This window comes from Gossypium arboreum, chromosome 7 (genome assembly GCF_025698485.1).
Source record: "Gossypium arboreum isolate Shixiya-1 chromosome 7, ASM2569848v2, whole genome shotgun sequence".
NCBI classification, from domain to species: Eukaryota; Viridiplantae; Streptophyta; class Magnoliopsida; order Malvales; family Malvaceae; genus Gossypium; species Gossypium arboreum.
Window position 1 is genome coordinate 77,265,869 of NC_069076.1, and position 72,089 is coordinate 77,337,957.

Here is a 72,089-nt window from a genome sequence, read left to right on the forward strand (position 1 = left end):
TTGGAATTGGTCTGGTGGTGTTTGCTTTGAAGATTTGGCGACATTATTTGTATGGTGAAAAGTGCCGAGTATATACCGATCACAAAAGTCTTAAATACTTGATGTCACAAAAGACTTGAATTTGAGACAATGAAGATGGTTGGAGTTATTGAAAGATTATGAGCTTGTTATTGATTATCATCCGGAAAAGCGAATGTGGTTGCCGATGCTTTAAGTAGAAAGTTGTTGTTTGCTTTGAGAGTTATGAGCACTCGGTTGAAAATGTCGGATGATGGTTCGATTCTAGCGAGTTAAGAGCAAGACCGATGTTTTTACAAGAGATTTCTAAAACTCGGAAAATGATCAAGATTTGCTAGCCAAAAGAAAAGCAGTGTGAAGTCGACACGGATCGATTTCAAAATTGGTTCGATGGGTGCTTAATGTTTAAAGATCGGTTGTGTACGAATAATGAGGAATTGATTCAAAAGATCCTCACAGGAAGCACATAGTGGTTATTTCTCGATTCATCCGGTAGTACGAAAATGTATAATGACTTGAAGAAAATGTATTGGTGGAATGGAATGAAAAGAGATATATCAGAGTTTGTGTCCAAATGCTTAATTTGTCAACAAGTGAAAGCTGAACACCAAGTACCTTCGGGATTACTTTAGCCTATTATGGTTCCTGAATGGAAATGGGATCGGATTACTATGGATTTTGTTTCAGGATTACCATTGACTCCAGGAAAGAAAGATGCCATCTGGGTAATAGTTGACAGATTAACTAAGTCGGCTCATTTTATCCCGGTACGTACGGATTATTCTCTTAACAAGTTGGCTGAACTGTATATTAGAGAAATTGTTAGATTACACGGAATACCATTGTCGATTATTTCAGATAGAGATCCAAGGTTTACCTTGCGGTTTTGGCAAAAGTTGCAAGACGCGTTAGGTACAAAGTTGAATTTCGATCTTGCTTTTCATCCACAAACCGATGGACAATCGGAGAGTACTTGATTCTTGAAGACATGCTCGGATGTTGTGTATTGGAATTTCAAGGAAGTTGGGAAAGATATTTGCCGTTGGTAGAATTTGCTTACAACAATAGTTATCGACGAGCTTGAAAATGGCACCTTATGAAGCATTGTATGGTCGTAAGTGTCGAACGCCTTTGTATTGGACCGAACTCAAGGAAAATCAGATTTATGGAGTTGATCTAATAAAAGCGAAAGAAAAGTGAAGGTAATTGAGATTGTTTGAAAGTCGCTTCAGATAGACGAAATCTTATGCGATTTAAAACGAAAGGACATTGAATTTCAAGTTGGTGATAAAGTATTTTTAAAGGTGTCTCCGTGGAAGAAAGTCCTTAGATTTGGACGGAAGGGCAAATTAAGTCCGCGTTTTATTGGGCGTATGAAATAATTAAAAAGTTGGACGGTAGCATATCGGTTAGCATTACCACCTGAATTAGAGAAGATTCATGATGTGTTCCATGTATCTATGTTACGTCGGTATCGTTCGGATTCTTCACATGTAGTTTCACCGACAGAAATTGAACTACAACCAGATATGACCTACGAAGAAGAACCGATTAAGATTTTAGCTCGAGAGGTCAAACAACTAAGGAATAAAATGTTGCACTTGTGAAGGTGTTGTGGCAAAGGCATGGAGTAGAAGAAGCTACATGGGAATCAGAAGAAACTATGAGAAATCAATACCCACATCTATTTACGGTAAGATTTTCGAGGGCGAAAATCCTTAAAGGGGAGAGAGTTGTAATATCCCTAATTAGGGCCTAATCGGAATAGTGGTTTCAGTAACCACAAATCCGAGATAGAAATAATTATTTTATAATTATTTTGATGATTATGATATGATTGCATGATTGTGTGAAAATTTCGTGATGAAATTCTATGCCTAAAGTGCTTAAATTGAAAGTAGGGACTAAATCGAATAAGTTGCAAAACTTGCATTCTAGAAGTTTTAGTATGAAATTGTTTTGGAATATTAATGAGGAGGTCTTAAATAGAAATTTGACCAATTTTAAGTTCATGGACAAAATTAGGACATGGAAGGAATTTTGGAAAGTTTAGTAGTAAGGGTATTTTGGTCATTTAGTTATTAAAATGAATTAAAAACAAAATTAAAAGCCAATTTTGTCCATCTTCTTCATTAGGTCGAAATTTCAAGGGTTCTCCATAGCTAGGGTTTGTTTCAAGCTTCCAAGCTCCATAGTAAGTGATTCCAAGCCCGCTTTTAATGATTTTTACGTTTTGAGATCCCAGTAACTCGATAAAGCTTATGTTAGCAATAATTTAACCTAGGGTTTATATTTGGAAAAATACCCATAGGTGAAATTTGTGTATTTTGATGTTTTATGATAGAATATGAAGTTTTAAATTATGTTAGACAACTTGTACTACTCGATTTTAAGCAAAAATGAGTAAAGGGCTTAATCGGTAAAAATACCTAATAGTCACAAGTACATGTTAGAGTGAGAATTTGATGTTGCCATAGAAGAGAAAAGTGATCAGCATGTTGTAAAACATAAGAATAAGGAATAAAGTTTAATCCCGAGCCTAGGGGCAAAAATGTAAATATGCAAAAGTTTAGGGGTAAAATTGTAATTTTGCCAAAATTTGAGTTAAGGATTAATTTGATAATGTGAGTATTAAATAAGCTAAATGTGTTATTTTAGATCAAGCATCGACCTCAATCGAGGAAAAGAAAAGATTGTGGACTAAATTGCAAAATATTTGTATTTTGGTACCAAGGTAAGTTCATGTGTAAATAATGTAGCATAATGGTTATTTTTAAGTTATTGATGTTAATTACATGTTATGCTGAATTTTATTATGAAATGTATGCTTTGTGGTTAATTTCAAATAATATGTAAATTATGTGAACTACTTGTTAAATATAATTGTTACCGAGTATTGATTTCGGCATTCTACGGAAGACGGCAAGGATAAGTGTTCGAGAAAAATCCCGTTTGAACCTTAGGAATAGATTAGGATACAAGTGACATGTCACTGGGATGGTTGAGCATCCGAACTCGTTGAGTTGAGTCCGAGTTCACTTACGGATGCGAATGTCCGAACTCGTTGAGTTGAGTCCGAGTTCGAGAGATGTAACTAGGCATCCGAACTCGTTGAGTTGAGTCCGAGTTCACTTATGGATCGAACGCCCCGAGCTCGTTGAGTTGAGTCTGAGTTCGCTTATGGGCGGGTTACATGATTGCTTGATTGCATATATGGCACTTATGTGCAAGTTATCCATGTATCCGAATTATATTCGATGTGTTCAACGGGTAAAGTTCTACTCAAATGGAGGAATATTCGAGATGTAAAGAGACGTATTGGTAAGTGATGTGAAATGGATATTTTGGACAGGTATGTATTTAACCCTCGGGTTGACTATTGATACAACCACGATAAGGTAATAAGATGATGAAAAATGATTAAAAATGTGATATGTGTTTTAGTGATGCATGCTAATGTTGATTGGTATGACTGTTTGTTATGTTACTTATTATTTGCATATGAACTTACTAAGCATTTATGCTTACTCCTCCTTCTTACTCATTGTAGTTTTGGACAAGCCATTTCGAGAGTCGGGATAGGTCAAGGCTCATCACACTATCCGGAAGACTTTTGGTAATGGCTTGTAAATTTAAGTATGGCATGTATAGCAATATACCTTTTTTGTGTAAATGATCTTATGGTATGGTAATGGAATGGTTGAGGAAATGTTTGATAATGATAAATTATGAAAATGGTTAGTTTAGATTATGTTTGATGATAAGGAAAATTAATAAGATACTTAGTGCATAAAAACTCATAAAAGGGATGAAATTTGCCATAAACAGAATACTGCAGCAACACTGACGCGAGTTTGAAAATTTACTAAAAATCATAGAAATTGAATTTTGTGATGGACTACATATCAAATTGAAGCTTATTATGTCTAGTTTCACATGAAACAAATGAAACAAGTAAAGGAATTATATGTTAGAATATATTTTAATTTTAGTGAAACAGGGTCATAGCAGTTTCTGAATCCCCTGTTCCAACTTTAGAAATTCACCATAAATTGTAAAGATATAATTATGTGGTGTATTTTATATTCTCAGAATCCTTATTGAGTCTAGTTTCAGGAGAAATAAACCTCATATTCATATGAATTTTTTACAGATAGAAATGTGGTTCGTAGTAAATAGAGGTCAGACCAGTCAAGTCATGAAACAGGGGTAACTTTAACTAATAAACTGTACTAATTGGCCCAACCAAAAATTCTAGAAAAAAATTAGTAGATAGGTATATGAGTCTAGAGTCAGGAAAAATTTACGGATCTTGATTTCGAGTTTCGTAACTCGAGATATGATTTTTCTTGTGACTGTGATGCAAGTAGCTTAAAAGCTGCGAATGTAGAAATAAATAATCCAAAGTTCTAAATATGTTAAATTAAGCTTAGTAACACCTCATACTCGACTCCGGTGACGGTCTTGGGCGTGGGGGCATTACAAAAGTGGCCACTATGACTATCATTGCGGCAAATTGTTCTGACCATATTTGAAGCTAACAATTTTTGAAACAAAATCTTTGAGCTTTGAATGGTGTTGATATTGTAGAAGTATGCAAGCTCAACTATAAAGACCAATTCATTTGAAGCAACTTATCTTGAAAATTCGATTGAATCAGGTCAAGCAATTGGATCCTTGGATTGAGATAAAATTGATGACATATCTCCAACTAGCCCATTTTACATTGGTATTTATTATTATATTGTATTTGCTATATTTTAGTTGTTGTTTAATAGGGGATTGGATTGTAATTGATCTCTAGTATGTTAGCAAGTCTTGAACCCCTATACATTTGAGAGACTTGTATAGGTTTTTGTAACTAAGTATTGAGAGCACTTGTCTGTTTATTGTGGAATGTATTTTTTAAGTGTACTTGAGAGTGTAAACAAATTTTGTTTGTTGTCTAGGTTCTCAAGGGAGAACTTAGAGGTAAGTGATATAGGTTTTTAGATACAAAAGTAAGGTTGTTATACCCGGGTGTGATAAAACTTAAAGAACTTGTATCAATATTAAAGATAGTGGATTTACTCATTGAGTTAAGCTTTGCAGATGTAGAAAAATCAAACTACATAAATAATCTTGTGTTCTATTTTTTTGGTTTTGTTTATTATAGTGTCATCTGAAGTGACTACTACATTTATCACTTCCATTCAAGCCCTCTATTTTGGCTTAATAATTAACAACTATCTGTTTCAACAAGTTTAATCCTTTTAATATTAAAAAAAATTGACTTAGGCTTCTAGTCACTTTTTCTCTACTACGTGTTAGATAATGATATCATTATAATGCCTCAAATTTTTTGATACAAGTGGAACTGTTTCAGGACCCCTTACAATGATGTTTTGAGAAAATTCAAACATGAGATGAATAAAGAGAAATTTTTTAAAGGAATTATAGTGATTTGTGGTAAAAAATCAATAAAGAAGATTTGGATGTGAAAATGTGGAAAAAAGACTAAATTGGAAAAGTGAGAAAAGTATGAAGATTGAAATGTAAATAGACCAATTAAAGAAATTACGGATTGACAATGGTGTATTGATATCAAGATAACATAGAGTGTGTATTTGTATTAGAAAATTTATTTTTGGACTAAGTTGAATAAAATGAAAAATGCAAGTACCAAATTACAAATTTTCTATTTATGGCCTAGATCAATTTTGGATGCAACGTTGGCATAATTGAATAGTATTATGGGCCTTTATGGTGTTATGTGAAGTTTTAATGTGTTAAGTGTCATATTTGGTATTAATTAATGAAGTGACTAAAGAAAATGACTAAAAGTGTAAATTCCCCATTAAAGAATATCTTGGGACTTTTCAAGAGTATTATAATGAGAATTTTAGAATTTATTCTATATCTGTAAATATGAGAATTTTGATGGCCATATATTTTGGGAATTTTTAATTCATGAAAAATGAGGGCCTTTCATTTAAATTATGGGTTGACTTTGATTAGATTTTTATGGTAATAAAAGAAAGAAAAGATGAAAAGTTTTCATATTTTCCTCCCCATGCAGCCCCCTTCTCATTGAAGAAGAAAATAGTTTCTCTTCTCACTTATTAATTCTCTTTCTCAAATCTTACAAAAAATCTTTACTTTCCAATTTATTTTCTAGCAAAAATCTTGTAGAGAACTTATTTCTAAACTTGGTTCCACCATCATCTTCATCATTGGAAATTAGGGATTTCATAAGCTAGTGAGAGAAAGCTTGAGTTAGTGTGAGAAAGTGAAGAACAAAGGTAAGAAAATGCATTTTGACATCTCTAATATTACTATTTAAGGTTACATGTTATGATTTCTACATGAACATGAGCATTATGTGTGTCGTGTTTATGAAGAAAAGAAAGTGTTGTTAAGTGGGTGGTGGAGCTTTGAGCAAGAGAAGTCTTAGACTTGTAAAGAAGAGAAATTTGATGATTTTTCTCTTTCAAAAGAAGGTAAATACTCAAGGAACCATCTTTACCTTGTATGTATTAATATCGATAATCTTTATAATTTAAATGTTTACATGCCAAAATGGGGTCAAGTATTAATATTCATAAGTGAATGAAATATGATAAATAAAAATAAATAAATAAATAGAGACTAGTATAAACAAGCCGTAGTCTTGAGCTTAAAAGGTGAAAATTAAGTTGTAATGTGCCATGTTAAGTATTGGGCAAAAAACTTGACTTGAACTATGATAAATAGAAATTTTAACGAAGTTGATAAATTAGTGAAGAAAAGGGCAAGTTATGGTATAAAATGGGCTAGCAAGTAATTTGTGAGCAAACATGAAAAAAGGGTATTACAAATTGACTAGTATAATGATAAGAATTTGTAAAATGAGATATTTTATGAAATATAAATGTAATGGAAAATTGAAATAAGGAAATAACAAATAGCTTCATAAGCTTTTATGATTGTTTATCATGAGGTGTTGAACATATGTGAAATTATGTGTAAAAGGCACAATTATTAATGTTGAGATTCATCTATAATCATAAGAGTAAGAAAGTATTAACTCTGGAATCTAAATGAAAAAGATTGCTTATTGAGTTCTTATATATGAACATGATATGTGAATTCTACATTCGAAGTATCAAGTGGAAATATGCATGCATAAGTACCATAATGAAAGTGTGAAATTGTATGAAATGGTATAAGTGAGATTATGATTGTGTTATAAATGAAATTGAATTATTACTTAAACTTAGCCCTTGTAAACTTAGAGAGGTGGTTAGGATACAATAGATATGCCAATAGGGTTAGATATGTTAAGATCTAATTGCCTAAGTGTAGTGTATTCATCAATTTAGACTTGTCATTTTTCAAACAATTTGGTTTAAATAAAATTCCATTATACATTAATATCATTTGTATCTGTCCTCAACGATTATTGCACACAAAGCAAAATGTAAGTAAATATTGGCTTATTGGTTATCTAATGTTTAACTAATATTAAGTTGCAGTATGTGGTTAGATCATAATGCAAGAAAATAACTTATATTAGTAGATAATCTAAACAATTTCATCGTCTAATTGAAATTGAGAAAATCAATTGAAAGATTATTATACCATATATTAAGTCCAACTGGGGAGATACATTTTCTTGGGCATTGAAACTAATGACTCTCAGGAGATAGAGACATAGATGTGACTAACTGGACTAACAATACATATGATGTGACCCAAGTAAAATAGATCCTAGATCCAATTATGGATTTATTCACTTGTGACATTCATAATGTAACTTGCCTGAATCCTAAGTAAGTGACTAACTATGTGTGTGTGACTTGCATATGATGAAGGAAACTACTAGGAATTGTCGTTTCCATCGTCAAAAAGTTATGTTGATATTCTAAAATATATTCTTTTAATACCTTGTTTCAATCAAATTATGTTTTTCGTAGTCCATTTTTTTCTAATTGTGAGCTAAGAAGTGGCCACCATGAGTGCAATTTCTTGATTCATATTTGCTAGGAATTTATTATCTATTTGCATGCTCTTGTGATAAACAATCAATAGCAATCCCCTTGAAGCTTTAACAAAGATTTGAATAAGAGTTTTTAGCTTTTAAACCTAAATTGTTAAGTTCAGATGTAATTGTATTCTTTTTTCTAGGAAAGGAGAAGGGGCTAAGTTTCTTTTGAAAAATAACCACTTTCCATTCGGGTTGGCATTTATGCTTGGAATATTTCTTGAGATAGCATAGGCTCTCCACTTAAAGATTACACCATGTTATATGACCACTACTCATACATCCACTTGGTACACAAGAAAAGTAATAAGATATCACCTTCTGGGCATGTGGCAGCCAATGCCCTCCCTAATGCAATACAAGCTAGAAGCAAAATAACAAGTCAACCTCGAGCTTTCAGATTGGTCAGGTTCATTTCGTGAAATAACACTACAGGCTTTGTGATTAGAACTTGGCTTACAGCTATGCAACGACTAGTAGGTCATTGGTTTATTGGCCTAGAATGCTCTCGATAACAATAGTTGTAATATGTATATGTGTTACTTTACTATTTAAGAGCTATCACAAAGTTCTATACATGTTTTGACCCTTTAGGTGAGAATTGTTAGATTACAAAGCAAGTTGAAGTCTAGTAACTCTCCCTAAGTATTGTTTAATAGGTGGTTATAATTGCAATCGTTTATACTAGACTATAAAGTTAAGATTAGGTGAAGATTAGGTGGTATAACTCAAATGTTTGGATAGAGTTTGAGACAGAGTAATATGGTGGATATATATATGCATGTATCTATATTTATTGTACACCTCAGTCATCAATGTAATCCTTTTACATGATACATAATAGCATAAGTGTAGAATAGGTTCTCTCTAAGTCTGAGGTCATTGACTTTAACATTGGTAGCAATAGGAGAGGTACCTGCCAAAACCATTTTTAAATCGAGTTTTGGAAAATGGGAATTGACTTTAAGAAAAACGAAAACGGGAGTCGCCACTAATCTTTTTAGGTGTGATTGGATCACCTTATAAAATGTTTTGTTTTAAAATATTAATTTTGGTCTACGAAAGTCGAGAAAATGGATTCGGGAGTCGGTTACTTACGAGGAAGGGTTAGCACCCTCGTAACACCCAAAAATTGGTACCTAATTGATTATCAAGTGTCTTTAATGTCGGAAATTTGAAAGTTTTAAGATGCAAACCTCTTTTAATTAGAATGTCTCAATTTTGAAAATTAAGGCTCACTTATTTCAAACGAGTCAAAACATCACATCCAGTAAGTTAGGACGCAACATTTTAAAACCTTCGAAACTAAGCTCGTCTTTCGAAAATTTCTATCTCGAAACAACAAAACGCCATATCCAGTAAGTTAGGACACTATGTTTTGAAATCTCGAAATAATTGTTTAAGTTTTGAAAACTCAAAATCATTTAGAAGGGTGCTTGACTATTCGAATTCAACGAGAAAAGTCACAACCCAGTAAGTTAGGGCACTACCTTTCTCGAAGTTTCCAAACATCAAGCATTGCCTTTTATTTTTTTTTAAAAAACCTTGGAATATTATTTTAAATGATGTTTTAGTATGACATATTAATGCATCATGAAGCATAGATGTACAAAATATTCTAACATTTCCATACAAACATAAATAATATCATTAAGACAAAACTAAATAACATGAACATACGTTTAATAAAAAAATCATACTAGGGTAAATATAAGATAATAAACAAATAAAAACATGAGTAAACTAAAAGAAAAACATAATACATGCAAAAATTATACAACAATATATATCATAAAATAACACATAAAAGAAATAATTAAACATAGCATATAAAAAATGAAACTATGCAAAAATAAGATAAATGACATACACTAAAAAATGAATAAATAGAACATTTACAAATTATAAAAATATAATGCAATAGTTCAAAATACATGAAATGATAATATAATATATATACATGCATAGAAAATATATATTTGAAAATAAACTATATAAAAAGGTAAAATATTATAATATATAAAATACATAATCAAATGTATAAAAGATAGGAATAAATATACATATTTGGAAAAATGAAGAAATTAAAAATAAAAAAAGGTTGAAAAACTAAGATAGACGAAGAATAAAATAAGAACAAACCACAGAGAGTAAGAACGCAAGAGGGAGAGAAATTTGAGCGAATGCTCTCAAGAATTCTTATTGCTTCCCAAAACTCAAGTGTTTTACAATGAAGGGAGAGGCCTCTATTTATAATTGAACCTCCTCAAATCCAACGGTACAGATCAATTACATCAACGGTTAAGATTAAAAGGTATCTACAAATTAAATCTCTAAGATTACAAAATCATATCTTCTAAGATTGCATATCATATCTAAGATTGTATCATATCTAAGATTGCATATTGAAGATTATATTTCCATATGAGTCAAGCTTGTAGATGGACCTTAAATCTTTTCAAGTAATGGGCCATTCCAATCTGGCCAAATTATATTTGTAATTCTGGTCTGAACTTGGACTTCAAAATAAATATTTATTTATCCATCTATCTATTTTTCCCTTTTAAAGCCCGGTCAAATTTGGGCTATTACAGTACCCATTATAACCATTATTTTATATTTATCATTATGATAAAGTTGTCTTGCAAAGGTTGCAACATAGAGGAGTTTTTTTTGGAATGGTTATTTTTACTTTTTCTGAACTTTTCTTAAAATTTTGGGTATGATTTAAATTAAATTTAAACTAAAAAAAAACCATAAGTATTGTGTTAGAGTTTGTGTGACCCGAATCTCGTCACTTTTTGAAGAAATAACTACAGTGGCAAAATAAGGGGATCTATGGGGGTGAGAGGTCATAGGCCATACCGCACAAGTTGAGTCTATATAGAACTACACTTCTACTATTTGACTTTGATTAGAACAAGGTTTTTCAACCCTTAAATAGATGTAGTCGAAACTTCTCTTGTACCATTTGGCTTTCAACATTAATGAATTTCTTCTTCTCTGCCCGTGGGTTTTTTCCCCGAAAGGGTTTACATGTAAAATCTGTGTGTTTTTATTTTTCTTTTCTTATTACTTTGCGATCGTTTTACCATCATTATCGACGTTTATTATAACATATTGTCTTTAATATAAAAATTATTTTGAGAAGAACGAAAACCCATCTGGAAGGAATAAAAGGAAGAAATATGATAAGGTTTAATAACTTAAAATAAGGATTTTGCTAAGTTACGGTGAAAATCTTGATGAGTTAATTATTATACATAATAAATTTATTTTAACCTAGTTATGGTTCACCTCTTTTGAAAGTTAAGCTTAGCAGTAAAATATATAAAAATAGAAGCAAAGAAAATTGGGTAAGCAAGTAGTAAAATAGCTGTAAGAAGCAAATCCTCACGCTTGAATCCATAATGGCTTTCTAAGAAGGCGGTGATAGTTTTACGCTTTCCAAATGCAATGATTTCTCGATTTATATCTCCATATTGGGAAGTGAAGAGACCTCTTAATGTCCAAGAAGTTGGAATGATCCAATAGAACCAAACCCACCATTTTGGCAACATCTGCAAGAGTCAAATGTATCATATATCAAAAGTAGACCTCTCAATTTTCACTCTTTTCTATTTTGGATTCTTAGTTTCTTATTAAAGTAGACAACATATGAGATTTTATATAAAGAAAGGAATTGTAATTTTAGTTAGCAAGATATGGAGTAAGCTTACAGGTTGTGGTATGAGAAATCCAGAGAACAAATTCACCACTGTGATACAAAAACTTCCACATATTAAGGCCATCTGGTAAGTTGAAGACAAAGAAGCAATAGCCATGCCCATGTATTTGTAGTTGAGCAATGTACAAAAAATGTCATAGAAATACCAAGATACTTTGTAAGCTGATTCATACAAGTTGACTGCTGGATATGAAATGATCAAGAACAAAGTTGCTTCAAGGAAGATATATGGTATTTCAATTATAACCTGAAATTTCAAATGGGAAAGTTTATTATTCACATGTTAAGAATGCAAAGAAGCATGATGTGAGGGTAGCTCTAGACCTGTGCTAATGAATGTGCTTTGGATGGGTACATTCCAGCAAACCTTTCCCGATACATGATAGCCCGTTGACTAGTTACGACTGGAAGAATTGAAAGCAAGTTGCTTGCTCCAATAGAAATCATGAAAACATATACTGATCCCATTATGTTAAACAAATCCTGGTCTTTATCACTGCATAAAAGATGATTACGATTTCAACATAATTTCACACATTTAAACTTAAACATAATAAGTGAGCTTTTAAGCAAACTAACTTTATGTATTCTTATTTTGAACCAATTCAATGGTTAAATAAATGATAACAACCATAGTAAAAATTCTTTTGGTCATAGGAATTCAAAGATAGAAAATATTGATAATGTTGTAAGGGTGAAAAAAGTATATTTTTGAATGTATTTTGTAGGGAGTTTAAGTGTTTTTCTGGAAGAAATATATAAATATGATAAGGGAAAGAAAATATCAAGTAAGCATCTTACACTTTTTGCCCTTTATTCCAAAGAAGCACTCCATATAACAAAGATGATACCATGGCTAAAATCAAGCGCCCCAAGTTATATGTGGGGTTTCTCCAATAAGACAAATGTTGTTTCCAGAGGCATGTTTTGAATTGCTCCCATCTATTTTGTGAAAAGTGTGTAGTAAAATGTAGTTCCTCTGAACCTTGTGTTGGAACTCTTAGCTCATTGACTAATTTTTTGTTTCTCCTACATAAAAAAGTTCAATATTATGCAACAAAAATATATTATTTAAGCTTTTCTACATTCCTTTTATTTTGAAGAGTGCCAGTATGATTCAAGGTCCTGAATATATCAATTATGGTCAACTTCCTAGGTTTAAACAACTTATTTTCGACTTGTCATGGTGAACTTACTGATATAGATGAGATTCTTTGTATAGATGGGCAAAATCCACTCCAAGTTCAGCTTCAATAGAAGGATTTGTGACCTCTAACATCCATGTTGCTGGATTGTAGTCTTCTTTTATTTTCGACACCCCTGGTATTCCCTGCTTGATGTGTTTTAAAAAAATTAGAAAATATTGTCTTATTCAATGGAATGGTCCGTAATCTATAGGATGTTACTTTGGATTACCTCAAAATATTCAATAAGATTACAAGAATTTTGACCTAGCTCTCCAGAATATATTATTTGCCCTCCTCTTTTCATCAAAATAATCTACAAGATACATTTAAGATATAAGAAGCAAAATGATATAGTACCCAAGAAGGATTATGTTATTAAGCCTATGCAATGAACCATGGAACTTTATAATCATATCGTTGGATAGTAAGTATATGTTGAGAGCAATGTTTCTAATAAAAAATGAACAAAACAAAAATTTTATGAACACATCACTCAATTACCTCATTGAATGCTTCAAATATGTCTATACTTGGCTGATGAATGGTACATACAACGGTCCTCTTGGTACTAACTATATTCTTTACCACTCGCATGACAACAACAACCGCTCTAGCATCTAAACCAGTGGTTGGTTCATCCATAAATATTATTGATGGATTAGAAACAAGCTCTACTGCTATAGTAAGTCGTTTGCGTTGCTCTCTGGATATACCACTAACACCACATGTGCCAACTAAAGCATCTTTGATTTCTTCAAGCTCAATAAGCTGAAGAACCTCTTTCACGAATTCCTGTTAAATTCAAGAATTAAGTGAGTTTTTTTTATATAAACTTTTGTTTTAACATGATAATTTTTATCTTGTAATATAACTTAGTGTTTGATGCTAGAAATTTAAATGTGAATTTATTGAGTTATTATTTATAAAAAATTTATTTACTTAAATACTTATGTATTATTTGTTTTTTATTAGTTGTTATCTAAAAGGTTAAGTTTATTATTTTTTAACATAAGGATAAATTTAGCCTTCAACATTTACATTTTTCTCAATTTGGTATTTATTCTTTTTTTGAGCTAAATTTGACTATTAGCCTTTCAAAATGAGTAAAACCATTTTTTTTAAGGGAAATGCTGATAAAACATTAATTTTTAACGATGCTTGCATGACAATCCCATGTGGAATGTGAAAGTCCACTTGTACTTCATGCTAACATACACAATTTGTCTTATATCAATAAATAAATTAAAAATTATAAAATATCTAAAAATTCAAAAATTCAATATTTTTAAAAGTTCATAAAAATTAAAAGAAAATAGATGGAGTACATGTGGATTGTCATGTTTAAAACTTTAATGTTTTAGTTAATATTTCCATTAAAAACGACAACTCGACTCTTTTTGAAAGGTCTATGGTCAAATTTGGCTTTTTTAAGGTTAATGGTCAAATTTAGCTCAATTTTTTGCCCTTAATCTTAAGTAGTACTTAGTATTACATTATCAGCATTGTTCCCAAGGAGATATATCCATACATGTATATACGACAGAGTTTATAAAACTTGCTAAGTGAAACCAATTGATGGAATAAGGCAGTCAAATGGCGGCTTGATATATTAACTATTTGAAGCATGCAATTCAGGACAAGATCAATGTGCCAATAGTAGTAACTGTCTTTAAGGCTTGAAATATGACAGTAAAGAATGAGATGATTATGGAAGTAAAAAAGGCATAGTTTATTAGAAAGGATCATTATGAATTGGCACTAAGAAATATAGAGAATGACCTGGCATCTAGTGAGTTGCAAAGTCAAATGGAGAAATCTAGTTATGAGTACAAAGCATGAGACATAAGTTTGTGAAGGGGGCCAAGACACAAGCACAATCATATACATGGAATAACCAATATTCTTGTGAAATATGAAACTAATTTGGTGCTAGAGGGAGTGCCCACATCTTTGCCAAATATGTGCGAAGACAATTTCTATATTTAGGTCTTGGAAATTTGTTGAACCTTATCTTTAGGCTATGCTGATTTCATGATGAATATCTAGCCTATCATAGAAGATCTTTCTGCTTGGGAATACGAATATTGGTAATCAATTTGGATCAAAATTCCTTGAAGTAATCTTTTAGTTTATGGACTTTGGATTGGATCGTGATTCTTTTGATGAGCTACCATAGAGTCCATATTTACTTCATATACTATTATTATATTGTATTAATTTTATGATGTTATTGTTTTATTAGGACTGTATTAGATCATCTATTGTAATCAGTCTCGAAATCAATATATATATTTGAGAGACTTGCTTAGGAAAATGTACCGAGAATTAGGCATTTAATATGTTCTTAAGAGAATACTTTTGTAAGAGTGCTATTTTTAAAGTGAAACCTGTTGTTGCTTTTTACTTGTTGTGATCACAATAGGTGTTCATAATGGTGATAGTATTGTATTTTCAAAGTACAGGGGTGAGGAAACAATCACGATACGTGTGATTGAGTAGGTCCACTTTGTAATTGGTAAAGAGAGTGCATATTTCTCATTAAGCTAGGTTTTACAAACATATGGAAATCAAACTGCGTAATCATCTTCTTGTGTTATTTATGTTTTGTATTTTCACATTTAACGCTTGAAGAAATGCCCACCCACTCAGTCACCAATTTGATTGTAATACTTTTGCAATTAACAAGGTTATTTTTTTTATAACAATTGGCATCAAAGCCTACTACTTAAAGTAGTTAGTAGAGATTCGAGTATTGCTAAGATTTAAATATGGAATATTCATCCACATCAAGATCACCTAAGCTTGAAGTTGGCAATTATGCCTACTAGAAAGCATGCGTGAAGGCTTATATAAAGTTAATTGATGAGAAAGCTTGGCGTGCTGTGTTAACTGGATGAGAAGCACCGAAGATGGATAGTGACAGTGAGAAAGTTATTAAGCTTGAAATAAAGTGGACCACAGAGGAAAAGAACTTGGAAAATGCTAATTCAAAGGCATTATATGCAATTTCTATGGAGCGGATATGCAGGAATTCAAAAGAATTGCTAAATGCATTGCAGCAAAATATGCTTGAGATATCTTGGAAACAACTCACAAGGGAACTTCCACTATCAAGTAGTCAAAGAATGCAAATGTTGAACTCAATATTTGAAAGTCTAAGGATGCAAGAATTAAAGAAAATTGGTGATTTTTATGCAAAATTGTGACATATCAAACCAAGCCTTTGCATTAGATAAAGAATATTCGAATGACGAGCTTGTAAGAAACATGCTGAGATCTCTCCCTAAAAGATTTTCCATAAAGGTCATTTGTCATTGAGGAGGCCAAGAACCTTGAACAATTGGCCAGAGATTAACTCATTAGTTCTTTAAAAACCTTTGAGATGAATCTAGATGAAACAAAACAAATCTAGAGAAAATGAGTTAAAAATACTACTTTTCTTGTTAATGAGGAAATGCCCATTTCTCAAAATGCTACCTTGGAGAACATACAAGAGATTTTCTTATTCAAAATTTCAATAAGGCTTTCAAAAAAGCAATAAAGAAGATACAAGAAATTTGAAGCCAATATTAGTTTTCCCAAAAACAAGTAAAAATGAGTTGTGGTCAGAAAAAATTGAAAAGGACAAAATAAAATGTGTGCATTGCTATAAATGCCAAGGGTTTGGCCAAATTCAATCTGAGTGTGCTAACATATTAAAAAAGAAGAAAAAGGCTCTTTGTGTGACAAAGAGTGATGAAACTTGGTATTTTGATAATGGGAGCTTATGACATATGATAGGTAATTGGTCACATCTTATTGATTTTGAAACTAGTATTGTTTGAAGGACGACTGTTGATAATGTAAAGAAAGGCTAATTTCTTGGAAAAAGAAACTCTGGATGTGCTAGGAATGCCTAGATTAAAGAATTTTCTACTAGTAGATAATATCAATGCCAATTTTGTGAGTATTAGTCAACTTTGCAATGAAGGTATGCTTGTTAATTTCACCTAAACAAATGTATTGTGACTAATGGTGATAAAGTGATCATAGAGGGAGCTCGTACTTTTAAAAATTGTCTCAAAGTCATGATTAATGCCTAATGTAATAGCTTTACAACATCTGAGTTAGAAATGTGGCATGAGAAACTTGGACATGTACATTTTGAACGTCTTCACAATTTGATGAGGTATGAAGCTGTTTGAGGAATACCCTAGTTAATAAGAACTATTCCTAAGGTGAGTAGTAATTGTATGAAGGGCAAACATTATTGAGAAAAACATAATAAGGTGGCCTATGTGCAGACTAAGACACTTTTTGAACTTGTACATATTTACTTGCTTGGTCCAATGCAGACTAAAAGTCTTGGAGAGAAAAATGCATGCTCTAGTTTGTGTTAATGACTACTTGAGGAAAACTTGGGTATGCTTTCTAAGGGAAAAATAAAATGCTTTTGATGAATTCAAAAAATTGTGCAAAACTTTGATGAATGAGTAAGGAAAATTTATTGGCATGGTAAGGAGGGTGCGTAATGATCATGGTCGAGAGTTGGAGAAGGAAAAGTTTGATATATTTTTGTGATGATGAGGGGATAAAACATGAGTTTTCAACCCCCAAAACACCACAATAAAATGGTTTTGTAGAGAGGAAGAATAGAACAGTTAAGGAAATGGCTAGAGTCATGCTCAATAGCAATGAGATTCCTCATCAATTTTGGATTAAGGCAATGAACATTGCGACACATGTAATCAATCGTATGCTGACTAGACCAAAGATTCATGTAACTCCCTATAAGATATGTAAAAAGAGAAAGCCCACTGTGAAATACTTCCATGTCATTGGAAACACATGTTATATTAAAAAAGATAGAGGAAACCAAGGTAAATTTGACTCTAAATCTGATGAAGATATTTTTCTTGGTTATGCACACAATAGTAGAGCCTACAAGGTGCACAAAAAACACACCAAGAAGATTATAGAGTCAATGAATATGGTGGTTGATGATGCTAGAGTTCACAAAATTCACAGTGATGATAATAAAGAGAAGACTTTGAATTTGGTGCTTGAGGAAATGCCTACTCCCCTTGGCACTACTAAGTCTGAAGAACAATCTGAAATAGAAAGTTAAGAAGTTCAAATTATTGATTAAATGCATGATCAAGCTAATTTTGGTGAGTTACTTTGGGTTTCCTGACACGTTAGGAAGAATCATTGAAGAATCATTCAGCCTCTAATATCATTGGGGATGTGTATAGTAGGATAAAAAAAAAGAGAGGACAGCCAAGGTAAAATTACAAGGATTTGATTTTATTGGCATGTTATGCTTCATAGTTTGAGCCAAAGAATGTGGAAGAAGCCCTCAATTATGTTGATTAGATTCAGCCAATGCAAGAAGAATTGCAATAATTAAAAATAAATAAAGTATAGGAACTGGTTCTTAGACCATCTCAATGCAATAACATTGGCACCAAATGGATCTTCAAAAACAAGACAAATGGGCAAGGCAACATCACTAGAAACAAGGCCAAATTGGTTGTACAAGAATACACTTAAGTGAAAAGTACTGATTTTGAGGAAACATTTTCCCTAATAGAAATAATTGAGGCTATTCGATTTTTTATTATTGTGAATGTGCATCTTAACATAAAATTGTTCTAAATGGATGTTAAGAGTGGTTTTTTAAATGGGTTCTTGAAAGAAGAGGTGTAAATAGCTTAACCAAATGATTTTGAAGATCCTTCATATCCAGATCATGTCTACAAATTAAAAAAGCTTTGAATGGATTGAAGCAAGGCTCTTGTGCATGGTATAAAAGACTATCATAGTATCCAATTGGATAGAGATTTGAAAAAGGTTTTGTGGATAAGACATTTTTTATAAAGAGGAGCAAATGAATTATCATCATTACAAAAATATATGTAGATGACATAATATTTGGTGTTACCTCGGTTACTTCTTACTACTAAGGACTTATTTTTGAAGTCAATTTAAATTAAATTCAAAATGAGCATGGTAGGTGAGTTATCCTCCTTTCTTGGGTTTCAAATTAAGTAATTAGAGTAGTGAACATTCTTATTATAAGAAACGTATGCTAGGAATCTTGTGAAGAAGTCTGATCTCGAACAATCAAAGTTTGCTAGGATCCCTATGTTAGTAAATGAGAAATTGAGTTTGGATATTGAGGGAGTGCCCACTCCCCAAACCACTTACAAAAGTATGGTCTGTATTTCACTGCAAGTCAACCTGATTTGAGTTTCAGTATAGGTGTATGTCCAAGATATCAAGTTAATCCAAAAGAATTTCATGTCAAGGCCATGAAGAGTCATCAGGTATGTCAATGACACTCTTGAACTTGATATTTGGTTCACTAAAGACAATTTTATGGACCTAGTTGGATACAATGATATTCATTTTGGAACATAGATGATCGAAAAAGTACATTAGAAGGGTGTTTTTAATTAGGAGGTGATCTAGTCTCATGGTACAACAATAAATAAGGATCAATCTCGTTATCCACAACAGAGGCCGAGTACATAGCAGTAGTTAGTTGTTATGCACAACTGCTTTGGATGGAACAAATGCTTGAAGACTTTTGGATAGCCTTGCCAACAACCATAGTTTATTGTGATAATACAAGTGCCATTAACATATCAAAGAATCTTGTTCAACATTCTAAGACCAAGAATATTGATATAAATCATCACTTTATCCATGAATTGGTGGAAATTCAAATTTTTGAGATGAAGTATGTGGAAACTCAAAAGCAATTAGCTGACTTATTCACAAAAGCTTTGGATGCCAAGATGTTTGAGAGCTTGAGGAGCATAGTTGGTATTTGTTGTTCATGAATGTTCCTACTTTGTTAATTGATGGGGCATCCAAACAATCGCTCAAGATACTGTTTTGAAGAAAAATTATTGTCCATTTTACAAATTATATTTCTTTATTTTGGAGGGAATATATTTATTTTTTGTAGTTTATTTTTTGTGGGAAAAATAACAAATGTTTTTCTTTTTCCCTCTTTCTATATCCTTGGGAATGACATGCAATTAATGGATTGTGATATCTTCTTTTTATCTATAAAGAATATTTCACATAAATTAAAATATCTTAATTTTTTGTTGAATTTATTTCTGAAGCATCTCAAGTATTCTTGTTTCACAAGTTAGTGTTTTCTCACAAAGGGTTTTTCAAAGCATTCAACCTTTATTCTTATGACAAGGACTAAGATGACAACTACAGAAGAATATGAAAAGCACCACCAGTAACAATATGTTGGTGGCGAACCAAGTGGTCATTCTTAGGCTAGTGGTCATTCATCCCCTATGGTGGCACCAAAATCAAGTATATCACAAGACCAATCTGGAAACATACCTATCTCTGAACTATCCACCCCTCAAGAGAATCTGATACCTTAGAATTCCCAATCCTTAATTAAACCCAAGAGTCCTTCTCCTAAACCCTCTATTAGAAAGTTGTCTCCTTTAATGCCAAACATTGATATTGTTCATAAAGATACAATTGACTCTCTTATCCAAGATCTAATAAGCCAGAACGAAGAAGGTACTCTACAAAATCCTTCTTTGATTCCTTATTTAACCTCTGAACCTTCATCCAAATCCACCAACCTAGATGATTTCATTACCCATGATTCTGAATCTATTTTAGAAAAAGAAGGCTGGTAGAATAAGATGCTCCTGAATGAGAAGCTACAAAAGTTCTCGAGGATAAAACCTCTTTTGATAAGGTTTTGGTGACAAAACAACTACCAACTCCCTAGATATTAATGAATCTAGAAAAAGAATAAGGTCTATGGTGACTAAGGAAATCGAATCCCTTGTTAAAATAAGAAAAGAAAAAGGAAAAAAATAAAGAAAAAAATAGTGCGCTGGAAAGCTCCCTTGAGTCTGAATCCCGTGCAAGCTCCAAATCCTTTTCCTCTTAAGGTAATGTACCTCTTTGTGCAATGTTACAACCAAGGATCAAACAACCAAATGTTCCAGACTAGGCAACAAAGCACAACAAAATATTGAAGAATATGAGAGTTCCCAAACTGTTATCTAAGGCTACTAAAGTAGCCGAAAAACAAGAAGAAATAATTATTGCTTAAAGAAAGAATGTGTTTCTGAATCCTGATTGTTCAAGAAGGTACTACAAACTCATCCTAAAAGATTTTATTTTCGACCAGAATATCGATGACAATTCTTTTGCCTATCATGTATTGATGCGATCTTGAAGAATGCTGGGTTTTTTTTGTTCAAATTGTTATGTGCAATCGTTTGTAAAAGGGTTGTGTATGAATTATATACAAATCTCAATCGTGACAACGAATGAGTCTACCAAGTTTACCATAAGGTATTTGGACCTAATTAAATTCGAAAATAGTTGTATTATTCTTTCACCAAAAATCTAAAGCTTGATGAATCAATAAATGCTGCTACTACTGCTCTAACCAATTATCGCTCCCAACTTTACCTGAAAAAGGTAGTCTTCAATCCTTTGAACTTGATCCTATATATGCTGCTCTACATGCCATTGCTACTGGGAACTGGCTCCCTAATAGCCAAAGAGAATCTATTACAAAAGGAATGGTTGCTCTTCTCAGGAAAGTCGTAGAAATGGTAGAATTTGGTTTAAGCCAGCTGATTTTTAATGAAATTACTAAATTTTCTATTGTTTATATGAGAATCTTTTACTGCCTTTTGCATATCTCATATTTAGAATCTTCTTATTAAGATTTCGAACATGTTAGATCAAAATACAATTATTAGAAAACTATGTCTGAATTGAAATTTTCTCATAAATGACTAGAAGGGAAACATGAGTTGAATAAGCTAGGCAGAGTTCAACCTTTAGAGGATGAGTCTGCTGGGTAAGAAGAAAGAATTCATGAACTGCCCATTCCTGCTAGCACCATTCCTATCTCAAAAGACATACAGGCTAGGAATGTTGTAGATCTCCAAGCCTATGTCGATTTTCTCAAATGTACTATGATAATTTAAAGGCAAAGGCAAAGGCTATTAAGAAGATTATTTATAAATAGAAAGCCTTAATAGCAAATATTCAAGCCTCGAAAGAGGTGCCTAGTTTAGCAATTATGTAGAACAAAAAAGGGGGAGAGAGAAGATGAGATAAAGGGAGAAAAAATGTGCTGGTTTGGTGATGAACTTCTTTTGAATGCTCATTTTAAGGGGGATTTTTATTTTTTATGAACTTTTATAATTTAGAATTTTTTGGATAATTGTAATGTGTTTTTTTTTTTGTTGCTGTTTTTCTATTAGAGATGAACTTAGATTTCCTTTTGTTATGATATGGTTTTTAATTTCACTGGGCATAGCTTTCTCAAACTTTCTTAGTTATAATTGTTGTTGGTAGTTATTAATGCAAAATTATCTTAGCATTAATGATTGATTGCTTAATTTTTTTCTAAGGTAAGTTAGATTAAGTTAATGTCTATGTGCCGAGGGGGAGCTTATGTTGATCGATAATTCATACTTTCAGCTTTATGATTTTTGTTCAACAAATTACCAAAAGAGGGGAGATTTTTGAGAAATATAAAATTGACAATTTGGTGCCAAAAGGAGTGCCCACTTTCTTACCCACCAAATCTGTGTTGGTAGTTTCCATATTTAAGTATTGGCAATTTATTGAACCTTATTTTTGGGCTATGTTGATTACATGATGAATATCTAGCCCATTATAGAAGATCTTTCTGCTTGGGAATATGAATGCTGGTAATTGATTTGGATCAAAATTCCTCAAAGCAATCCCTTAGTTTATGGACTTTGGATTGGATCGTGATTCTTCTGATGAGCTGCCATAGAGTCCTTATTTACTTCATATGTTATTATTATATTGTATTACTTTTACGGTATTATTGCTTTATTGGGATTGTATTAGATCTTCTATTATAAGCTAGTCTCAAAATCAATATCTATATATTTGAGAGCCTTGCCTCAAAAAATGTACTGAGAATTAGGCATTTAACCTATTCTTAAGAGAATACTTTCGTAAGAGTGCTATTTTTAAAGTGAAACCTATTGTTGTGGTTTTACTTGCTATGCACAAGGGGTGTTCATAGTGGTGAGAGTATTATATCTTCAAAGTACAAAGGTGAGGGAAACGATCATGATGCGGGTGAATGAGTAGGTTAACTTTGTAAGTGTTGAAGAGAGTGCATATTTCTCACTAAACTAAGCTCTACAAATGTAGGGAAACCGAATTGAGTAATCATCTTCTTGTGTTCTTTGTGTTTTTTGTTTTCTCATTTAGTGCTTGGAGAAGTGACCACCAACTTAGCAATGTTCTTTTTTCTAACATATATGATAACCTAATTCCTACAAATTGCTATCATGGGCATCACTTTAATGATTGACAAAGAAGAAATGGTATCAACATTGTAAAGTATGGCGATTATGTTAAACAACTTGAGAAAGGAGATGAGGTAATATATGGCTTTGACGATGATAATGATAGAGAAGATTTAAAAGATGGGAAAATCTTTCTATTACAAAGGATGATGCTAGCCCTAAAAAAGAAAGAAGAGTTGGTAATGGTAAAAATATTATACCTAAGGAATTACCTTAAAATTACTACTTTTGACTAGACAAATTTCTTAAACATATCACATTATCGAGTAAGTCTAAAGAAGGAAATTTTATTACAGAAAGTTGAGGAATTATTGCATAATAGACATGTTCGGAGGATGAGACTATCTCGAGCATGATTTTTTCTAGAAAGGGGAGAATGGATATCATTTATTAGTTATCCCAAAGTCATTATCTACTTATTGTTATTTTATTAGTTATCAAATATATCTAATCTATATTATATATAGCAAGGTACTTAAATCAGTCTTTTAAGCATCATATATTAATTTAAATTTTAAAATATGTAAATGATATACTTTTAAAATAGATTAATAAAATTAAACTTTAAAAGATTTAAAAAAACACTTGTTAAAAAATTATTATAAATAGATTCCATAAATAAAAACTAATAGATTTCATAAACACTTTTTACATATCTTTAATTTAAGAAATTGTAAATATCATACTTTATTTTATCAAATAAAATATTGAGTTCAAAATATATAAAAATTATAAGATAATTTAAACTTATTTATAATATGGATTATAAAATTTGTACAAAATTATTAAATAATTTTAATATATTTTAATTGATACAATCAAATATATGTAAGGATAAAAAACTAGTTATATAATAGATTAAGGTTATTAGTTTTTTTTAAATAATGCCCTTAGATAAAGTTTTTTATTATTATTTATGTACTAGATTAGCTTATCAATTTATTTTAGGGTAAATTATAAAATAGTCACTTTTATTTGCCTCAGATTACATTTCAGTCACTTATGTTTGAAATGTTACATTTTAGTCACTTACATTATTGTTTTGTTATGAAGTGGTCACTCCGCTATTAAGCTCCGTTACCCCCCTAACGGCAATCTTATGTGACAGTTCAAATGAGTTTTAAATGCCAACTTTGGTGTCTAATTGGGATAATAATAGATTTTTAATTAAATAAATTTAATTAATTGAAAATTTTAAATTACTTACACATTGAACTGAAAAAAAAATCTGAAGAAAAAATCATTCGTCTCATTTTTATTTTAGTTTTATTTTCCATTTTGATTGAACAAACTATTCTCATTCTAGTTGGACATCCAAGTTGGCATTTAAAACACATTTCGTTTGCCATGTAGGATTTTTGTTAAGGAGGTAATGGAGCTTAACAGTACAATGACTATTTCGTAATAAACCGATAACGTAAGCGAATATAACATTTCAAATATAAATAATTTAAGGCAAACAAAATTGACTATTTTTATAGTTTACCTTTTATTTTATAAGTTATACTTTCAGCCTATAAATAGGCTAGCTTGTAAGTTTTGTAACTAATTTAGAAAACAACTAATTATTTACTTTTCTCTCTTAACAAGAAAAATCTTCTCTTTTTTTAGTTAAATTGTATACTTGTTAAAATTTCTTTTTCAAGACAATTCGTGAAATAGCTTTCGTTGCTCATCCTATGTTGTGTTGCATCAAATATCAAATATCAAATATCAAATTGACTTATGAGGATTTGCATAAAGTTTAAACACTCATACCAATCTTATATGCTTAGGAATCTCTGCTGGAAGGCGTAACCAAGCTGAGTACATCACCGATTCCTTTACTGTTATTTGTGGAGAGTGTACGTCAGTTTGCTCGCAGTACCCAAAGACTCTAGCATATGCCTCTCGGCCATTGGGGTATCCTCCAACTCTTATATCCCCTTCAATATAGCCTCCAGTTTTTCTTCCAGATAGAACATCCATCAATGTCGTCTTGCCAGCTCCACTGGCACCCATCAATGCTGTAAGAACTCCAGGTCTAAATGCACCAGAAATATCTTGAAGAAGATGGAGCTTCTTATTTGGGACTTGAAATTTCTAGAAAAGGGACAAAATAACTTGAAAATATTTCTAATCACATTAAAAAAAAAAAAGGATAAATCAAATTGTTACCTTGGGGGTATCCACAAAGTAATGCACATTATCAAATGAGAGTGCAACGGGCACAAAAGGTAAAACCATCCTTGTAACTTCTGATGTTGTATGAGCACCTTGTAATTGGTCATCTTGCATGGAATTGCTTAAATCTTCTTTTCTTTTCAGATAAGAGAACCTTTTATGAGAAGCAAGAGCTCGAGATCTCCCAGTCCCTGGAGCTGTACAAATTTTCATTTTTTCAAATTCATCTTAGAACTAGTAATGTTTAAATTCATCAGTCGGGTTTCTTATACTTTTATCACTTTTCTTCTTGTAGTTGTATATACATAGAGTAAAACTTACGCTTTGAATAACTAAGGGCTAAGGTGAATCCAATGTTAACAAGAACCCACATTCCTATCAAAGTTGAAACTGATATCCAGTAGAAGTATTTATCGAAGTTTAGTCCACGTTTTAGTAGAGCTCGATGCCCCAAAGTCTCATTTAAAGATGAAACCTGAAAGGCCGCAACACAACCAAAAAAACAAGGGATAAGTGTTGATTTTTTTATCCGTAATTCATGAGTAAAAATCCCCTACCCCTAGTTCCCAGATCCCGTCGGTGACCCCTCTCAAAATGATGGCTCTTTTTTTTTTTCTATTAAATTTTAATTTAACTTATAACAAATTTTATATTAATTGTAGCTAAAATAAAAAATAACAATAAATAAATATAAATATAAAAACTAATAAAAATTTTAAATTCATTATCATGCTTTTTTAATTTATAAAACCAAAAATAAAAATAATTGAAAGTTATCTTCTAATAAGTAAAGTTTTGATGGGTTGAATATTAAACTTAATCTATCAGAGTAAATCAAACAACTAATTTTATAGATTTTCTTTCCAAGAACAAATATAATAAATTTAAAAGACTGAATTTTTACATAAATTGATTAGAATTTGCTCCATATCTAATTCTTTTCCGATTAAATAAAATTTATTCTATGAAACTTATATATTCAAAAATCGATACGAGAAGAAAAAATTAATGGTATTTTTAATCTTGTCAGTATTATACCAGTTGTTGTATCTTTTTCTTTTCATTTTGATACGTATCAATATTGGTGTATTTTAGTCAAATAATTCAAATTTATCAATATCTTTAAAATATATTTTTCATATATATACACATGAATATATATCTCAATTATAATATAAATATTGTTAGCCCTAGTTTTTAAATGTTTTGATATAACAAAGTCAAATTATAAATTTCCTTTAGTCAAATTTGCAATCGATTGATGTAAAGCTCTTAATATTATTTTCAAAGTGTTTAGAAACTTAAAATTACAAAATGCCTTTGAATAACCTTGATTCAAAACAAATTTTATAACTTTAGAAGACTTCTACTGATACAAGTGCATAGAAGAATTGATAGAACCAAGTTAGAGAGCAACTTAAGAATTCTTCCGAACTTCTATCGATACTTGGGAGCCATTCTACTGAAACGACCCCAGTTGAATCGATAATTGGGTTGAGTTTTATCAATAGAAGTAAGTTCGAGACATTCCAAGCCAAACAGCAGACTTCTACTGATACTCAAGGGGACTTCTACCGATACAAGTCAATTAGCAATTTTTGGTCTCCCCTGTACCTTATACTAATACAACTATTGGTACAAGTTTGAACCCTTGAAATCCTCAAACTTCTACCGATACAAGTGGAATTCTATCGACACATCGAGCTCCAACAGTTATAATTTTCAAGAGTTCTACCGACATAAGTCCACTTGTGGTCTGCAATTTGCAACTAATGCACAAATTAATTGCAACAGTGGCTCTAATTGACTCCCAACATAGCCAAATGGCTCCAAGCTTGTTAGATGACATAAATACAAGTCAGTAACTCCACATTGAAGAGAAGAAACAAATTTGTAAAGTCAATTGCACAAAAATCCAATCTTTTCATTGATATTCTCTTTGTTCTTCATATACACACTTGAGTAACCATCTCTTTTATTCTTTTCAAGTGTTGTTGTATTGTAATTGAGTGAGCTTTATAATTGTAATATCTTCCTTTAAGAGGAGTATTTTATCCCTATTATTATTTCTCATATTTGCAAGGGTTTGTGCCTTGCATTTTGATCAAACAGTGTGTGACGTCACAACGAGGAGAAGATCTTCGTCCTGACAACCAACCAATGCCACGACGAGAAGAAAGCCCTCGTCCCAACGATGTGATCCTTTTTTTTCCTGATGACCAAATGCCACATCACGACATGGCAACGTGGTCCTCAAGTTTTTTGGTTTTCTTCTCTCAATTAAACTTTGTTTTTAGTTTCTCACTTAAACTCTGATTAGCTTAGGGATATTCTAATCATATATGCTATGAATTTCAGCCTATAAATAGGCCTTAGTTACTCTAGGTTTTACAAAAAAAAAATATTTAGATTGAGAGAATTTTATTCTTTGTTTTGAAGGGTTTTTCTTTTTGAGGTTTCAAGTTTTTTTTTATTCTCTTCTTCCCTTGTACTCCTCTGTTATTATAGTGAAATCTCCCTTTTCCCATGATTTTTTATCATTTTTTGAGAAGTTTTTTCACGTTAAATTTGTGTGTTGATCTTTTCAGTCTCTTAATTATTTTTCTTGTTCGTTGCATACATGGGTTAATTCCCTACAAACTAGTATCAGAGCTAGTTAAATTTTCGCATTTAACCTATTCAGAGATGGCAACATCAAGGTTTGATATTGCTAAGTTCGATGGTATTGCAAATTTAAGTTTGTGGCAAGTTCGAATGTCAGCAATACTAATTTAGAGTGATCTTGTTAGGATCATTAAAGAGAAGAAGCCTGCGGACATAGATCAGTCAAAATAGGATAAGCTAGATAAAAAAGCTCTATCTACAATTCAATTATGTTTAACAAATATTATGTTACATAAAGTTTTGAAGGAGAAAATTACATATACTTTATGGAAGAAACTAGAAGCCTTGCATATGACGAAATCCTAGGCTAACAAGTTAGTGTTAAAACAACATCTCTACACGTTTAAAATAACCGAAACAACATCTCTACACGTTTAGAATAACCGAAGGTGAGTCTATTAGAGCTCATATTATTAAGTTTTTTTACCTTTCTAAATGACCTAAAGAATCTCGAAGAAGAGATTAGCAACAAGAATCATGCTATGTTATTGTTATGTTATTTGCCCTCTTCTTATAAAACTTTCAAGGAAATTCTGATTTATGGGAAAGATCATCTCATTTGAGGACGTAAAAGAGTATCTATTGAGTTTGGATAAACTTGACAACGAGTTAAGCCTAAAAAAAGGTGAGGCGGGCAAGCCTCAGTTCTAGTTGCAAGGGGCAAACAACAATCCAAAAGGCCGGATTGAAGTAGGTCTAGGGTGATATCTAAATATAGAAACTAAGGCAAAAAATGTGGCTACTGCAAAAAGAAGGGCCAATGTGGCTACTGCAAAAAGAAGGGCCAATGTGGCTACTACAAGAAGAAGGGCCATATCAAGTTGAAATGTTGTGAACTTCAAAATAAAATTAAAATAAATGACAAAAATGACGAGAAAGATAAGCAAGAATATGAAGTTGTTGATGCTAGTATAGTAAAAAATAGAGGTGATGATTTTTTGTTAGTGTCAATAAGCGAAAACTTCAAGCTTACTTCCGAATAGATTCTAGATTCAAGGTGCTCCTATCATATGTGTCCCAATAGGGACTAGTTCTCTACATACAATTCAGTTGAAGGTGGAGTAGTGTTGATAGGGATTAATTCTCCATGTAAGATAACCGACATAAGAATAGTACAAATCAGGATGTAGGATGAAATAATTCAGACACTGTCAGATGTCAGGTATGTAATTGACTTAAAGAAATATCTCATCTCATTGAGAATTTTGGATTTTAATGGTTGTAGGATAGTCAATGAGTCAAATGGTTAAAATTTTCTCGTGGAGCTCTTATTGTAATAGAAAGACAGAAAAAGGGCGACCTATACGTTCTACAAGGGTCAATGGTTATTGGTGCGACTATAAGTATCGAATAAGAGTCGAAATCTTCACCACATCATGACAAGAACCAGTCCAACATCACAATGATGCGACGTGATTCTTTCTTTACAGATTTTGATTCAACCAAACTCTGGCGCACGTGACTCGATCATATAAGTGAGAAAGGTATGACAACATTGTGTAAACAAGGTCTTATTGAAGACACTAAAATTGGTAAGTTAGGTTTTTATGAACACTATTCTTATAGAAAGCAGACACGAGTAAGTTTTGATTTAACTGAGCACAGAACAAAAGGGACTCTTAACTACCTCCATTTCAATTTATGGGGTCCGACTTCTGACATCTCAAAATGAGGTAATAAATATTTCTTAACTTTTATTGTTGATCATTTTAAAAAATTTTGGGTTTATTTTCTGAAATAAAAAAACAAAGTTTTTAGAATCTTCAAGTAGTGGAAAAAGCTGTTAGAAAAAATAGACTGGGAAGTTCGTGAAGCGGTTGAAAATGGAAAATGGACTTGAGTTCTATTTATCTGGGTTTAATAACAAATGAAATGGGAAATGATAGAGAGACATTGCACCTTTGTAAGTACTCCGCAACAGAATGGAATTGCAGAAAGAATGAATAAAACCTTGTTGGAAAAGGCCCGATGCTTTCAAATACAGGTCTAGGGAAGGAGTTTTGGGCTGAAGCCGTAAATTTGGAAAGTTATTTGGTAAACCAATCTCCATATCAAGCATTTAATGGTAAAGTTCTAGATGCGATATGGTTAGATAATCCTCCCAATTATTCTAATCTTAGAATTTTTGATTGTCCTGCTTAATGCTAAAATTAACTAGGGAAAGCTTGATCCAAGGGCCGTAAAGTGCATTTATCTGGGTTACTCTGCTGGTACGAAAGGTTTCAAACTATGGTGTCTGAAAACCAATAAAACTATTGTTAGTAGAGATGTTAAGCTTTATGAATCAACTATGATTTATACGAAAAAGTGGACACATATTTTGAAAGACACAACAAATTAGAGTGTCTCAAGCAATATGGAGTCAAAAGAAGAAACAAGGGGTAACATCACGATGACACGAAAGGCTACGTTGCAACGTAAAAATGACTAGGGACATCATCTCAATAAAGAAATACATGATGTCACAATGATACGACAAAATTTCAGTCCTCGCGAAGCTAACGCTGTTTCGGATTAGTTTGGGATTTCATCTGGCTCTTAGGTACCTTCACCATATTAATTAACTAACATAAGTTGGCTCATGATAGGAAGATGCGAGAAATCTTACCACCATAGAGGTACTGTGAAGGAAATCTAGTGGAATACGCTTTAAGTGTTGTAGAGAGCATTGATTCAACTGACCCTTCATGTTATTTTGAGGCAGCTCAGGCCTCCGTTTCTAGCAAATGTCTTGTTGCTATGGAAGAATAGATGGAATCACTTCAAAAGAATGAGACTTGACGGCTAGTTAAACCACCCATCTGTAAGAAAATAGTTGGTTGCAAATGGGTGTTTAAGAAGAATAAAGGTTTGGGTTCAAACAACACTAGGCATAAGGCAATATTGGTCGCAAAGTGCTACAATCAAGTGGAGGGAGTTGATTTTCATGATGTTTTCTTTCTCGTTGTGAAACATACGTCCATTCGGACACTTTTGGCTCTTGTTGCATCAAATAATCTTGAGTTAGAGCAGTTAGATGTGAAGATTGCTTTCCTTCATGGTGACCTTAAAGATGACATATACATGCAACAACCGAAAGGCTTCAGAACTAAAGGTACAGAAGTTTGTATTTTCCTTCTTAAAAAATCGTTGTACGGTTTGAAGCAGTCTCTCGGTAGTGGTACAAAAATTTCGACTCTTTAATGTTAAGTATTGGCTTTTCACGACGTAAGTATGACAGCTGTGTATATTTACAATGTCTTGATGATGGTTCATTCACATATTTTTTTATTTATGTTGATGATATGTTGATTGCGACTAGGACCATTCAAAATTGAAAGACTTAAAACCATGCTTAACTCTAAGTTTGAGATGAATGATTTAGGTGCAGTAAAAAAAATTGGGATGGAAATTTCAAGGGATAGATGTTCCAAAAAATTGTTTTTATCGCAACAAAGGTACATCAAGAAGATCATTGAGTGATTTGAGATGCAAGACTTAACATCGGTAGTACTTCCTTAGCAACATATTTTAAATTGTCAATTTTAGATTCTTCCCAAAATGAAGAAGAAAGGTATATGTCAAAAGTACCTTATTCAAGCGTAGTTAGAAGTTTGATTTATGCAATGGTATGTACTCGTCCCAATATTTGACATGTTGTTAGTGTTGTTAATAGATACATGGCCAAACCGGGTAAGTTACACTGGCATGCAGTTAAGTGGATATTTAGATATTTTCGAGGTACTCCTAACATGTGCTTAAAGTTCTAAAGAAGCCAAAAGGGCTTAGTCGGATATGTTTATTCAAAATTATACAGGAGACTTAGATCAAATGAGGTCTCTCATAGGTCACCTATTTGCCTTTGGTAATTGTGTCATTAGTTGGAAAGCTATACTTTAACCTACAGTGGCCTTATTAACTACTAAAGCAGAATACATAATAATTACTGAAGCAGTAAAATAAGCAATTTAGTTAAGGGGACTGTTTAGCTAACTGGTTAATGAGAAAGGGGCAACTGTCACTTATTGTGATAGTCAAAATGCCATACATCTCACCAAAGATCAGATGCATCATGAAAGGAAAAAGCACATAGACATTCATTATCATTTTGTTCGAGAGGTGATCATTCAAGAAGATGTTCAAATTCATAAAATTGGCACAAAACACAATATGGTTGACATGTTGAGAAATAGTCTTCTAGTTTTAAAGTTAAAACATTGTTTGGACTTGGTGAATATCCAACAAAGATCCAATTAGGCCCGTTACAGGGCTTGGCAAAGGAGTTAAGTGAAATACAAGTCAAGATGGAGATTTGTGAAAATATGCCTTGCATTTCGATCAAACAGTGTGTGATGTCGCAACGGGGATGAGCTATTTGTCTCGATGAGCAGCTAATGTCACGATGAGAAGAAAACCCTCGTCCCGACAACACGATCCTTCTTTGTCTCGATGACCAAACGCCACATCACGATGTGGTGACGTGCTTCTCAAGTTTCTCAATTTTTTTCTCTCAGTTAAACTTTGTTTTTAGTTTCCTACTTAAACTCTGATTAACCTAGGGATATTCTAGTCATATATGCTACGAATTTTAGCCTATAAATATGATTTAGTTGCTCTAGGTTTTAGACAACAAAAATATTTAGATTGAGAGAATTTTGTTTTTTGTTTTGAAGGATTTTTCTTTCGGGGTTTTGAGTTTTTATTTTGATTCTCTCTTTCTCTTGTACTCTTCTGTTATTATAGTAAAATCTCCTTTTTTTTTCCAGTGGTCTTTTATCCTCTTTTGAGAAGTTTTTTCACATTAAATTTGTGTGTTGATCTTTTCAATCGCTTAGTTATTTTTCTTGTTTGTTGCATACGTGGGTTAATTCCTTATAGTTTTCTTAAGGTTTTTGGGTAGAAAATCTTAAGGGAAGTGATTCTATCTTATCTAGTGAAAATATAGTGTTTTGTAAAGGTTAAACATTGTCCTTAAAATGTTCAAATATAGTGAATTTGGGAAATTCCTAGTTGTGGTAAGTTAAGGTAGTGTAGGTAGGCAATTGGGACCGAACTACTATAAATTCTTGATTGAGTCTCCTTTGTTTGTCAAATATTTTTGAAGTTTTTAAAACACCAATTCACCTCCTCTTGATGATTATGGAGCTTAACAAATATATTTATATGAAAATGTAAAATTTAAATTATTAATTATGTTTCAAAAACATAATTTATTGATTATATTTTATTTTAATGTAATTAGAAAGTAAAAATGGTTAGAAAACAAATTATTAGAAATTGATTTAAAATATAAAAACATGTATAAACAAGTATGAAACTATACACACCGATGCACATCGATATTAGTTAAAATGGGTTGAAAAAAATGATATTTGGCAAAATTGTCTATTCAACTCGTAATTTTATATATTTTAATATTATAATATTTGTATATATAAATTTTATAGTATGAATACTATTTAATTAAAAAAATAAATTTTGAGCAAATCTCACTCCACTTTTAAACTAAGCTCTTCCTTTTTAAATTTTTTTTATTTTAATATATTTTTAAGTTTGTAAATAAAAATTAAATAAATAAAAGCCAGTCAGTTCTTTTGTTTAGTATTTATATATTTATCATATATTAGACCAGCATGCAAAGTTGGCTATTTTTATTTTTCGGTTTGTTAAATTAAGAAAATCATGATAATGAGTTTAAAATCTTTTAGTTCTTATTTCTTATTGGTTTTATTAATTTCTAAGTTGTCTACTATTAATATTAAATTTATAAAATTAGTTATAACATTAAATAGGGTAGGGATTTTCTTTATTACCTTTTGCCACCTTGGAGACAGAAATTCGTTCACTGAGATTCCTATATCCGTATAGGAGAGAGGAGAAATCCAAAAGCACCACTTTATCCAAGAAGGCATTGATGCTACATTGAGGCAGTGTCTGTTATAATTACATGAATATACTTTGAACAAATCTAATTTTAGAATTTCTTCATGCTAAAAAGGTTGGTCTTACGTAAGGGTACTATGAAGCCACTGAATAATAATGTTGCCACCACTGTAAATTGACAAAAAATTGCAGCTACAGGAGGTGTTTGAATTACAACAGCAATCAAACGGAAAATTGAGGTTGCCACTTGATGGAGAAGGAGCTGGATGAAAAGCTGACGGAAGAACCTGAAAGTAACACTTGGGACTTAGAGAACATATTGAAATTTATATATATAGCATAATAATAGAATATTGTCCTTAAAATGCTAACCTTTCTGGTTCTGGACTGTAGCCAACCCCAAAATATATAAGAGATGTCCAAATAAAAGTATCCAGAAATGAAAATGGAATCCTTAAAATAGCTGAAGGAATTGAATAAGCCCATGCAGGATAGAAATATAAATCTCTTTGCTTATGGAATATGCCAAGCCTAGAACTAGTGAGTGCCAGCTCTGGAACTCCACTTGTCAAAATTCTCAAAAGACCAAAAAATAAGCAAGCCATGTACTTTCTTGCATGGAACTCATCAATCTTCATTTGAGTGCGTATAAAAAGTGTCACAACTATCAATGACAAGGAAACAAGCTGCAAGCAAAATAATAATAATAATAATAACACCCATGGCGTGTTGATTCATATTTGCGATCTCCATATTGATTCATAAATTAATAATATCATGTTAATTAATTGTTATTATGCTTCTAAAAAAAAAATGTTACCTGTGCTGATCTGAACATATACAGAAACGAGTTGCGCTTGGTAAGAAGCCATTCCCTAGTCAAGCATGCTTTGAATAATTCCCATTTTTCAAAAGAATAGATATTAAAAGACAAAGCATTCTTGTGATCCTCGGTTATTTTGAAGGGTGCATAGAGTTCTTCATTTAGCCTCTGTCCAGCATGGAACTCCTTGAATGCAGCTATGAATTTTTCAGTAGAAAAATAACTATATTGGTCCCTGTGAAACCAGTATTGTGCTTGATCTTTTTGGGAGAGTACCTGTTGTTTGATGAATAAACTTCAAAACAATGTTTCAAGAATTCAATGCAAGTATATGTTCTGACACTTTGAGTGGGGATACTTACTTCTAGTAGGAAGTCAGCGAGGCCTTTCCGTGGTGGGCACTCGAAGCCACAATATTCAAAGAACTCTTGAACATCACTCTTAGGTCCGTTGTATACAATCTTCCCTTCGTCCATTAGAATAATGTCATCAAAGAGATCAAATGTCTCCGGAGTTGGTTGAAGAAGTGAAATTAAAATCGTGGCCCCTATTATATGGGCCAATTGTTGCAAACATGTTACAATTTGAAAGGTGGTGGAGCTATCTAAGCCGGTTGACATTTCATCCATAAAAAATGCTTTGGTTGGACCAACCATCATTTCTCCTATTAAATGGAAACGTTAAGCAATTAATACAATAATTTAATTTTCTAACTCAAGAAATTTTTTCAACCACAAATCTCATGTCTTTTCTTTTGACTACATAATTTCACTTTATAGATTATGCTAATAAATTAAGTAAAAGACAATTTTTAACATATATATAGTAATATTAATATCTTCACTCGATACAGTGGAAATCATGGACTACTATATTTAATTTAACATTTATACTTAAAATATAATTTGAGTTGGTATCATACCAATTTAATTTAAAAATTATTTAAGTATGTTTATATATATAGAGTAAATTATATTATTATAGAAGTATATTTGTCCATCTATATTTTATATAAACTCAATAAAAATTCAATAATAGTAAAATTTAAATCCGTGTCATTATATATTTTAAACATTTTAACTTTATTATTTGAACAAAATATTCATTTAATTTTTATGTAAACTTTTAATAAATATGTTTATTGCATAAGTTTTTCATCCACATCATGAGTATGCTATAACTAATATTATTAATATGGGTCCACTTAACAAAACCTAAAGGTATTCGTGAGAGATTATTTATTTATCATTTTAAAAGAGATAAATGTCAAATTCACACATGAACATTGATCTAATTTGTATTTGATATATGAGTTTTGATTTGATGCAATTATACATAAGAAACTTTAATTATAGATCATGCGTGCACATGAAATTTTAATTTTGATTCAATTATACACGTTAAAAATAAATATGTTTAATTATTTTCATATTTGATTAATATAATTATTTGTGTATGCAATGTATGAATGTAAGTTGGTGTTGTGTCAATAATATTGTTAGTTGTTTGTGAAAATTAAATAAATTAAAATTATATATATAAATTATAAATAAATAAAGTTGAAATATGACATATAGTTTTGATGTTCAATAGTTTTAGAAAATTTCCTTTTACTCAATTAATACATTGTATTGACTAAATTCAAGATATATATCATTATTTCATGTAAGAGAAGTAATAAATTTATGAGCGAGTGGTATAGATTACGGGCACAAAACCTATCGTCAGCCTTTTCTTTTCACCGCCAGAGATTCCACGGCTCATTGCATCTCCCACAATTGTATCACCACAAATATCCAGTCCTAAGATCTAAAAATCATAACTGTCAGCAAAATCTTTAGGGAAAAGCCTATTTATTAACGACAAGACTTGGAGATTATGATGAAAGTCAAAATGAAGTGGATCCAAATATACTACTACACTTCTTTTGTTTCTTCCCTTTAATTAAGCGAATCACCTTTAATATATAATCTGTCTGGAGTGTTCTTTTTAATCCTTCTACTGAAATTGCCTGCCACCATAGATTATTGTCAAAGAAAGCAGCCATGGTAACATGTCAGATAACCATATTCTTGCATAACTGGTTACCTTCATATAGGTGTCTAAATCCGGTTCAGGCATGATCCCAAGGAACTTTTCCCGTCTACTGAGTTCTTTCAAAATATCTGCAAATCATAAACAAATTTAAATGATGAATATAATGGTAAGAAGGGTTGATTGTTAATGTAAGATGAAGAACAAAACAATATACATGTACCTGCTCTGCTCCCAATGCCCTGACAACGTGCTGAGAAATCAATTGTCTCTCTTACAGTCATGTCAGAAATATGCAAGTGATATTGATTTATATAAGCCGACGTTTTCTGAGGAACAAACTCACTGAGCTTGTAACCATTATAAGAGATTTCCCCTGAGACCTGAACTTGAATATACAGTTGTTGAGTCAAAACTAGTTTAGCGCAGCCAGTATATTTCCAAGAACAGGTTAGATAAGGAAGAAATGAACCTTGAGAGACGGGTCATGCTTCCCTGCAAGTGTCTGCAAAAAAGTTGTTTTCCCACAGCCGGGAGGGCCAAGCAACAGCGTCATCCTGCATTAAAATTAAGCTGCATGCCTGATTTCAAATGAAACAAAATAAAAACGTATAGCTTAATCTTGAAAGGCACATAGTTCGCATTTACCTGGAAGGGTTGATGATTCCGCTCACATCGTTCAGAATTTTAATCTTGTTTGGTTGAGACATACATCTATTAACGTTTGTAATAGCCTGCTCACCATAAGGTATCTCATCCATTACTCACTGTATGCTATCATGTATGTTTTTTTACAAGTAAATCTAAAAGGTCACACTATAATATGCAACGTTAAACACTTACAGAGAATATATTTGTGATGGTATTCCAAAGAGTAGGGATATGGGGCTTTCCATGAACCACTTTACACTCTGCTTCCACATTCAGATTCTTAAATCTGACGTCGGTTTTTGGCAATTCCAAACCCACCCTGAAAACTCCAAAATAGCAATTTCAGTCTGAGACCTCCAAACCCCAATATTATAATTATTATAGAATTTGCAATGACAATAATGTTATATATTACAAAAAGAAAAAGACGACTTTCGAAAGGTTGCTTGGCTTGTTTTAATTTCTTGCCTGGCCAGTCTTTCTTTTAGTTTCTTTAACAGCTTGAGATTGTCCTTATCGATTATGGTGATCAGATGGTCAATAAAAACGCGGCGTTCCAATGCTCCAAGCCGAGTAACATCTATCACCTTCTTCCCTAATGCCTCGTCTTTGCCATCGTTTAACAACTTTTGATCAAACAAAGATGTTCTAATCCGCTTGAAAGTGGGTAATCTTTCGATTGCAGCCCACTGCAACTCCACTTCATCATCACCAACATCATTATCCTCATCGTCGTCATCATCATCTGAACGTTTCCTCAAGTCTTGAAAAGACGTCGACGACCCCATGGCCATGCTTCTCTCAAGTTCAGTTGCTTCCACGACGTTTTTTTCCATTGCTAATTTTTAGCATGGATAAGTAATCTAAAAAATTGTGTTCCTTTCCAGGTTTGGTAGTGAATGGACAATATCTTGCTTTGGTTTGATCAACACAACAGCAGGTATTATCCTAGATTTGTTTTGTTTTGTGTGAACCTATATATATACACATATTACTCCTGTCGCGCCGTAATTATGCTGTTTTCGTTTAATATATGCACGTGAAGGAGAAACATCACGTTTTACCAGTTCACACCATTTTTGTGGGTTTCTTTCACAATAATTATATATTGCCCTGGGCAAGTGGTTACCCCTCCAAGGATGCCCACTTGATAGTACGGTCCTTGGCTTAATTTGTGGACTAATTGCATTACACCAGAGAAAACACAATTATAATTTATGTATTGATTGCTTATACTGTACAGTTTCTCTCTCTCTCTCTTTTTTTTAAAGACCTTAACCAATGCAAGCATTATAGGAATTTTACACCAGAATGAAATATACTGCAAGCTTTCTCATAATGGGATGTGGAGGGCCTTCAAAGTATCTCAGCTCATTGTACTCCTCATGGATCTGGCCATATGATCAGCTCACTGTATTTGTACCCCTCATGCAGAAGTCTGGCCGTATGATCAGATACTCTTCCAACGTGCCTTAGGTGAACATCCCATCTTCGACTGCATATTTGATGATGGATCATTCACAGCTCCGCGGAGCCACTCTCTGCTGCACTTTCATTACGGACAGCATCTACTAGTAGTATTTTGTATAGATTTATTGTTACACCCGTAAAACCGTTACGTTATAGAAGTAGTAGAAAATTGAGAATTTAGGATAATTGACCACTCGGTGAAGTGAGAAAAGAATATAAAAGTTGTTAAATTAAACTTTGTTTGATAATAGATTTTGATATAACAAATTAAAGTGTTTTTGAATAAAAGTTTAAGTTAAATAAAATTGACAAAATGATTCCTAAAATGAAGTCTAAGAAATAAAAATTTTGAATTTTTTACTTTGAACTCTTAGAAATTTTTTATCAACGGTAAAATCAAGTCAAAATAATTTTAATAAGTTAGAATTCTTTCAATTAGTCAAACTGTTTTTAAAACAAGTCAGTATAGCTCCAGGACAAAAAGTATCGATAGTTTTCGAGATATCAATCGCTCTCTTAAAACTGATACCAATTTGACATTCCATTTCTCAACTCTTTCAGCTAGGTATCGATCTAGTATCTATACTTTTTATTCTTTTTATATGGTATCGATAAAATTTATCCAGTATCGATATCTTTAGCTCCAATGGTTACTGAATTCTGCATTTAATGCAAAAATTATCGATACCTTTTTAGCTAGTATCGATACTTGTTGTCGCAGGTGAATTAAATACATTGGTTTTCACATCCCCAATGGCTCTATTCATATCTCCAACAACTACAACAGTTGACAATCAATTAAGGGGAATAAATACCAATTTTCAAAGATCCTACAATAAGAAGATAAATAATTCAAGCCTAAAAGATCTATCAATCAACCCTTGTGCTCAATTTTCATACTTTTCTTGTATACATTTGTGAGCTTTCATTGTTATTCTTTTAGCTCAAGTGAATTCTTGTTTATTAGTGCTTAATTGGCAAACAATTCAATATTGTAAGTGTTTCTTCTTAGTTTGCTATTTGTGTTTACTCTTTGAGGTCAAGGCATGTGTCTTAAGGTTTGGGTAAAAACCTTAAGGGAGTTTGTAAGGTTAAAACTTGTCCTCAAAGGTTATCAAATTAGTGAATTTGGGAAAATACTTAGTAGTGGAAAGCTAAGGTAGTGGAGTAGGCAATTGGAGCCGAACCTCTATAAATCAAAGTGTTCATTGTCTCTATCTTTTTCTTAGCAACTGTAAATTTTTTAAGAGGCCAATTCACCCCCTTTTTTGTGATTTCGAGTTGAACCATCGAGCTAACAAAAGTGGTAAGAGAGAAGGTTAGGTGATGTCAAGGAAAATTGGAATTAAGAAATAGGTTGTAGAATATTGATTTAAAGTAAGGACTAAATCATAAGGATGTGAAAAGTTTTGTGGCTCAAGTATAATTATTCAAAATTTTAGGGGTTGAAGTATAAATGTGAGAAATTTGAAGGACCAAAAGTGAACATAAACCATTTCTTATGACATGAAATTGGAGTGTAGGGACCAAATTGAATAAGTGAAAAATATGAAAGACCAATCACAATTTTACCAAATTAAGTGATGATTCAGGGATGGAATTTTGAAGGACCATGATGTGCATAGTGGTCATTTAGCAAGAAGATAATTTTGAAGTGTAATGATGATGTTGGTATTTTCAAATAAATTAATTAGTTAAATATTATTTTATTAATATTTTAATTGGATATTTATTAATATTTTATTTAATTAAAACTAGTAAAAAGAGAAAGAAAGATGAAGAAAGTTCATCACCTTTTCATGTTTCTAACTAGAGTGAGAAAAGAGAAGAAAGAAAGCTTTGTTTTCTTTACAATTTGGTCTTTCCACAAAAAAAATTCACCATTTTCACCTAAAAATTCAAGGAATTTCCATAACTACCAAAAGAGAGAAATGACAAGAAGTTTATGGGTAGCAAGAATATCAATTTAGATTCAAGAAAATAGAAGTTGAAGGAGAGAGAAAATTTAGCTTGATTGAAAGAGAACAAGAAAAAAAATTGAGAAAGTGAATCAAGTGATAAGGAGAAGAGAAAAGCAAGTGATTTTGGATAGGAAAAAGGTAAGCACCCATGAAATTCCTTGTTATTTAAGGATTAAAATGTGAACTTTGTGAAATATGTAATAAGTTACTGAAATAAGGTGTGAAATAATTTAACATGTGAAGTAGGAAGTTATGATAAAAGTATAATAGGTGTGCTATGAGATGATGAAAAATGCTTAAAGAGTTGAATAAGTGAAATTGTAGAAAAGTATAGAGTTTTTATAATGACAATGACTAAATTATAGAACTTGAGAAATGTGTGGTTGGAAATAAGTGAAGTGAAATGCATAATTTTTTTTATGTGAAATAGAGTACTGAAATAAATCATGTGAATAAAGTGTTACATGAAAGAAAATTGATCTAATGAAATTAATTAGTGATTATTGAATTATTACGACAAAAATGGCTAAAATAAATATTGTGAAAGTCTTACATGTAAATATTTGATAAGTGAAAAAAAAAAAAAAAGAAAATAAAGAATGTAAACAAATTCATTATTATTGTAATTAAAATTACAATTGTTCTTTAAATGGTAAAAAAAAAAAAGAATAAGACGAAATTGAAAAGTGTAAAAGTTATAATTGAATTGAGAAATGTATGAAATTTGACATGTGAAAATAGTGCATTAATGAATAGAATGAGAATGGAGTATGATGAATTAGTGCACGTGATGAAAGTGAAAGTGTGACTGAATTACAAATAATAGTGAATTTTATGATATAGTGATTAAATTTCAAAAAGTGTAGATATGGATTGTTCAAAATCGATTAATTGAATATATAATGAAAAGAACAATTCAAAAAGGCCATGTAGAAAATTTTAGAACTATTAGGATATAAATGACATGCCATTAGGAAAAGTGAATAAGCGTGCTAGTGACAGTGGCACTTCGGTGCATACTAGTGATTGTGGCTCTTCGGAGCACCTTAGTGACTCTACACCTCAATGCATTTTAGTGTTCTTTTCACATTTACTATGTGTTCGACTATGTTTACAAATGGGCTGCACAAATATCCAAGTAAGTGAATTCAAAAATAAGATTTAGAACTCTGAAGTAGAATTAAATGAAATTCAATAACAACTTTGTTAAATTGTGAAGTGAAAATATAATGAACCCAAAGTGCAAGTGAAGTGAAATGTTACAAATAAATTAGAAGTATGAATAAGCGTAAATACAAATGATAGCAATCATAAGTGCATAAGAAGTGAAAATTTAGTAACTAAGTGAATTTGGAAATGAATATGAAAATATTAAGAATTTATTGAAATTAAAGGATAGAATTATAATAATAGGATTTCAAATAAATATAATAGATAGAGTTAAAGTTTTTGAGTTCACTGTGTACTTACTAACCTTTTACAAGCTTAATGCATGTTTTAAACGCGTCGGTAGGAGATTGAATTGAAGGTTTAAAATTAAGCCATTCGAGAAAGCAATTTCGATACATCTCATTGCATCAACAAAGATTGAAAAGGAAACTATATGTCTTGAATCTATGGATAAGTATATGGCATGTACGTAAGATATGTCAAAGTGTAAATATAGTATTTTAGTAAGAATGTACGATGCTAAAAGTTGAGATTAGGTTATATGACTGAATAATTTAGTGAATAAAGAGAAAAGTGGAATAAGAAGTGGTACTAGATTGTAAAGAATTGAAAACATGGAAAAATTGAGAATATAGTGTTCAAGTCGCGACGGGGCCACCCGACGTTGTGACGCCCCAAGTAAGACTACCACGTCGCGATGTGAAGATCTTGACGTCATCCCTAAAAATATGAAAATTTTGCAAATAAGTTCTAAATGGCCTATAAACTGTTGAAAGAGCTAATGAGAGCTTGATTGAAGCTCAGAATGAAATCAAAATTTTATATTGACTGTAAATTGTTTTGTTAACTTGATTAGTAAGTGTATTTAAAAAAATTTCTCTGAAGTTGTTTCAACAATGAATGTAATATTTCGATGCCCGAGCTTGGCGAGTGGGTCGAGTATGGGGGTGTTCCATTTGTATATAATATCAATAAATCAAATAATATATTATCAATAATGTGATTGGTTGGGTAGAAAAGTGAAAAGAAAATAAATTTTGAATATGCTTAGTTGGGAAGAAAAATGAGAGGAAAGAAAATAGAAGGGATGATATATTTCATCCTAATGCATAAAAATCAATCTTTCTAAATTAAAATGATGAGAAGAGAGAAAATGAGAGAGAATTACATTTTAATTCAAAATTATGTATTTTTTAAATGTTTTATTTTCTTTGCTTCCATTTTTCACTTCTATCAAGTATTGGATGAAAAGAAAAAGTATTTTCTTCCCATTTTCCATCTCTCTTACCAAACACACCTATGAAAAGACAAATTATCTTTGTTGAAACATTTTTTAGAGGTTTTAAAAAAACGGGGTTCGACTTTAAAAACAAAAACAGGAGTCGCCACCAATCTTTTTAGGTGTGATTGGATCACCTTTAAAACATTTGTTTTAAAATCATTAGTTTTGGTCTACGAAATCAGAAAACGGGTTCGGGAGCCGGTTACATATGAGGAAGGGTTAGCACCCTCGTAACGCCCAAAAATTGGTACCTAATTGATTATCAAAATGTCCTTAATGTCAGAAATTTAACAAAAATTTAAGATGTAATCCTCTTTACAATATTTTGATTTTGAAAATTAGGGTTCACTTGTATCAAATGAATCAAAATATTACATCCAATAAGTTAGGACGCACTATTTTGAGACATTCGAGACTAAGCTAACCATTTTTGAAAATCCCTATCTTGAGAATTCAAAACGTCATATCCAGTAAGTTTGGACACGCTTTGAAATTTCAAGACAGTTGCTTGTATTTTGAAATCCTTTAAAAAAATTTTAGAAAGGTGCTTGACTATTTGAACTTAACGAGAAAAGTGGCAACCCAGTAAGTTAGGGCACTACCTTTCTCGAAGTTTCCAAACATCAAGCGTTGCTTTTATTTTTACAAAACTTTTAAATATTGTTTTAAATGACCTTTTAGAGTGACAATTACGTATTACAAAATATAGATATTCAAATAACATATATTACAAAATATTATAACACTTTATACAAATGCAATCACTATATATAGAGGCAAAATAGAATAATAAAATAATCATGCTAAGCAATTAGGAATATACCCAAAAGAAAACATAATAAATGCACTAATTATATACAATATATCATAAATAAAATATTAAATAATATAAAAGACATGGCAAATATTAATGTGTAAAATATGTATGAGTAAAAATAGATGACATGCATAGAAAATGGATAAATAGAATCTACATAAAATATAAAATATACAATCCAATAATTTAATGTACACATGAATGGATTAATAAATTAAATGATGCATATAATACAATATATCAATGTACATATATATAAAAATATGCATTTGAAAATAAATTATAAAAGTCTAAGATATTACATAACATATAAAATACATAACATAACAATAATACATTAATTCTAAAGTAAAACAAATATTGTATAATAATAAAAACATAAGTTTTTAAAAATATATGTATAATATAAACAATTGATAAATAGAATGAGCATATAATAAAAAATGTGATATTTGAAATAGCCCATTTTTGCCCGGTCCATTTCAGTATTTAAAATAATAAACCCCCCAAAAATAAAAATAAAACGAAGTCCAAGTTCAGTCCAGAATTATAAATATAATTTGGCCCAATCGGAATAGCCCATTACTTGAAAAAATTTAAGGTCTATCTATAAGCTTGACTCATATGGAAATATAATCTTTAAGGATATGCAATCTTAGATATGATATGCAATCTTAGATATGATACAATCTTAGATATGATATGCAATCTTAGATATGATATGCAATCTTGAAGATATGATATTGTAATCTTGGAGATTTAATTTGTAGATATCCTTTAATCTTAACCGTTGATGTAATTGATCTGTACCGTTAGATTTGGGGAGGCTCAACTATAAATAGAGGCCTCTCCCTTCATTGTAAATCACTTGAGTTTTGGGAAGCAATAAGAATTCTTGAAAGCATTCACTCAAATTTCTCTCTCTCTTGCGTTCTTACTCTTTGTGATTTGTTCTTATTTTATTCTTCGTCTATCTTAGTTTTTCAACCTTTTTTTATTTTAATTTCTTCATTTTTTAAATATGTATATTTATTCCTATCTTTTATACATTTGATTATGTATTTTATATATTATAATATTTAACCTTTTATATAGTTTATTTTCAAATATATATTTTCTATGCATGTATATATATTATATTATCATTTCATGTATTTTGAACTATTGCATTATATTTTTATAATTTGTAAATGTTCTATCTATTTTTATTTTTGTGTATGTCATTTATCTTATTTGTGCATAGTTTCATTTTTTTTATATGCTATGTTTAATTATCTCTTTTATGTGCTATTTTATGATATATATTGTTGTATAATTTTTGTATGTATTATGTTTTTCTTTTAGTTTACTCATGTTTTTATTTGTTTATTATCTTATATTTACCTAGTATGATTTTTTCATTAAGCGTATGTTCATGTTATTTAGTTTTGTCTTAATGATATTATTTATGTTTGTATAGAAATGTTAGAATATTTTGTACATCTATGCTTCATGATGCATTAATATGTCACTCTAAAAGGTCATTTAAAACAATATTTAAAAGTTTTGTAAAAATAAAAGCAACGCTTGATGTTTGGAAACTTCGAGAAAGGTAGTGCCTTAACTTACTGGGTTCCGACTTTTCTCGTTGAATTCGAATAGTCAAGCACCCTTCTAAGTGATTTTGAGTTTTCAAAACTTAAACAATTATTTCGAGATTTCAAAACATAGTGTCCTAACTTACTGGATATGGCGTTTTGTTGTTTCGAGATAGAAATTTTCGAAAGACGAGCTTAGTTTCGAAGGTTTTAAAATATTGCGTCCTAATTTACTGGATGTGATGTTTTGATTCGTTTGAAATAAGTGAGCCTTAATTTTCAAAATTGAGACATTCTAATTAAAAGAGGTTTGCATCTTAAAACTTTCAAATTTCCGACATTAAAGACACTTGATAATCAATTAGGTACCAATTTTTGGGCGTTACGAGGGTGCTAACCCTTCCTCGTACGTAACTGACTCCCGAATCCGTTTTTTCAACTTTCGTAGACCAAAATTAATGTTTTAAAACAAAACACTTTATAAGGTGATCCAATCACACCTAAAAAGATTGGTGGCGACTCCCATTTTCGTTTTTTTTAAAGTCGATTCCCATTTTTCAAAACTCGATTTAAAAATGGTTTCAAAATATTTAATAATAAATTTAAAATATAATATATAATAAAAATATATTTATAAGAATAATAATTATATAAAAATATAAAATATATTGGTTTAGAAAATAATGTATAAAATATCAAATATGTAAAAGAATTTATATTTATAATGAAATAATTATATAATATATATAAATATAAGTTTAGAATAATATAAAATAAGTAATTAATGATGAAATATACGTATTATACAATTATAATATTATAATATCTTCAAAATGTATAATAATAGAATATAAATAAAGTAATTATTAACATATAAATGAAAATAAGTATATAATACAAGTTAAAAACCTTTAATGATAATAATATATAGATAAAATGTATAATAATATAAAAATGACATAATAATATATAATAAAATAATTATAATATATAATATAAAAGTATATATGTAAAAATAATATATAATATATATAAATAAATAATAAATATATAATATAAGTAAAAATATAATAATAATATATAAATAATAATGTAAAATAATAATAATTTGTGAAAAATAATATATAATAAATAATAATATAAATAATATATAATAAAATAATTATGTAATATATAATATAAAAATAAGGTTAAAAATAAAACAAATAACAATATAATATATATATATATATATATATAAATATATAGGGTTAGATTTGAAGTTCAATAAAATTACAGGTAATTTAAAAATAAAAATTGAATTAAGGTCCTAATTAAAACACGAGTAAAACAAAAGGGACTCATTGGGCAAAACGGCAGTGTTTTAATTCTGTGTTTTAAAGGATCGGTGATCAAATTGAAACCAAAATAAAAATAGTGGGCAAAAATTAAAAATTGCAATAAACTTAATTTAAAAGATGAAAAGACGGAAGGACTAAAGGGATAAATATCCCATTTTCTTAAAACACGGACCTCAAGTCAGATCGGGTTGGATCCTGGGCCCTATATAAGTTAAATTTTAATTTTAAATTTCATTTCTAACACCCCGTTTTAAAAAAAACCAAAAAAACTCTGAAACCCTCTCCCCCGTCCTCTGGCCTGAGTTCCAACAACGGCTGATGGCCACCGCTCCAGGTGCCCACGAGCCGCCGTGCACGACGGTCGGAAGGCCAAAAATCCTCCTCTTGCAGCCGAAACACAAGTAGTACTTCTCCTCTTTATTTTAAAAAAGTATTTTTGTAAATTACAACTAAAAAAAATGAATTGTTTTCCCTTTGATTTTCAAATCTGTTTTTGGATCGTCTGTTATATTAAAAATACATGTATATATATATAAATAAAAAAACAGAAGGAAATAATAGAGAATAAAAACAGTAAAACCTTTGAATCTGCCGTGAGTTTTTATTTCTTCTATACTGTTTGTACATGTTTGTTTAAAACCAAAAAAAACTCCCCCCCTTTACAATGTTTAGATCCGGGCTTTATAGCCACTGTTAACCGATACAAATTTGGTATAAAAATCTTTCCTATTTCTTGCTGTGTTTTGCTTCTTTCCTTTGCTATTTTCTCTTCCTTTTTTTGCAGGTAATCACAAGATCTCCGGCGGAGATAAAGGGGACCTTCGTTTGGTGCTTGCGGCGCGAGGAGAGGGCTAGGGTTTCTAACCCTAGCCGAATGCTTCTAAATTTTGGTCCTCTGAGAGTTTGGGTCTGTAACGAGTAGGGATGGTTTAGATCTGTTAGGTCAAGTTAGGTATTGGGTTAAGTTTGGTTGATGGATCTGTGTATTTGGGCTACGGGACTGCTTTGGGGTTTTGGGTAGTATTGGGTAGGTTGAGGTGGGTTATTGGTTTTTAACATTTGTAAAAGGACTGTTAAAAAAAACTTTTATTATTATTTTTTTGATATTTTGGACTATGCCTTGGCTTCCAATGGGCCGGGCAAAATTGAGGTATTACAGCTGCCCCTCTTTGCTCATTGCTGTGTAACAGGAATAGAGCAAAGATATAAAAGAACCAATTTTTCCTGCGCTCGCCGAATATTGAATTCTTCGATCTGCTCCTCGTCGAATATAGAGATGCCAAATCATCTTGGATCTGCCTCAATGAAGGTCAAATCTGCTACGTCTTCAATCTGCTTCCCGTCGAATACAGAGAGATAAGATCTGTCATCTTGGATCTACCCCGATGAAGGTCAGATCTACTATGTCTTCGATCTGCTCCCCTTCGAATACAGAGAGATAAGATCTGTCATCTTGGATCTGCCCCGATGAAGGTTAGATCTGCTATGTCTTCGATCTGCTCCCCGTCGAATACAGAGAGATAAAATCTGTCATCTTGGATCTGCCCCGATGAAGGTCAGATCTGCTATGTCTTCAATCTGCTTCCCGTCGAATACAGAGAGATAAGATCTGTCATCTTGGATCTGCCCTGATGAAGGTCAGATCTGCTATGTCTTCGATCTGCTCCCCGTCGAATATAGAGAGATAAGATCTGTCATCTTGGATCTGCTCCCCGTCTATTACAGAGAGATAAGATCTATTTTTTTATCTGTTCCCTTCAAATACAGAGAAATAAGATCTGCTATCTTCAACTTGTTCCCTATAAGCACAGGGATGCCATGTTGAAATCTTCGATCTTCATTGTCCTCTAGAGGACATAACCTATAGAATGTGTATGTGCCTATGCCTAATGATTAGGATGCCATGATTGAAATGAGTCAAATGCTCCTAATTAGACATATTATGATGCAAAAGGAAAATGACTTTTATTTCGAACATCTTGATTCATTCAAGTTTCGTTTTGTTTCACTCAAAGTACCAACCCTATTTTGCTCGTATGCTTAGAACCCTCTCCATTGATTTGGTCCACTGTACCATTCCCACATGTTACGACCCACTGGAAATGTTTATGAAATGATCCTTTCTTAGGATCAACATCGTCTAATCACCATTTGGACCGAAGAAGAAAATTTCTTGAGTACCTCCAATCCTTACTCAATGGGAATTCCTTAAATAATTGTTATGTTTCAGTTTCTTTGTATTATCTAGAAATTTCCAGAGTAATATGCAAAAATTTGTTTGTGAAGATATTTTAGTTCATCGATTATTATTTCAATGCAACATACTTTATGAATAATGGATAATAAATTGATCTTGAGGAAAATTAGAGTTTGAATGATTTATCAAAAGAAGAGCAAATGAGATTAATCTAAGAATCTATCTTTGAGAACAAAGAGAATCTAAAGATATTAAACAAGACAAAAATCAATTGCCTTAGATATCGCAGCTTGGGCTTCTATATACAAATTCCATGAAGACTATTTTGAGTTTAACATGTGTTTAGAAGACCTAAAGTACTTTGTTGATGCCCCAGTATGTAACATACTTCACTACTTGTTGACTGCGGTATAGCAAGGTCATTGCTGTACACCAAAATTTGAGCCGCCCTTTCGGGTTTTCAGCTCAAAACCCCTTTGGTCTCAAGGCGCCCTTTGCGGGTTTTCACCTTGGCCTCTCCATTTTTTTTTCTCTTTTTCCATTTTCCATTTTTCTTTTCTTTTCTCTCTCTTTTTTTTTTTTTGAAATAGAAGTCTCAAAGCGCCCTTTGCGGGTTTTCACTCTGGCTTCCCTTCATTTTCAGACCAAATACTCCTTAATTGAGTCTGAATTCACTGTATTGGGTAAGTCTTTCGCACTACTAGAGGAGGCTTTTTCAGAATCTATGGTCTTTCCCATTTGGTATCCATTTCCCTTTGAAATCCTTTGCATGAAGAATCTTTTGTAGCACAAGTTCCCCCTCATGAAATTCTTTTGCCCCAGCAAAAATTCGGGCTGATGTTTTTCAAACAAAGAAAACGAATAGTAGCTAAAATCCAGAAGCTCTATAAAAAATAGTTCAATGGAGCTGCTGACATTATCTTTCATTCTAGGAAACTGAAGTACAGAAATCGCTCCCGGAGTTGTCATTCCACCATGGCTTGATGATGTTTCTCAAGTATCTTTAAACTCTATAAACTGCTTTAACTGTGAAGTTACCAAATAAGCTCAGCGAATAGGGGTCACAACAGATATGTCTGTGGCGTTTCTTTGATATAGCATGGACTAGCTCCTGCAGATCATCAGCCGAAAACCCAATCTGACCTAAGAGAACATGATAATGAGTAGGTCTCGTGGTTCCAATCATTCCAGTATGGGCACAAAGATAGAAGCCATTGTTCCTAGGATGGCAGATTTTGTTGTCTATAATAGTTCCAAGCAAGACATTGTCAGGAGATCCCTGCTGAAAAAACTTAGTATGATGATTTTTCTATGCCACAATGACCACTAAGTTGGGGTTTCAACTCTTATCAAGAAATTTGCAAGCCTCAATTACTTGATCCAGCTCAATGTTCAATACTTGATTGAACTGTGACTTACTAACTCCATCCCTGAATATGATAATTTGATTAGGCTTCCTTTTCCCTAAACTTGTATAGAAGTCTAAGAAAGCTTTCCTTACGATACCCTCATCCACTTTGTCAGAAACTGATTTGAAGAGAGAATCTATCATTTCAAGCTTCAGAGACTGTATACAGCCTGATGCCCTATAACTGGAAATCAATTGCCACTTTATGAAACTAACCACCACAGCTATTGACAGTATATCAGACTGCTCAGGAAAGCCAAATAATGCATCCATTCCAAGGATGATAGTTGGAACCTTTGAAACAACTGGAATTGAAGATGTTTGCTCAATTACTAACATGGAATTCAGTCCTCCAAGCTTTGCATTGATTTGTAGAAGCAGGTTTGTAAAGCATTGATCCTTCACCCTAACTAGCGCCATACACTGAGTCACGATGCCAAACTCAGACAGATTGTTCTGCTTCCATAGGCCATAAAAATCAGAGTTTTTCTTATCGAGAAGCAAACAAAGAAAGAACTGCGGAGCTCCGAGTATCCAGCACTATTGTCCACCAAGGCATCAATGTGATGTACAGGAAAACTAGCTTTGTTCCAACTTACAGCCTTTCCTTTCTTCTGAGGCTATATCTTTTACCCCCTCTTCATGGGGTAGAATTTATTTCTCTTCTTAATTTACCATTTTCAACAAATTTAGAAATAAATCGCAATCTCTGTCATCTTCAAAGTACTGAGATTCCTCTAAACACATGTAGCACCCAAAAGGAACTCTGAATCTGTAGTATCGTTGCCCCTATCATTGATATCTAGGGATCTTCGATAGGTGCAAAAGAATATACAAGGAATAAATGAATTCAAGAATAACTATTTACGTTATGAATGAAGAAAAAATGAGGGAACAATTGCTCAAATTAATCATGAAAGATATGTTTTATTGAAACAACAATGTCCAAACATGAGCCTATTTCACAAATGAAATCTTATTGTTTCTAGGCTTTAAAACAACAAGTGTGTTCTGAACATTACTCTAAATTAACTTTAAAATACAAGGATCACTTCCACAACTTCATTGTTCAAAACATTCTCAAATGTGCAAGGGCTCACAAGTTTTATTCCTTGGTTTCCTCTTCGGATACGTTTTTCAGATTCCCCAACGTCAAGTCCTGCTCAAAAGCTCTGAAACTTGGCGCATTATTGGATCCTATGCCTCTTTCCATCATGGAATTCACCTCCCCATCTAAATGATTAGGTAATAAATTTTCTGCCCCAGAGGGATGATTAAAGCTTATAACACATATTTTGATGAGTTTTTCGATCATCTTTTTAAAGGCAATGCAATTCTCAATTGAGTGTCCTGTGCGTCCCGCATGATACTCACATTGAGCATTCAAATCATACCATTTGGGGTATGGGGGCTGCAACGGTTCTATGTAAAACGGAGACACTACATGTGCGTCAAATAATCTATGATATAGCTCCTTATACGACACTAGAATTGATGTAAAGGGAAGCTTTTCAGGATTCGGTCTCGGATTGAATTCTTACTTTTGAGGAACCTGATGGCTAGTAGTTGACATTCTTGGTTGTCTTACAGTCAACAGCTTCACCTCATTTTCTTTTCTCGTCATTGCCCTCGAGGTATTGTATTGGGAGCTCCACTCTTGCTTTTTAAGAGATTCGAACTGTTTCGGACACTCCCCACTGGCCTTCCTTGCTTCTCTAATGACAACAAGACTGGCTGAATTGCTCTCCGGATTAGGACCTGAGCCTACTGAATTATTTATTGGTGCCAACATACCAGCTTGATGCTGTTGGGATTTGATAGTAACTGGTATCTTTCGCGGATGTGCGTCTAGTTGAGTTTGGACCCTTATTGGAGTAAAATTTGGGGAATAAATGATGACCTCATTATCATCTTCAGTGTTGACCACTGGGCTTTTCCTCTTTTCAAGCCCTTCGACTAGTAACTGTCCCAGCTGGCCATTTATATTTCTTTAGAGTTCCAACATTTGATCACGTATATCTTGTTGAATTTTGGTCAACTCTCTTTCATCTATATTTGCCTTTGCTCCAATCTCTCCAACCTTTGTTCCATATCCCCGGTTAACTCTCTGAAATAATTTTTGCCTAATTAGGGTCTTTTTATGGACTTAAATGCATATGATGCGATGTGATGTAATGCAAATGCATGAATGCAAAAAGGTATCGATCTCGACTCAATTTCATTTAGAAAACTTTATTTAGAAAAAGAATATCTTTACATATGAATGGATTACAAATACGCCTTCGTCCTATGGCCCAAAGTTTTAACTCAACAAAGCTAACTCTTGACCATGATCTGACTGTAGCTTGTATTTCGTGCCCAATGTATCAGCTTGTACCTTCATGGTCCGTAAATGATCTACTACCATCCCGAATTTGAGCTAAGGCTTCACCCATGAGATAATCCCTACATCTATGGACACCTCTTCCAACGTCTGTGAAGTTGTTCTGATTATCTTGAAAGAAAGATTGGCAAACAAGTAGGCATTCCTGTTTAACATGCTGCCTTAAAATGATATCCAGCACGTTTAGTGTTTCTTGAGAGCTTTCAGATTCCTGTCCACGCAAAGCATTTTGAAATGCTTTCATGGGTATTTTCTCAGCATAGTTAATCTCTACTTTAAAGGTCTTTAAATGATATGGTCTTCTTTAATCTCATTCTTTTGCGTCCATTTTGACAGACCATCAGGGCTTACATTTCCATCGTCTCTGATAAGTACAACATAGTAAACTCATGCTTGTTGTTTGGTCCTATAATAAATAAGCCTTTTACCATCATAGGCACAATTCTTTCCATCCAACTCTCCTTTGTAGGTCCATGCATTCTGTCAATTACTTTCCTTCCAACACTCTTACCCTTGACCATCTTCATATGAAAGAGAAATGTTGTAATGGTGGAAATGTCCATCAGTACTCTTCTTGTTCACCTTGAAATGATTGGTGAGTACATTACCTTCTGCCCTTTAGTTCCTGCAGCACGCCTTGCCATAGGGTGTCAAAAAATCTTCCTCGTATCCAATTTTGCTTTGATTGGAAACAACATTAAGACGCACCAGTGGCGGAAGAGGCAGGAATTCCAAGACTGCCCCTTTTTCCCTCCTACTCTTTCCATTCTAGCTCACTCCCTCTCCCCATGACGTTCATCAACTTCCTCACAAAAGTTGGAATACAGTCAGCCCTTGAGTAAACTTTATCAACTTGAATCATAGGACAAGGCCACAAAACCGAATATTCCTCCACCACAGGTACCATATCGGCTTTTCCAAATGTAAAGCAACTGTATACAAGATTCCAATACTGAGTGATGGCTTGAAACAAATTCTAATCTATTCCCAAGTCAAGCAAGTACTGCAAGTCCCCATGGTTGTTGTAGAACAACTGCTTGGCTTCGCTACCCCATTGATCCCATATTTCCTTTAACTCATGTTGATTATCCTGCGTGACGCTGATACGAATGTAGTCTGACAGCTCTGACACATATCCCATGGTTAGACTATTTTCCTTTACTAACTGAGTTTTCTCTGACTATATATAGATGTTAGCGTTGTCTTCCACTCTATTAAGAAGTCCGTTCTCCATAATAAAACTCTCTAACTTAGAAACTGACCGAAAATCGATACCTTTTAAATGCGAAATGATATGCAACAAAAGAAAGGAAATAATTAGTATCACATGATAACAATAAACTCAAAGATAACCTGCAAGGGTAATAATTACGGTATAATCCTATCAAGGTTGAGCTCTTACGGTCCTTCTATATGTGGTTTAGTTCTAAAGTTGAGGTACCCAAACCAGCAGATTCCTCAATCCTCACCCATTATAGGCTCATTCGAATCGAGTTTAGTTCAAGGGGACACATTTCCCTATGACTGCACGGAGATGAAAATCTCACGAAGACATAGGTACAGAGGTATCTCGAAAGTGATCCGCTATACTGCACGGAGGTGAAAACCTCACGAAGGCGTAGTTTCTCACTCCCACTTAAGGGTGTGACCACAACGGTCATGTAAATGCAATTCGTGCCAAAATATAACAAACATATGCAGTAGTAATTTAAACACATGTGATGCAAAAGGATTGAATTCTTAAAACTTTTTAAATTTCCGACGTTAAGACAAAGGGTAATCAATTATACGACTTGGCTCTCTTATTGTTCCTCAGTGGAGTCGCCAAGTTGTCAAAACTTTTTTTAGAGGTTTTAAAAAAATGGGGTTCGACTTTAAAAACGAAAACAGGAGTCACCGCCAATCATTTTAGGTGTGATTGGATCACCTTTAAAACATTTATTTTAAAATCATTAGTTTTGGTCTACGAAATCAGAAAACGGGTTCGGGAGCCGGTTACGTACGAGGAAGGGTTAGCACCCTCGTAACGCCCAAAAATTGGTACCTAATTGATTATCAAAATGTCCTTAATGTCGAAAATTTAACAAAAATTTAAGATGTAATCCTCTTTACAATATTTTGATTTTGAAAATTATGGTTCACTTGTATCAAATGAATCAAAATATTACATCCAATAAGTTAGGACGCTCTATTTTAAGACATTCGAGACTAAGCTAACCATTTTGAAAATCCCTATCTTGAGGCGTCAAAACGTCATATCCGATGGTTTGGACACAACGCTTTGAAATTTCAAGACAGGTTGCTCGTATTTTGAAATCCTTTAAAAATTTTAGAAAGGTGCTTGACTATTTGAACTTAACGAGAAAAGTGGCAACCCAAGAAGTTAGGGCACTACCTTTCTCGAAGTTTCCAAACATCAAGCATTGCTTTTATTTTACAAAACTTTTAAATATTGTTTTAAATGACCTTTTAGAGTGACAATTACATATTACAAAACATAGATATTCAAAAACATATATTACAAAATATTATAACACTTTATACAAATGCAATCACTATATATAGAGGCAAAATAGAATAATAAAATAATCATGCTAAGCAAATAGGAATATACCCAAAAGAAAACATAATAAATGCACTAATTATATGCAATATATCATAAATAAAATATTAAATAATATAAAAGACATGGTAAATATTAATGTGTAAAATATGTATGAGTAAAAATAGATGACATGCATAGAAAATGGATAAATAGAATCTACATAAAATATAAAATATACAATCCAATAATTTAATGTACACATGAATGGATTAATAAATTAAATGATGCATATAATACAATATATCAATGTACAAATATATAAAATATGCATTTGAAAATAAATTATAAAAGTCTAAGATATTACATAACATATAAAATACATAACATAACAATAATACATTAATTCTAAAGTAAAACAAATATTCTATAATAATAAAAACATAAGTTTTAAAAATATATGTATAATATAAACAATTGATAAATAGAATGAGCATATAATAAAAATGTGATATATTTAATAATAAATTTAAAATATAACATATAATAAAAAATATATTTATAAGAATAATAATTATATAAAAATATAAAATATATTGATTTAGAAAAATAATATATAAAATATCAAATATGTAAAAGAATTTATATTTATAATGAAATAATTATCTAATATATATAAATATAAGTTTAGAATAATATAAAATAAGTAATTAATGATGAAATATACGTATTATACAATTATAATATTATAATATCTTCAAAATGTATAATAATAGAATATAAATAAAGTAATTATTAACATATAAATGAAAATAAGTATATAATACAAGTTAAAAATCTTTAATGATAATAATATATAGATAAAAATGTAGAATAATATAAAAATGACATAATAATATATAATAAAATAATTATAATATATAATATAAAAGTATATATGTAAAAATAATATATAATATATATAAATAATTAATAAATATATAATATAAGTAAAAATATAATAATAATATATAAATAATAATGTAAAATAATAATAATTTGTGAAAAATAATATATAATAAATAATAATAATATAAATAATATATAATAAAATAATTATATAATATATAATATAAAAATAAGGTTAAAAATAAAACAAATAACAATATAAAATATATATATATATATAAATAAATATATAGGGTTAGATTTGAAGTTCGATAAAATTACAGGGCGAATTTAAAAAATAAAGCTGAATTAAGGTCCTAATTAAAACACGCGTAAAACGAAAGGGACTCATTGGGCAAAACGCCCTATTCCCAAAACGACAGCGTTTTAATTCTGTGTTTAAAAGGATCGGGTATCAAATTGAAACCAAAATAAAAATATTGGGCAAAAATTAAAAATTGCAATAAACTTAATTTAAAAGATGAAAAGACGGAAGGACTAAAGGGATAAATATCCCATTTTCTTAAAACACGCGGACCCTCTGGGTCGGATCGGGTCGGATCTGGGCCCTATATAAGTTAAATTTTAATTTTAAATTTCATTTCTAACACCCCATTTTAAAAAAAACCAAAAAAACTCTGAAACCCTCTCCCCCGTCCTCTGGCCTAAGTTCCAACAACGGCCGATGGCCACCGCTCCAGGTGCCCACGTGCCGCCGTGCACGACGGTCGGAAGGCCAAAAATCCTTCCTCTTGCAGTCGAAACACAGGTAGTACTTCTCCTTTTTATTTTAAAAAAGTATTTTTGTATATTACAACTAAAAAAAATGAACTGTTTTCCCTTTGATTTTCAAATCTGTTTTTGGATCGTCTGTTATATTAAAAATAAATGTATATATATAAATAAAAAAACAGAAGGAAATAATAGAGAATAAAAACAGTAAAACCTTTGAATCTGCCGTGAGTTTTTATTTCTTCTATACTGTTTGTACTTGTGTGTTTAAAACCAAAAAAAACTCCCCCCCTTTACAATGTTTAGATCTGGGCTTTATAGCCACTATTAACTGATACAAATTTGGTATAAAAATCTTTCCTATTTCTTGCTATGTTTTGCTTCTTTCCTTTGCTAGTTTCTTTTCCTTTTTTTGCAGGTAATCACAAGATCTCCGGCGGAGATAAAGGGGACCTTCGTTTGGTGCTTGCGGCGCGAGGAGAGGGCTAGGGTTTCTCTAACCCTAGCCGAATGCTTCTAAATTTTGGGCCTCTGAGAGTTTGGGTCTATAACGGGTAGGGATGGTTTAGATCTGTTAGGTCGGGTTAGGTATTGGGTTAAGTTTGGCTGATGGATCTGTGTATTTGGGCTACGGGACTGCTTTGGGGTTTTGGGTAGTAATGGGTAGGTTTAGGTGGGTTATTGGTTTTTAACATTTGTAAAAGGACTATTAAAAAAAACTTTTATTATTATTTTTTTGATATTTTGGAATATGCCTTGGCTTCTAATGGGCCGGGCAAAATTGAGGTATTATAATTTTTTCCATCATTCTAGTTTTCTATTCTTTTAATTTTTTATCCTTCCAAATTTTTTTCCTCTTTATCAAGTAAAGCCTAAAAGTTTTTTTAAAATGATTACAAATGATGTTGCTTTTAAATAAATCTATTTATTGGTTGAGCCAGGCCACAACCAAATTCCAAAAAAATTAAGTCTAAGTTTATTTTCGACTCGGCCTATCTCAACTTGTTAACTTGTTTTACCATTCAATTATTAATAAAATATTTAAAAATAATTTTTATATTAATATTTTTAATTAAAATTAAATTTTAAAATATTATTTTATTATTTAAATCGAACACAAATTTACTTGAGACACATAAATCCTTTCTATAGCCCGGATCAAGCCTACAAGCTAGGTGGGTCATTCAACCCAAGAACAACTTGATTTTTAAATGAAATAATATAATCTTTAGTGATAAACTGTATAGATCTATTATTAATGCATCAAACATTATATATATAAAGACTTGTATTTAAAGGCGAATACAAAGAGCCAAGCATGATTGTATATGAAAAAACTTGTGTACCGTTTACAAAGAGCATCACATGTCAAGTCAAAATTACCATGGGTGAAAATGATAACTTCATATATTGAGCAAAAATATTTTTCTCTAACCAATTAAATTAATCAAGAGATAAATAATAAAATATTTATATTATCACTAATTAAATTAAAATAATTAAGTGATTATATTAAATGATCATTTGATCCCTAATTAATTAAATTAATAAGAGATAAATAATAAATAAACTAATTTAATCTTTGCAGATCACTTCAAATGAATAGTTTACATTCTAGAAGAAATCTTTTTTACTTGATTGATTAACCTTATAAAATGAGGTCACCTCCAAGGCATTCGACATATATTCACAAGTTCAAGAAGTCAAAAAATTCTTTGTAGAAATATTTGAAACTAAAGAACTTGAAGAAATTCTAGTGAATATCACATCAATTCTAAAGAAAAGTCCCCTTCCAATCTAGTTTAACTGTGGAAAGGGAGTCAAAAGTTGTTTATGAAGAAAGCCGCTTTTCAACTAGTTCGGCTAAAGAAAGGAGGTTCAAAACCATTTTAAGAGCAAGTCATCATGACACTTGAAGCAAACTGCATCCTTTCAAGATCAAGTCTAGAGGACCCTTAAAGCAAAGCCAACCCAGAGAAAAGAATCAAAAGAGTCCTTTTGTAAAGAAATATCCATATATTGTAATTTCTTTTCAAGTTGTAAATAAAATTTGATTCCAAAGTTTGCATTGTCAATTTATGACTCGAAATTTATGTGTACAAAAACCTCTTCTCCTTTAAATGAAATAGTTTATTACAATTTTGGAGCCTTTTAAAAATTAGCAATTTAATTTAACTATTTTAGAATATAAAAAATAAGTTTGCTCTCCTTAATAATTTTTTTATTTTTATCCTAGTTGCAAACCAAAATTTACTACTTCATTTTTTGCTTGTATGTGATGTATAACATTATTGGACCATACAATGACTTCTCAATAACAAAATGAATAAATTTAAAAGTAAATTACATTATGCCACACTCACGATGTGGATTGAAACTATTATGTAAAAAAAATGCTTTTAAAAGTTTATATAAAAATAAAATAAATCTTGATTAAAATAGTAAAATGGAATATTTAAAACTAAGGGTGAAGCTAAAATTTTTTTCGGAAGGTCAAATTTTAGTTGTATATTTTATGAGAGCTAAATGTAATTTCAATATTTTAATAGTTTATACGTTTATAATTTTTAAAGGACTAACTAAAAATTTATCATTTTGAGGGGCAAAAGTTCAACTTAATCTTGTACTAATTTAAAGTTTTATAAATTTTAAAGGGTCAAAACTAAAATTTTTCATTTCAGGGGTGTCGAGGCACTGCCAACCCTCGGGGTCGCCCTTGTTTAAAACTATAGTGTTTTAAGTTTAAATTACGCTGTGCGTAAGATTTTGTTGATTTTTTTTAGAAAAAAGGAAATCCATTAATGATAAAAAAGCATTAAGACAACATGCAGTGTAACGACCCAAAAATTTGAATGCTTATTTGTGGAATTTTGTAGTAATTAAGTTTTGTATTTGTGGTTATGTGCTTTATTTATATGATTGAGGTCAGGAGTTCAAGTTGTGTCTTTAGAAGTTTTGCTAGTTCAATTTTAGTCAATCTCTGCTATTTGGCCACTGACTTAAATTTAATTTTGTGTAAATCTATATCAAGAATGAGCTTGCTGGTTCGTTGGTTAAGTATCTATCTATTCTTTGGTCCCATGTTCAAGTGTTAATGCATATGCATTAAGTAATGTTTTTGCTTAATGTCAAAATTTTGATCAGTGGTTAATTAATTAAACGTTCCTTCTTTTTTCCATCTCCATTTTCTTTTTCTTCTTTGTTTTTTCTTTTTCGTTTCTTCCTTTTTATTCTTTTCCTTCTTTTTTCGTTCAATTGTTACTTGTTCGCAAGTTTTGTTTGCTATGTTGTCGGGTAAGTGCCCGTGTCCTTATTGCTAGTTTTATTGATTGTGGAAATTGTGTTAATCGTAGAACTTTTGTTAGACGGTAGTTCGTTCGTTTCTGTCAGAGTTGTTTCCAACTCAAATTTGTTTAAACTTTCTTTTAAGCATTTGTTTGGTTTCTTTTTAGGCGAGAATATCGAAAGCAATGATCCTCATCGCAATAACTTGAGTAATCATTGTTGATTTTGTTGGTAATTCTAGAATTGTTTTGCGTTGAAACTTTCGACATAGTTTTCTACACGTAATTGGGTATTGTTGTCAATTAAATTTCTTAATTATGTAATTGGATGGTTGTGTTAGGCTTCGGGAGTCTTCTACATTGCTTTTAAATAAAAAATGCTTTAGGTGCGTACTGGAAACTCGAGTTTTTACGAATTTTGGATGCTAGAAATCATGATTGTCGATGCCACACGACCTGTGACAGGTCGTGTAACACACTGTCTAGCAAATACAAGCCACATGGCCAAGGGACACGGGTGTGTGTCCAGGGCGTATAACTCATTGATTACAAGATAAGGATCACACACGGGTGTGTGCCCAGGCCGTGTGACTCACTATTGCTATTAGAGACCAGATAGACCAGAGACACGGACATGTGTCCAGACTGTGTGACTCACTCTTTGTGATGTAGGACCACACGGGTAGACGGCACGCCCATGTGGGTAAAATTTGGAATTTATCTTTGAGGCCCTAACATCGTCTAACGCAAACGTAGACCTTCCATAGTGTATTCATGATCTTAATTAGATAATCTGATGCTCTGAGACTGAGATATTGATTATATAAATGTATACAGATTGTGATGATTGTCGATGATATTGATCTTATCACCTAACTATGAATTGAATCTGAATGACTATGCATATGTTTTTGACATCTATCATCTGCATTTGGATTGGATGGAATTATGTAAAGGAAGAAGTAATTTGTTTTGATTTAATGGCTAAGCCACGATTTATATATGAATCTAGCGTTTTATCACAATTTGATCTAGCAACTAGTTTGCATGTCATTCAATGGGTCGGACTGGCACTATATGGTGTGTAGGGTTAGATGGGTGTTAAATGCCCTTAAATGTGTGTTGGAATGGTTGGAGATGGTGTGTAGTAGATAGGGGTATGAATAACTGCATATGTTTCTGATTTGTTTTGTACCTGAACTAGATTTGTTCTGCCATATAACTGATACGTTAAATCTGTATGGGATATTCTCTGATTTTGATTGGAACTTGAGATTTGAGAATTCATTATTAAAATTGTGCTGCTAATTAAATCTATATTAGTTATACACTGAGTTCTCTACTCACTGTGTTGTTGACTGAATTTTAGGTAACTCACAGGCTTGATCGGGTCAGTGTAGTGGAAGCTTGGTCAATCTGCTTTATCACCCTTTATTTATATTATTAGTAATTTTAGTATTCCTTAATAATATGACTTTTTAAAATTGTTGAATGATCGACTGGCTTTTATAATTGTTATAACTTGTTGAATGTTTATCTTTTATTTGTGTTTATAAAAGTGGGTTTTTTAGTAACACCAATGTAACTCTTTAGGCTTGGCCTTGACGCCTAGGCCGGGTTTGGGATGTTACAAGTAGACTGAGGATATAGACAAACTAAAGCCTGAACCAGCAAGCTCACCCTATACACCCAAACCTATCATCAACACTCCCCAACCACACTATTTTTAGTTATAGACGAAACATTCTCATTAAAAGAAATGATGGGAAAGCCATTCCATTCCATGTGGTTTGCATGTAACAAAGCACTCGAGCTAAGGAATGAGCCTAATTGTTGGCACACTGACAAGTCTAACAAAAGGAAAGACGGTGAAACTAATTCATCAGTAAACAATCATGTAACAACATATTTAGTTTTGAAAAATCAGATGATGGGCATGACGATGCTGAAATTACAAGCAGGCAATTCGACTAAACTATACCATTATCAAAGGGCAAAGATTTTAATTGTGACAAGCCCTCCCTAATGGAAAAAGCTTCAGCGATGGAAGGACTAAAATGAGCATTAAAAAAACTGAAAAACTTTTATGCACACAACCTGTAGAGTCTTGAACTATGGTCGCATACCCCGTAGCCTCCTCTTGCTCGAAACACGTAGAATCTACATTACATTTTGGTAGGCCACCTTCCAAAGGTGCCCAACCAACCTTTCCTTGACCACAAGTCACTCCGTCTAGGTCACCATTCATATCAAATGCATCAAACACCTTTATTGACTACTACCAATGGGCCCAAAAAGCATCAACAACCCGAATGACTAATAGTACAACCACATATTCCCTTTTTCAAACAAAATAATTGTAGTTACATCACATCCAACATAAAACCAATACACACTGCAGATGCTTAAAAGTCGCCAAAGTAAGAAGCTTGCAAAATATGTTAGTCATTGTTGAATGATCGAATGAAAAACCAACAACACTCCAAAAAGCCTACACAAATGGAAATAGCAAAAAAAAATAAAAAGTAATCCATACTCTCGGTCTTAGCACATCAACTACATGAGGGAGATTGTAACACCCCTCGCCCAACCCGATTGTTAGGTTCAAGCTACAAGATGCCACATTTTTTATCAGAGCAACTATAGTAAAAGAAATGCATTAAATAGTCAGTCACACATGCAATTAAGTGTCAAACACATTCAAATCATGTTAAATAATCAATTTTGAGTCTTAATCGAGCTTAAAAAGCTCTTTTGTCAACCCAAACACAAAGTAGGACCAAATTACAAAGTTTTGAAAGTTCAGGTTGGCATCGTGACACCATCTTCCACATTGTGACACTACTAAAATAATATGTCATGCCGTGACCTCAGGCCACTCGGCATTATGATGTGGCTCACTGTCAGTCGATGTTGCGACGAGGTAAGTTAGTCGTCGGGACGTGGACTCTATTTTTGGTAAAAGTAAATCATTTGGTACCTATTCAAAGTTTCCAACCAAGCCTATCAACATGTTCATCAAATACCAATTTCAATTAAATCAAAACCTACCAAAAACATGCTAAGCAAGCTCAACATATATATTTATCATCTTCCCAAGACAATTACTATCTATACATCAAATAACTTAACATTTCATGTGATGAAGTAATCATCAAACAAGTCATTCAATTACCAATATTTACCTATGTTAAAAATCCTTAAAACTTACTAATTCACTTCCATTTCAAACACTTGTGTACACATATACACATCTAGAACTTATAAGAATTAAGCATAACCATTATCTATCAAGATTCGACCATATTTTACAAGCATGATTCAAGTTACAATTGTTCAAATGCATTTCCTTTTTATTTATCAATCAAACAAGCTACCATTTCTACTTCATCTCATACCATTCCATATGTCATACACTTAGCTATAGATCATCATATCATTAAGCATGGAATACACATATGTTCATTTCCATAAATGAATCAAAACACCAAGTCATCACAAGTTACCAAGCTCATCAATATATCTTATAAATTAGGTATAAAACACTTATATACATGCCACAATCCTTGACTCAAGATAAAAAAATAACTATTGAATTAAGGATAGGATAGTGTAAGCTTCGGGATGATCTGACTTGACATGTTCTGCAGGGTAACGATCTACAAAAAAAGTAAAAATAACTAGGTAAGCATATAAATGCTCAGTAAGTACATAGGCATTAAACAAAACTTACATTATCTTTCAATTAATACAATAAGCTACCATAATTTGGCATAATTTGTCTATACATGGAAAATCACAACATCAACAATGTGAGTTTAATATATAACCAAACCACGTAATATCTCAAGTATTTAACACGCCATTTCATGTCACAATAAGTAACAAATTTAAATCTCATTCAATCCAAGAGGAATCTAATCACATATATATCAAAGACTTTATACTTAAATAATTCAATAATCTTTCATTAGAACATCTTGTTCATTTCATCTTATTTCAATTTTCTCATTTCATATAAATAATTTGGCACAATGAACCGTAGTAAATGAACTCGGATACACAAGTATCTACTGTTGGATCACTGGTACACCTCGTGGCATAGTGGGAAAATTATTTCGATGATCATTAACCATGGATCCATGTACGAGGAACAAATCAGGTTGAAACAAGGCTCGAAAATACACCTTTCAAAATTGAAAAACCGACATGTAAGGTTGTTGATAGGATCCCTTTAAGAGATGTCAGTTCCAAGCCACAATAATAACATATCAACTTTTACGTAATCCACCTAGTCTAAGAACGAACAACAAAATTCTCTTGAACCTTTTTAGAGAGAATTTTCAAGAATGACTGCTAGATCTTTTGAGATGTGTGTTTGTGTTTTTATGGTAACCCTAACACATCAGGGATTCATATTCATTTTATTTTTCTTTGATATCACATATTAGGAAAAACAATATTATTTCTTTATTTTTAAAGAAACAAATAGAAAGTCGAATACAAATGATATTCTTTCCCAAAGAATATGAATTTCCATGTCCTTTTATAGTTTGACCGAAATTATTATAACTGTTTATATTAATAATTTTGGTAAACTATATTCAATTAATATTTTGTATAAATCAAATTCACATATTAATTTTATCTATGTTCTTTATATGTGTACAAAAACTTGTACATATAATGTGTTCAATATTTAACTATCAAATTTTCAATATTTAACTATCAAATTAAATTAAACTAATAAATAATTTAATTCATATGACAACTAAATACAATACCAAATGTATTTGGATTCTGTTTGCTTCAACTATAGGGTGTAGATTTGTAGGATTTTGTAATCAGGGGCGTAGCCAGGGGGTTGGCATGGGCCCTGACCCCCCTTAAAATGGAAAATTTTATTTTAGGCCCTTGAAATTTTTTAAAAATTTTAAATTAGTAAAGGTAAAATTCCACTTTGGCCCCCCCTAAAATTATAAAAATTCAATTTAATCCTTTACAAATTATAAAAATATAAACTATAAAAAATTAAAATTTCATCCGGCCCCCCCTAAAAAAATTTTCTGCCTTCGCCCCTGCTTGTAATGTTAGTAGTAATACTAGAACATTTCTAATATTACAAGAAATGAGTGACATCTAGTAATTCATCATTGTTACCCAAGTGTCAAGAAGTTGTGATTTGGCATAACCTTTCTGTGATAATATTTTTCATGTATTATATCATTTTATTCTTAATATCTAAATTAGACACAAGTCATGGAATAGCCACACTTTTATAGTCCAATCTTATATTTATGGATATTCTAAGTAGACTACAATAAAAAAATAAGTGTATTATCTTATATCAACTTATTCGAGCATGACCATGCATTTCTAGTCTCACTCCACAAGAGGCATAGGATAGTGCTGCCATTATGTAGGAGAGATAAATCATATCTTGATTAACCATATCCCTCTACATATATTGTGGCATACCCAACATCAATCTTTATAATATAACCTGTTATGGTAGACGTTTGACTATGTCAAAATATACAACTCACTATGTTGGCACAATGGTGATATCAAGTCTGAAGATCATATGCATAGTTATCATTATGAGTAATGTTGTGACTATTACACAATAATCCAAGAACCATATTCATAGCAGATCAGTCTAATATGTTATTCTCTAACACATACTCATGTATCGATTTTTACATCCCTATGTCAATGTCAACAATTTGTTATCAATCAACTACACATTAATCTCTACATTATCATTTCCCAAGCCCATAATAATACTTGACTAAAGACCTTTTAAGAATAATCATATTATTTTTAGGACTTTATTAAACCAATTTATTGTACACACAGAAAAAGAAATTGAAATAACAATGGCAATACCTTAAATTAACAAACAAGGTAAAATGAGCATGTGATTAAAATCATCTCATGATTTGTCTTTGGGCATACTCTAACATCTACATCACACCAGTTGCTCTTTTGAGCTGATTAAATTTGTGTCAAGTTACCCGTCTGAGCTAAACCATCGTAATGACACATCTGATTGCTTATCCAAGTTGAATATATATACACGTCAGGTTACCTATCCAGGCTAAATGAATAAAGTGAGGAAGTGGATGAAGATTAATAAATACTATGTTTGCTAAGAGATTCATGAATTCGAACAAAGGAAAAAGGTTTCAAAGAAAAGAAGGATTGAAGTTTGAATACAAGAAAGAGAAATATCTTGTCATATGTTATGAATGTAAGATGTCGGGACATATCAAATTCATTTTTTTTATAATGGAAGAAAAATGGATCAAGCAAACAAAAGCATTATGCCAATGTTGTGACTTGGAGCGATAAGGATTCTTTTGATGATGAAGAACAAGAAGTAGCCACCCTTTGTCTTATGACCATAAAAAATTCTAAGGTAACTTCTAACTTATCTAGTTCAATTTCTTATTCATTTGATGAGTTACAAGATGCATATGATGAGTTGGGTTTGGAATTTGAAGTCATGGTTTCAAAACACAAGAAAATATTTCAAAATTAAAATTTCAAAATGGCTTACTTTCCAAAAACCCATCATGAAACTTGAGAAGAAAGTAAACAAAATGCAAGCAATTATTGATGATTTTGAGAAAAAAAGAATTCTGACTTGCATAACCTACTTTCAAAAGTTCATGAAAATTATCAAAAACAACTTAAATTGCTTGAGAAAGAAAAATTTTTATCTAACAAAGTTTATTTTAAAACATTTGTAAAAGAAGAAAAATTCAGAAAACTTGTTAGGAGTGTATGGGTCCCCAAAGGATTTAGCACTACTCAAGACAAGGATATCCTCTCTAAGTGGATATCCAAAGGGACTAGAATCTTGGGAACTAATGCTAATGAACCCCAAAAAATTTGGGCTCCAAAAATCAAAACTTGAATAAATGTTTGTAGTGGAAGGAGCATTTGTTCACGGTGAACAATACAAGTGGAAACTCATACTACCTTAATAGTGGATGCTCAAGACATATGACCGGTGATAAGAGCCATTCCATTGAACTAAAGCCAAAAAGTAGAGGATAAGTTACATTTGGTGACAACTCCAAAACACTCATTGAAGGGATTGGCTCTATTGGTAAAATTTCTTCAATATTTATTGAAAATGTTTTACATGCCAATGGTCTTAAGCATAATCTTTTAAGTATAAGTCAATTGTGTGACAAAGGTCTCAATGTCATATGGAGTTTAATGGGTGTAAAGTCATTAACATTGTTTCCTATAATATTGTGTTTGTTGGTCATAGAATAAGAAACTTTCACATAGAGCATTTAGATGATTTACATGCTTCAAACATTTATTTGATGGCTAAAAATTAAAATGCCTCTTGGTTATGACATAGAAAACTAGGACATGCTTATATGAGCATATTGCATAAATTTGTTAATAAATGTTTTAGTAAGAGGTTTGCCTAAAATTGATTTTGATTTAGATAAAATTTGTGATACATGTGCTAAATGCAAGCACAAATGAGTTTCTTTCAAACCTATTAGTGATGTGTCTAATATTAAAGTTTTACAATTGATTCACATTGATCTTTTTGGTCCTATTAGAATTACTATATTAGGTGGAAAGTAATATGCTTTTGTACTTGTAGATGATTACTCTAGATTTACTTAAGTTCTTTTCTTAAGTACTAAAGATGAAGCTTTAGAAAAATTCACCACTTTTTAAAAAATTAATCAAAATGAAAAAGGTTACTCAATTTCTAGTGTCAGGAGTGACCATGGGGCAAATTTCAAAATCTTGGTTTTGATTTTTTTTATCCAACTAGTATTAGCAATAACTTTTCGACACTTAATGGAATGAATTAAAGTCAATCGAGTGAATATTTACAAATTTATTTTATAAGTGAATTGAATTTCGGTCAGGTAATTTTGTCGAATTAGTGCTTAATTTGGGATCAGGGATTAAATTGTAAAAGTGTTAAAAGTTCAATTCTTTAGAAATATTTAATTAGGATTTGGTTAAGAGGCTTAAGAGACAATTATACCACTATGTATGGTATAATGGATGGTTAAAAATAGTATATATGTCTTTGTATGTTAAAAAATAGATAAAATTATAATAAATTAATAAATAAAACTAAACCATTAGTAATAAAATATAGTTAGTGGGAAAAATCAAAACATTTCATCCATCTTTACAAGTAAAAACCGAACCTAAGGGAGGAAGAAGAGAGAATGTTAGAATTTAGGGTTCTTGATATTCAAGCTTTAAATTCGTCAGTGTAATTTAGTCATTTTCTTGTAATTTTTATGTTTTTTGGAATCCTAGGAGCTTAATCTAGCTGTAACACCCCAAACCCGGCCTAGACGTTATGGCTAAATCTAGCGTGTCACATGGAATGAGATTTGAAATCGAATTTATCAAGTTAAATCCGTTTCCGTTTATTAGCTTCTATTTATCTCTAGTCAATTTCAAAATTCTTTTCTCATTAATTTGATTCATTTAAAAACATATTCTGTAACGGAAGCTTTTAAAACCGTGATATTTAAAGAAAATCGTTTGTGTTTAGGAAAAACGTTGTGTTTAATTAAACCGAGTTTTCATTGAGTTTTGCAGTTTAAAAGTCCCTGAAATTAGTTAAAATAAAAAACAAAGGCAAACAGTCCAAAAGTCCCAAATTTCATCAAAAATACCCCAGAAAACAAATAGGAAATAGAAACCATAAATGAAATTAAAATAGTTCAATAGACATGTGGTCACCGTTGAGTCCTCTACTGTACCGATCCGTCTAAGTCTGGGGATTACCTTTACAGATAAAACAGAAAGGGGTGAGTTTACGTAAACTCAGTGTGTAATCCTCACAGAAGACATGCATACAGTCAAACAACAGATATCAGTCAAATGCAGTCTGGGCCTAAGCCTATTACAGATTCAGATACAGTTTAGGCCTTAGCCCAATCAAATATAGTTTCAAGTATAAATTAGGTCCTTAACCCATCTCAGATACAATATGTATACAGTAACATAAATTAGTATCCTATGCATTAGCCTCTACACACCATATCCGACCATCCCTACGTACCATGTGTGGTTTAAAACACCCACCCAGCCTTACACACCAAGTCATACCGAGTGCGACACTTATCAGTAATATTGCAGCTGAGCTGCAAAATAATAGACATGAAAGCCTTTCAGTACACTTCCTCCAATAATCAATCATCCCACCCCAATGCAGATGCAACTAAACATGCTCAATGTAGACATACAGAAATACATGCTTACATGTTAAAATTCAGTTATCAATCATACATACGGATCAGTAGACATGCATAAATTTAAAATGCTCAATACATGCATTATATATTCAGGACACATGATTTAGGGTTTAAGTAGCACTTACTGACCTTACAGTAGATTCACAATCGATTTGGGCGACCCGTTCAACCTTAGGAAACATTTTAGCTAAATGGGCCCACATGTAACAGCCTGGTTTAGACCCTAGTCGAAACAGTGGTTTCGGGACCACAAACTTGAGTCAGAAAAATATTTTAATATTATAATCCATGCTTAAAGTATGTGAATTGATATGTGTAAAATTTTCATATGAAAATTTCATCGTTTGAGTGCCGATTTGTGACTTAATCACGTAAAATGTAAAAGTAGCGTGCTATATGTTAAAGTGCCTATTTGCTTTGATTAATTAATTATGAAGTCCTTGAAATGAAATTTGGCATCTGGATAATGGGATGGACGGTAATGAACAACTATTATACGGTTTTCTAATTAATTTATAAAGGTTAGTTTTGTAACTGTATTAATAATATGTAATATATTAAAACAAAACATAAAAACACATGCAAAATTCACCTTGTTGGCCGAATGTAAGAAAGAAAAAGAAGCCATTTTCTTTGTTTAAGGTTCGACACCTTGGAGATCAAATTAAGGTATGGATTTTGTTCAGTTTTGGATAATTTTTACGTTTTTGAGATCGTTACTTTGAGTACTAGCAAACCCATGCTTGAATTTTTGGTTTTAATGATGAATTTGAGATTTTCCATTGATGATAGCTTGATGTTTTTGTGGTTTGTTGATGAAAAATAAATCTTTGATGTTTGATTATCATGTTTAATTAAGTGATTTTTTGATAAAAATCCAAATTAGGGATTTGTTTGTGAAGTTTAAAAATTTAGGGGCTTAAATGTGAAATAAATTGAATAAATGGGCTGTTAAGGACCTAGGGGGCATTCGGCCTAATATGGGTTTATTGAAATTTTGGGCATTTTGTGTTGTTTTGAATTAGGGACTAAATTGAAAAAATGTGAAATGTCAGGAGCTGAAATGCAAAATGCTCAAATTATGTATTTTTGGATGAAATTGAATGAATATGTTGTTAAACAAGACAAATTTGTATTGAATTAGATCAAGAAAAGAGGAAATCGAATTTGGATCGGGGAAAGTCGAAAGTTAGCAAATAGTTGTTTCAGTCTGTTCATGTCCATACGAGGTAAGTTCATAAGTAAATAAATGTTGTTAAATTCAATTGTATATGTATTATATGTGCCAGATTGAATTATAATAAATATACGTGTATATCCTGAAATGAATTAAACATTGGAGAACTAGATACGAGCTTGAATCGATCGAATTACGACGTCCGAAAGCCATGTACGAACTATAGGAATAATATAAGATACTATGTCATGACATAGGATTTCGATATATGATTTTGTGTAAGACCAGGTCTGGGACGTTAGATTTGAGATTAACGTGTAAGACTATGTCCGGGACATTGGCATCGTATATGATTTCGTGTAAGACCCTGTTTGGGACAGTGACATCGATATTTGATTACATGTAAGACCACATCTGAGACTTGGCATTGTACGAGACTTTCGAGTTATCCGAGTATTCTTATTGATTCCAAATGGTTCGATGGGCAATATTGAGAAATGAATGATTATGTAAAAATGTATCCGATTTAGGTACGTATGATTTGTTTATGTAATTTAGAAATGAAAAGAAAGTATGTTTCAAATGACTATATGTGAAATACATGACAATGAATGATGAATGTATGCAAATGAATTATGAGTAAGTAAAATAGACGTAATGTATGAGATTGAGATGTGCTTTTGTGCAAGTGGGTATGACCAAATGAGTTAGATGAATCAAGTATGTATGAGATTTATATGTTCATTGAGAAATGAGTTAAGAGAGGTTACTTAATGTAATCATATGAATTTATGAGTATGACGATGGTATATGTGGTTAAGATTTGTTAAATTCAGCCTAGTTAAATTGAATTATATATATAATTGAGTTGATTTATTTGCTTATGTCTTACTAAGCTTTTAAAGCTTACTCTATGTGTTTTTCCTATGTTTATAGAATTTCGGAGACTGGCTTGGGTTGGAAGTCGTTGGAGACCTCATTACACTATTCAGTTTTCACCTCGGTAAATAAATGCTTTGATATTTGGTTATGTGACATATATAGACTAGTTTTGATATGGTTGTTTTTTAAATTGTATA

The 72,089-nt window shown here is 31.7% G+C and overlaps 1 protein-coding gene, 1 long non-coding RNA gene and 1 pseudogene across 2 annotated transcripts; 1 reads left to right on the forward strand and 2 right to left on the reverse strand.

Annotated features, from left to right (window-relative positions):
- Nucleotides 1-11,217: 11,217 nt before the first annotated feature.
- Nucleotides 11,218-38,579, reverse strand: LOC108473855 (ABC transporter G family member 33-like). The gene is made up of 23 exons (XM_017775647.2): nt 37,949-38,579; nt 37,673-37,799; nt 37,478-37,563; nt 37,302-37,386; nt 37,053-37,212; nt 36,884-36,960; nt 36,753-36,806; nt 36,514-36,604; nt 35,158-35,459; nt 34,793-35,071; nt 34,345-34,658; nt 34,099-34,259; nt 33,903-34,006; nt 25,768-25,921; nt 25,441-25,643; nt 25,042-25,365; nt 13,436-13,726; nt 13,164-13,247; nt 12,944-13,077; nt 12,549-12,776; nt 12,072-12,243; nt 11,740-11,994; nt 11,218-11,580 (listed from the first exon to the last, which is right to left on the reverse strand). The coding sequence occupies exons 1-23, from the start codon at nt 38,314-38,316 to the stop codon at nt 11,314-11,316; spliced, it is 4,320 nt and encodes a 1,439-aa protein (XP_017631136.2). The 5' UTR covers nt 38,317-38,579; the 3' UTR covers nt 11,218-11,313.
- An 11,354-nt stretch (nt 38,580-49,933) lies between these two features.
- Nucleotides 49,934-53,729, reverse strand: LOC108473845 (protein argonaute 4-like; annotated as a pseudogene).
- A 3,430-nt stretch (nt 53,730-57,159) lies between these two features.
- LOC108486787 (uncharacterized) lies at nt 57,160-58,081 on the forward strand. Its single transcript, XR_001871558.2, has 2 exons — nt 57,160-57,323; nt 57,705-58,081. It is a non-coding gene; the product is annotated as an uncharacterized LOC108486787 (long non-coding RNA).
- Nucleotides 58,082-72,089: the final 14,008 nt, after the last annotated feature.

Bases quoted from the DNA above. Each gene is read 5' to 3' on its own strand.
- LOC108473855 (XM_017775647.2), bottom strand. From the start codon at position 38,316: ATGGAAAAAAACGTCGTGGAAGCAACTGAACTTGAGAGAAGCATGGCC. The intron at 36,961-37,052 runs GTACATGTATAT...TATGATTTGCAG, and splicing joins GGGCATTGGGAGCAGAGCAG to ATATTTTGAAAGAACTCAGT. The intron at 11,581-11,739 runs GTAAGCTTACTC...TGACTCTTGCAG, and splicing joins GATTTCTCATACCACAACCT to ATGTTGCCAAAATGGTGGGT.